Source organism: Schistocerca gregaria, unplaced genomic scaffold (genome assembly GCF_023897955.1).
Source record: "Schistocerca gregaria isolate iqSchGreg1 unplaced genomic scaffold, iqSchGreg1.2 ptg000467l, whole genome shotgun sequence".
Taxonomy (NCBI): Eukaryota; Metazoa; Arthropoda; class Insecta; order Orthoptera; family Acrididae; genus Schistocerca; species Schistocerca gregaria.
In genome coordinates, this window is record NW_026061881.1 from 671,838 (window position 1) to 743,926 (window position 72,089).

Sequence of the window (72,089 nt, forward strand, 5' to 3'; positions counted from 1 at the left end):
GTACAATTCAAGTTTTGGGTTTCGATTATTGACTTTTTGCCCTTCTTTGGGGCCTTGTAAATGAGCTTGGAAGTTAAGATTTTGCATGAAAGGAGGCCTAGCAGCCGCGTTGCACGGGAGAATGTGAAAAGTGTTCATATGTAGTAAAAACCTGAGAAATCCGTCCGTTTTCGTCATTTGTTATCGAATCGACTTAAAGCCATATCGTCACATTGGCCGCTCTTCTGTCTGAAACGGTTAAATTTTTCGTCTGCAAAGATATTTTGTGCTGCGGTATGCGGAGACACTAAAAGCACCATAGTAGAACACAGATGAAGCTCCTAAGTCGATGTAATAGCCAGTAAGAAGTAGTACAATTCAAGTTTTAGGTATCGATTATTGACTTTTTACCTTTCTTTGGTGACTTGGACATGAGCTAGGAACTTAAGATTTTGCATTAAAGGAGGACTAGCAGCCGCGTTGCATGGGAGAATGTTTAAAGTGTTCATATGTTGGAAAAACCTGAGAAATCCGTCCGTTTTCGTCATTTGTTATCGAATCGACTTAAAGCCAGATCGTAACGTTGGCCGCTCTTCTGTATGAAACGGTTACATTTATCGTCTGTAAAGCTATGTCGCGTGCTGCGGTATGCGGAGACACAAAAAGCACCATAGTAGAACACAGGTGAAGCTTCTAAGTTGATGTAATAACCTGTAAGAAGTAGTACAATTCAAGTTTTAGGTATCGATTATTGACTTTTTGCCCTTCTTTGGTGCCTTGGACATGAGCTAGGAACTTAAGATTTTGCATTAAAGGAGGACTAGCAGCCGCGTTGCAAGGGAGAATGTGAAAAGTGTTCATATGTTGGAAAAACCTGAGAAATCCGTCCGTTTTCCTCATTTGTTATCGAATCGACTTAAAGCCAGATCGTCACATTGGCCGCTCTTCTGTCTGAAACGGTTACATTTTTCGTCTGCAAAGATATGTCGCGTACTGCGGTATGCCGAGACACTAAAAGCACCATAGTAGAACACAAATGAAGCTTCTAAGTTGATGTAATAGCCAGTAAGAAGTAGTACAATTCAAGTTTCATGTATCGATTATTGACTTTTTACCCTTCTTTGGTGCCTAGGACATGAGCTAGGAACATTAGATTCTGCATGAAAGGAGGACTTGAAGCCGCGTTGCACGGGATAATGTAAAAAGTGTTCATTTGTAGTAAAAACCTGAGAAATCCGTCCGTTTTCGTCATTTGTTATCGAATCGACTTAAAGCCAGATCGTCAAATTGGCCGCTCTTCTCTCTGAAATGGTTGTACTTATCGTCTGCAAAGCTGTGTCGCGTGCTGCGGTGTGCGGAGACACTAAAAGCACCATAGTAGAACACAGATTAAGCTTCTAAGTTGATGTAATAACCAGTAAGAAGTATTAAAGTTCAAGGTTTTTATATCGATTATTGACTTTTTACCCTTCTTTGGTGCCTTGGACATGAGCTAGGAACTTAAGATTTTGCATTAAAGGAGAACTAGCAGCCGCGTTGCAAGGGAGAATGTGAAAAGTGTTCATATGTAGTAAAAACCTGAGAAATCAGTCCGTTTTCGTCATTTGTTATCGAATCGACTTAAAGCCATATCGTCACATTGGCCGCTCTTCTGTCTGAAACGGTTAAATTTTTCGTCTGCTAAGATATTTTGTGCTGCGGTATGCGGAGACACTAAAAGCACCATAGTAGAACACAGATGAAGCTCCTAAGTCGATGTAATAGCCAGTAAGAAGTAGTACAATTCAAGTTTCAGGTATCGATTATTGACTTTTTACCCTTCTTTGGTGCCTTGGACATGAGCTAGGAACTTAAGATTTTTCTTGAAAGGAGGACTAGCAGCCGCGTTGCACGGGAGAATGAGGAAAGTGTTCATATGTAGTAAAAACCTCAGAAATCCGTCCGTTTTCGTCATTTGTTATCGAATCGACTTAAGGCCAGATCGTCACATTGGCCGCTCTTCTGTCTGAAACGGTTACATTTATCGTCTGCAAATCTATGTCGCGTAATTCGGTATGCGGAGACACTAAAAGCACCATAGTAGAACACAGATGAAGCTTCTAAGTTGATGTAATAGCCAGTAAGAAGTAGTACCATTCAAGTTTTAGGTATCGATTGTTGACTTTTTACCCTTCTTTGGTGCCTTCTACATGAGCTGGGAACTTAAGGTTTTGCATGAAAGGAGGACTAGCAGCCGCGTTGCACGGGAGAATGTGAGAAGTGTTCATATCTAGTAAAACCCTGAGAAACCCGTCCGTGTTCGTCATTTGTATTCGAATCGACTTAAAGCCATATCGTCACATTGGCAGCTCTTCTCTCGGAAACGGTTGTACTTATCGCCTGCAAAGCAATGTCGCGTGCTGCGGTATGTGGAGACACTAAATGCACCATAGTAGAACACAGATGAAACTTCTAAGTTGATGTAATAGCCAGTAAGAAGTAGTACAATTCAAGTTTTAGCTATCGATTATTGACTTTTTACCCTTCTTTGGCGCCTAGGACATGAGCTAGGAACATAAGACTTTGCATGAAAGGAGGACTAGCAGCCGAGATGCACGGGAGAATGTGAAAAGTGTTCATATGTAGTAAAAACCTAAGAAATCCGTCCGTTTTCATCATTTGTTGTCGAATCGACTTAAAGCCAGATCGTCACATTGGCCGCACTTCAGTCTGAAACGGTTACATTTATCGTCTGCAAAGCTATGTCGCGTGCTGCGGTGTGCGGAGACACTAAACTCACCATAGTAAACACAGATGAAGCTTCTAAGTTGATGTAATAACCAGTAAGAAGTAGTACAATTCAAGTTTTAGGTATCGATTATTGACTTTTTACCCTTTTTGGGTGCCTTGGACATGAGGTAGGAACTTAAGATTTTGCATGAAAGGTGGACTAGCAGCCGCGTTGCACGGGAGAGTGTGGAAAGTGTTCATAAGTAGTAAAAACCTGAGAAATATGTCTGTTTTCGTCATTTGTTTTCGAATCGACTTAAAGCAAGATCGTCACATTGGCCGCTCTCCTCTCTGAAACGGTTGTACTTATCGTCTGCAAAGCTATGTCGCGTGCTGCGGTATGCGGAGACAGTAAAAGCACCATAGTAGAACACAGATGAAGCTACTAAGTTGATGTAATAAGCAGGAAGAAGTAGTACAATTCTAGTTTTAGTTATGGATTATTGACTTTTTACACTTCTTTGGTGCCTTGGACATGAGCTGGGAACTTAAGGTTTTGCATGAAAGGAGGACTAGCAGCCGCGTTGCACGGGAGAATGTGAGAAGTGTTCATATCTAGTAAAACCCTGAGAAACCCGTCCGTGTTCGTCATTTGTATTCGAATCGACTTAAAGCTAGATCGTCACATTGGCCGCTCTTCTGTCTGAAACGGTTACATTTATCGTCTGCAAAGCTATGTCGTGTGCTGCGGTATGTGGAGACACTAAAAGCACCATAGTAGAACACAGCAGAAGCTTCTAATTTGATGTAATAGCCAGTAAGAAGTAGTACAGTTCAAGTTTTAGGTATCGATTATTGACTTTTTAGCTGGCATTGGTTCCTTGGACATGAGCTAGGACCTTAAGATTCTGCATGAAAAGAGGACTAGTAGCCGCGTTGCACGGGAGAATGTTACAAGTGTTCATATGTAGTAAAAACCTGAGAAATCTGTCCGTTTTCGTCATTTGTTATCGAATCGACTTAAAGCCAGATCGTCACATTGGCCGCAGTTCTGTCTGAAACGGTTACATTTATCGTCTGCAAAGCTTGGCGCGTGCTGCGGTATGCAGAGACACTAAAAGCACCATAGTAGAACACAGATGAAGCTTCTAAGTTGATGTAATAGCCAGTAAGAAGTAGTACAATTCGTGTTTTAGGTATCGATTATTGACTTTTTACCCTTCTTTGGTGCCTTGGAAATGAGCTAGGAAGTTAAGATTTTGCATGAAAGGAGGACTAGCAGCCGCGTTGCATGGGAGAATGTGAAAAGTGTTCATATGTAGTAAAATCCTGAGAAATCCGTCCGTTTTCGTCATTTGTTAACGAATCGACTTAAAGGCCGATCGTCACATTGGCCGCTCTTCTCTCTGAAACGGTTACATTTATCGTCTGCAAAGCTATGTCGCGTGCTGCGGTATGCGGAGACACTAAAAGCACCATAGTAGAACATGGATAAAGCTTCTAAGTTGAAGTAATAGCCAGTAAGAAGTAGTAAAATTCAAGTTTTATTTGTCGATTATTCACTTTTTAGCCGGCTTTGGTGGCTTGGACATGACCTAGGACCTTCGGATTTTGCATGAATGGAAGACTAGCAGCCGAGTTGCACGGGAGAATGTGAAAAGTGTTCATATGTAGTAAAAACCTGAGAAATCCGTCCGTTTTCGTCTTTTGTTATCGAATCAACTTAAAGCCAGACCGTCACATTGGCCGCTCTTCTCGATGAAACGGTTGTACTTATCGTCTGCAAAGCTATGTCGCGTGCTGCGGTATGCGGAGACACGAAAAGCACTATAGTAGAACCCAGATGAAGCTTCTAAGTTGATGTAATAGCCAGTAAGACGTAGTACAATTCAAGTTTTAGGTACCGATCATTGACATTTTAGATGGATTTGGTGCCTTGGACATGAGCAAGGAACATACGATTTTGCATGAATGGAGGACTAGCAGCCGCGTTGCACGGGAGAATATGAAAAGTGTTCATATGTAGTAAAAACCTGAGAAATCCGTCCGTTTTCGTCATTTGTTATCGAATCGACATAAAGCCAGATCGTCACATTGGCTGCAGTTCAGTCTGAAACAGTTACATTTATCGTATGCAAACCTATGTCGCCTGCTGCGGTATGCAGAGACACTAAAAGCACCATAGTAGAACACAGATGAAGCTTGTAAGTTGATGTAATAGCCTGTAAGAAGTAGTACAATTCAAGTTTTCGGTATCGATTATTGACTTTTTACGCTTCTTTGGTGCCTTGGACATGAGCTAGGAACTTATGATCTTGCATGAAAGGAGGAATAACAACCGCGTTGCAAGGGAGAATGTGAAAAGTGTTCATATGTAGTAGAAACCTGAGAAATCTGTCCGTTTTCGTCATTTGTTATCGAATCGACTTAAAGCTAGATCGTCACATTGGCCGCTCTTATGTCTGAAACGGTTACATTTATCGTCTGCAAAGCTATGTCGCGTGATGCGGTATGCAGAAACACTAAAAGTACCACGGTAGAACACAGATGAAGCTTCTAAGTTGATGTAATAGCTAGTAAGAAGTAGTACAATTGAAGTTTTAGGTATCGATTATTGACTTTTTACCCTTCTTTGGTGACTTGGACTTGAGCTAGGAACTTAAGATTTTGCATGAAAGGAGGACTAGCAGCCGCGTTGCACGGGAGAATGTGAAAAATGTTCATATGTAGTAAAAACCTGAGAAATCTGTCCGTTTTCGTCATTTGTTATCGTATCGACTTAAAACTAGATCGTCACATTGGCCGCTCTTCTGTCTGAAACGGTTACATTTATCGTCTGCAAAGCTATGTCGCTTGATGCGGTATTCGAAAACAATAAAAGCACCATAGTAGAACACAGATGAAGCTTCTAAGTTGATGTAATAGCCAGTAGGAAGTAGTACAATTCATGTTTTAGTGATGGATTATTAACTTTTTACCATTCTTTGGTGCCTTGCACATGAGCTAGGAACTTAAGATTTTGAATGAAAGGAGGACTAGCAGCCGCGTTGCACGGGAGAATGTGAAATGTGTTCATATGTAGTAAAAACCTTAGAAATCTGTCCGTTTTCTTCATTTGTTATCAAATCGACTTAAAGCCAGATCGTCACATTGGCCGCAGTTCTGTCTGAAAAGGTTATATTTATCGTCTGCAAAGCTATGTAGCGTGCTGCGGTATGCAGAGACACTAAAAGCACCATAGTAGAACACAGATATAGATTCTAAGTTGATTTAATAGCCAGTAAGAAGTATTAAAATTCAAGTTTTGTGTATCGATTATTGACTTTTTACCCTTCTTTGGTGACTTGGACATGAGCTAGCAACTTAAGATTTTGTATTAAAGGATGACTAGCAGCCGCGTTGCAAGGGAGAATGTGAAAAGTTTTCATATGTAGTAATATCCTCAGAAATCCGTCCGTTTTTGTCATTTGTTATCGAATCGACTTAAAGCCAGATCGTCACACTGGCCGCTCTTCTGTCTGAAACGGTTACATTTATCGTCTGCAAAGCTATGTCGCGTGCTGCAGTACGAGGAGACACTAAAAGCACCATAGTAGAACACAGATGAAGCTCCTAAATCGATGTAATAGCCAGGAAGAACTGGTACAATTCAAGTTTTGGGTTTCGATTATTGACTTTTTGCCCTTCTTTGGGGCCTTGTAAATGAGCTTGGAAGTTAAGATTTTGCATGAAAGGAGGCCTAGCAGCCGCGTTGCACGGGAGAATGTGAAAAGTGTTTGTATGTAGTAAAAACCTTAGGAATCCGTATGTTTTCGTCATTTGTTATCAAATCGACTTAAAGCCAGATCGTCACATTGGCCACTCTTCTCTCTGAAACGGTTGTACTTATCGTCTGCAAAGCTATGTCGCGTGCTGCGTTATGCGGAGACACTAAAAGAACCATAGTAGAACACAGATGAAGCATCGAAGTAGATATAATAGCCAGTAAGAAGTAGTACAATTCAAGTTTTAGGTATCGATTATTGACTTTTTTGCTCGTTTTGGTGCCTTGGAAATGAGCTAGGACCTTAAGATTCTGCATGAAAGGAGGACTAGCAGCCGCGTTTCACGGGAGAATGTAAAAAGTGTTCATATGTAGTAAATACCTAAGAAATACGTCTGTTTTCGTCATTTGTTATCAAATCGACTTAAAGCCAGATCGTCACATTGGCCGCTCTTGTCTCTGAAACGGTTGTACTTATCGTCTGCAAAGCTATGTCGCGTGCTGCGGTATGCGGAGACACTAAAAGCACCATAGTAGAACACAGATGGAGCTTCTAAGTTAATGTAATAGCCAGTAGGGAGTAGTACAATTCAAGTTTTAGGTATCGACTATTGACGTTTTACCCTTCTTTGGTGCCTTGGACATGAGCTAGGAACTTAAGATTTTGCATGAAAGGAGGACTAGTAGCCGCGTTGCACGGGAGAATGTGAAAAGTGTTCATATGTAGTAAAAACCTGAGAAATCCGTCCATTTTCGTCATTTGTTATCGAATCGACTTAAAGCCAGGTCGTCACATTGGCCGCAGTTCTTTCTGAAAAGGTTACATTTATCGTCTGCAAAGCTATGTAGCGTGCTGCGGTATGTAGAGACCCTAAAAGCACCATAGTAGAACACAGATGAAGCATCTAAGTTGAAGTAATAGCCAGTAAGAAGTAGTACAATTCGTGTTTTAGGTATAGATTATTGACTTTTTACCCTTCTTTGGTGCCTTGGAAATGAGCTAGGACCTTAAGATTCTGCATGAAAAGAGGACTAGCAGCCGAGTTGCACGGGAGAATGTGAAAAGTGTTCATATGTAGTAAAAACCTGAGAAATCCGTCCGTTTTCGTCATTTGTTATCAAATCGACTTAAAGCCATATCGTCACATTGTCACATTGGCCTCAGTTCTGTCTGAAACGGTCGTACTTATCGTCTGCAAAGCATGTCGCGTGCTGCGGTATGCGGAGACACTAAAGCACCATAGTAGAACACAGATGAAGCTTCTAAGTTGATGTAATAGCCAGTAAGAAGTAGTACAATTCAAGTTTTAGGTACCGATTATTGACTTTTTAGCTGGCTTTGGTGCTTTGTACATGAGCTAGGACCTTATCAATCTGCATGAAAGGAGGACTAGCAGCCGAGTTGCACGAGAGAATGTGAAAAGTGTTCATATGTAGTAAAAACCTGAGAAATCCGTCCGTTCTCGTCATTTGTTATCGAATCGACTTAAAGCCATATCGTCACATTGTCACATTGGCCTCAGTTCTGCCTGAAACGGTCGTACTTATCGTCTGCAAAGCATGTCGCGTGCTGCGGTATGCGGAGACACTAAAAGCACCATAGTAGAACACAGATGAAGCTTCGAAGTTGATGTAACAGCCAGTAAGAAGTAGTACAATGCAAGTTTTAGGTATCGATTATTGACTTTTTACCCCTCTTTGGTGCCTTGGACATTAGCTAAGACCTTACGATTCTGCATGAAAGGACGACTAGCAGCCGCGTTGCACGGGAGAATGTGAAAAGTGTTCATATGTAGTAAAAACCTGAGAAATCCATATGTTTTCGTCATTTGTTATCAAATCGACTTAAAGCCAGATCGTCACATTGGCCGCTCTTCTCTCTGAAAAGGTAGTACTTATCGTCTGCATAGCTCTGTCGCGTGGTCACGTGCTGCGGTATGCGGAGACATTAAAAGCATATAGTAGAACACAGATGAAGCCTCGAAGTTGATGTAATAGCCAGTAACAAGTAGTACAATTCAAGTTTTAGGTATTGATTATGGACTTTTTTGCTCGCTTTGGTGTCTTGGACATGAGCTAGGACCTTAAGAGTCTGCATGAAAGGAGGACTAGCAGCCGCGTCGCACGGGAGAATGTGAAAAGTTTTCATATGTAGTAAAAACCTGAGAAATCCGTCCGTTTTAGTCATTAGTTATCGAATCGACTTAAAGCCAGATCGTCACATTGGATGCTCTTCTCTCTAAAACGGTAGTACTTATCGTCTGCAAAGCTTTGTCGCGTGCTGCGGTATGCGGAGACACTAAAAGCACCATAGTAGAACACAGATGAAGCTTCGAAGTTGATGTAATAGTCAGTAAGAAGTAGTACAATTTAAGTTTTAGGTAACGATTATTTACTTTCTACCCTTCTTTGGTGCCTTCGACGTGAGCTAGGACCTTAAGATTCTGCATGAAAGGAGGACTAGCAGCCGGGTTTCACGGGACAATGTGAAAAGTGTTCATATTTAGTAAAAACCTGAGAAATCCGTCTGTTTTCGTCATTTGTTATCGAATCGACTTAAAGCCAGATCACCTCATTGGCCGCTCTTCTCTCTGAAACGGTTGTACCTATCGTCTGCAAAGCTTTGTCGCGTGCTGCGGTATGCGGAGACACTAAAAGCACCATAGTAGAACACAGATATAGCTTCTACGTTGATGTAATAGCCAGTAAGTAGTAGTACAATTCAAGTTTTAGGTATCGATTATTGACTTTTTACCCCTCTTTGGTGCCTTGGACATGAGCGAAGACCTTAAGATTCTGCATGAAAGGAAGACTAACAGCCGAGTTGCACGGGAGAATGTGAAAAGTGTTCATATGTGGTAAAAACCTGAGAAATCAGTCCTTTTTCGTCATTTGTTATCGAATCGACTTAAAACCAGATCGTCACATTGGACGCTCTTCTCTCTAAAATGGTTGTACTTATCGTCTGCAAAGCTTTGTCGCGTGCTGCGGTATGATGAGACACTAAAAGCACCATAGTAGAACACAGATGACGCTTCGAAGTTGGTGTAATAGCCAGTAAGAAGTAGTACAATTCAAGTTTTACGTATCGATTATTGACTTTTTTGCTCGCTTTGGTGCCTTGGACATGAGCTAGGACCTTAAGATTCTGCATGAAAATAGGACTAGCAGCCGAGTTGCACGGGAGAATGTGAAAAGTGTTCATATGTAGTAAAAACCTGAGAAATCCGTAAGTTTTCGTCATTTGTTATCGAATCGACTTAAAACCAGATCGTCACATTGGTCGCTCTTCTCTCTGAAACGGTTGTACTTATCGTCTGCAAAGCTATGTCGCGTGCTGCGGTATGCGGAGACACTAAAAGCACCATAGTAGAACACAGATGAAGCTTCTAAGTTGATGTAATAGCCAGTAAGAAGTAGTACAATTCACGTTTTGGGTTTCGATTAATGACTTTTTAGCTGGCTTTGGTGCCTTGGACATGGGCAAGGAACTTAAGTTTTTGCATGAAAGGAGGACTAGCAGCCGCGTTGCACGGGAGAATGTGAAAAGTGTTCATATGTAGTAAAAACCCGAGAAATCTGTCCGTTTTCGTCATTTGTTATCGAATCGACCTAATGCCAGATCGTCACATTGGCAGCAGTTCTGTCTGAAAAGGGTACATTTATCGTCTGCAAAGCTTGGCGCGTGCTGCGGTATGCAGAGACACTAAATGCACCATAGTAGAACACAGATGAAGCTTCTAAGTTGATGTAATAGCCAGTAAGAAGTAGTACAATTCACGTTTTAGGTTTCGATTAATGACTTTTTAGTTGGCTTTGGTGCCTTGGACATGAGCTATGACCTTAAGATTCTGCATGAAAGGAGGACTTGCAGCCGCGTTGCAAGGGAGAATGTGAAAAAAGTTCATATGTAGTAAAAACCTAGGAAATCCGTCCGTTCTCGTCATTTGTTATCGAGTCGACTTAAAGCCAGATCGTCACATTGGCCGCAGTTCTGTCTGAAACGGTTACATTTATCGTCTGCAAAGGTATGTCGCGTGCTGCGGTATACGGAGACACTAAAAGCACCATAGTAGAACACAGAAGAAGCTTCTAAGTTGAAGCAATAGCCAGTAAGTAGTAGTACAATTCAAGTTTTAGTTGTCGATTATTCACTTTTTAGCCGGCTTTGGTGGCTTGGACAAGACCTAGGACCTTACGATTTTGCATGAAAGGAGGACTAGCAGCCGCGTTGCACGAGAGAATGTAAAAAGTGTTCATATGTAGTAAGAACCTGAGATATCCGTCCGTTTTCGTCATTTGTTATCGAATCGACTTAAAGCCAGATCGTCACATTGGCCGCAGTTCTGTCTGAAACGGTTACATTTATCGTCTGCAAAGCTTGGCGCGTGCTGCGGGTCGCAGAGACACTAAATGCACCATAGTAGAACACAGATGAAGCTTCTAAGTTGATGTAATAGCCAGTAAGAAGTAGTACAATTCACGTTTTAGGTTTCGATTAATGACTTTTTAGCAGGCTTTGGTGCCTAGGACATGAGCTATGACCTTAAGATTCTGCATGAAAGGAGGACTTGCAGCCGCGTTGCAAGGGAGAATGTGAAAAAAGTTCATATGTAGTAAAAACCTAGGAAATCCGTCGGTTCTCGTCATTTGTTATCGAGTCGACTTAAAGCCAGATCGTCACATTGGCCGCTCTTCTCTCTGAAACGGTTGTACTTATCGTCTGCAAAGCTATGTCGCGTGCTGCGGTATGCGGAGACACTAAAAGCACCATAGTAGAACACAGATGAAGCTTCTAAGTTGATGTAATAGCCAGTAAGAAGTAGTACAATTCAAGTTTTAGTTATCGATTATTGACTTTTTAGCTCGCTTTTGTGCCTTGGAGAAGAGCTAGGACCTTAAGATTCTGCATGAAAGGAGGACTAGCAGCCGAGTTGTACGGGAGAATGTGAAAAGTGTTCATATGTAGTAAAAATCTGACAAATCCGTCGTTTTCGTCATTTGTTATCGAATCGACTTAAAGCCAGATGGTCACATTCGCCGCTCTTCTCTCTATAACGGTTGTACTTATCGTCTGCAAAGTTTTGTCGCGTGCTGCGGTATGCCGAGACACTAAAAGCACCATAGTAGAACACAGATGAAGCTTCTAAGTTGATGTAATAGCCAGTAAGAAGTAGTACAAATCGTATTTTAGGTATCGATAATTGAATTTTTACCCTTCTTTTGTGCCTTGGACATGAGCTAGGAACTTAAGATTTTGCAGGAAAGGAGGACTAGCAGCCGCGTTGCAAGTTCCTATGTAGTTCATATGTAGTAAAAACCCGAGAAATCTGTCCGTTTTCGTCATTTGTTATCGAATCGACCTCAAGCCAGATCGTCACATTGGCCGCAGTTCTGTCTGAAAAGGTTACATTTATCGTATGCAAAGCTATATCGCGTGATTCGGTGTGCGGAGACACTAAAAGCACCATAGTAGAACACAGATAAAGCTTCTAAGTTGCTGTAAAAGCCAGTAAGAAGTATTAAAATTCATGTTTAATGTATCGATTATCGACTTTTTACCCTTCTTTGGTGCCTTGGACATGAGCTAGGAACTTAAGATTTTGCATGAAAGGTATACCAGCAGCCACGTTGCACGGGAGAATGTGAAAAGTGTCCATATGTACTAAAAACTTTAGAAATCTGTCCGTTTTCGTCATTTGTTATCGAATCGACTTAAAGCCAGATCGTCACATTGGCCGCTCTTCTCTCTGAAACGGTTACATTTATCGTCTGCAAAGCTATGTCGCGTGCTGCGGTATGCGGAGACACTAAAAGCACCATAGTAGAACACAGAAGAAGCTTCTAATTTGAAGCAATAGCCAGTAAGAAGTAGTACAATTCAAGTTTTAGTTGTCGATTATTCACTTTTTAGCCGGCTTTGGTGGCTTGGACAAGACCTAGGACCTTAAGATTTTGCATGAAAGGAGGTCTAGCAGCCGCGTCGCACGGGAGAATGTGAAAAGTGTTCATATGTAGTAAAAACCTGAGAAATCCGTAAGTTTTCGTCATTTGTTATCGAATCGACTTAAAACCAGATCGTCACATTGGTCGCTCTTCTCTCTGAAACGGTTGTACTTATCGTCTGCAAAGCTATGTCGCGTGCTGCGGTATGCGGAGACACTAAAAGCACCATAGTAGAACACAGATGAAGCTTCTAAGTTGATGTAATAGCCAGTAAGAAGTAGTACAATTCACGTTTTGGGTTTCGATTAATGACTTTTTAGCTGGCTTTGGTGCCTTGGACATGGGCAAGGAACTTAAGTTTTTGCATGAAAGGAGGACTAGCAGCCGCGTTGCACGGGAGAATGTGAAAAGTGTTCATATGTAGTAAAAACCCGAGAAATCTGTCCGTTTTCGTCATTTGTTATCGAATCGACCTATGCCAGATCGTCACATTGGCAGCAGTTCTGTCTGAAAAGGTTACATTTATCGTCTGCAAAGCTTGGCGCGTGCTGCGGTATGCAGAGACACTAAATGCACCATAGTAGAACACAGATGAAGCTTCTAAGTTGATGTAATAGCCAGTAAGAAGTAGTACAATTCACGTTTTAGGTTTCGATTAATGACTTTTTAGTTGGCTTTGGTGCCTTGGACATGAGCTATGACCTTAAGATTCTGCATGAAAGGAGGACTTGCAGCCGCGTTGCAAGGGAGAATGTGAAAAAAGTTCATATGTAGTAAAAACCTAGGAAATCCGTCCGTTCTCGTCATTTGTTATCGAGTCGACTTAAAGCCAGATCGTCACATTGGCCTCAGTTCTGTCTGAAACGGTTACATTTATCGTCTGCAAAGGTATGTCGCGTGCTGCGGTATACGGAGACACTAAAAGCACCATAGTAGAACACAGAAGAAGCTTCTAAGTTGAAGCAATAGCCAGTAAGTAGTAGTACAATTCATGTTTTAGTTGTCGACTATTCACTTTTTAGCCGGCTTTGGTGGCTTGGACAAGACCTAGGACCTTACGATTTTGCATGAAAGGAGGACTAGCAGCCGCGTTGCACGAGAGAATGTAAAAAGTGTTCATATGTAGTAAAAACCTGAGATATCCGTCCATTTTCGTCATTTGTTATCGAATCGACTTAAAGCCAGATCGTCACATTGGCCGCAGTTCTGTCTGAAACGGTTACATTTATCGTCTGCAAAGCTTGGCGCGTGCTGCGGTATGCAGAGACACTGAATGCACCATAGTAGAACACAGATGAAGCTTCTAAGTTGATGTAATAGCCAGTAAGAAGTAGTACAATTCACGTTTTAGGTTTCGATTAATGACTTTTTAGCTGGCTTTGGTGCCTTGGACATGAGCTATGACCTTAAGATTCTGCATGAAAGGAGGACTTGCAGCCGCGTTGCAAGGGAGAATGTGAAAAAAGTTCATATGTAGTAAAAACCTAGGAAATCCGTCCGTTCTCGTCATTTGTTATCGAGTCGACTTAAAGCCAGATCGTCACATTGGCCGCTCTTCTCTCTGAAACGGTTGTACTTATCGTCTGCAAAGCTATGTCGCGTGCTGCGGTATGCGGAGACACTAAAAGCACCATAGTAGAACACAGATGAAGCTTCTAAGTTGATGTAATAGCCAGTAAGAAGTAGTACAATTCAAGTTTTAGTTATCGATTATTGACTTTTTAGCTCGCTTTTGTGCCTTGGAGAAGAGCTAGGACCTTAAGATTCTGCATGAAAGGAGGACTAGCAGCCGAGTTGTACGGGGGAATGTGAAAAGTGTTCATATGTAGTAAAAACCTGAGAAATCCGTCCGTTTTCGTCATTTGTTATCAAATCGACTTAAAGCCAGATCGTCACATTGGCCGCTCTTCTCTCTGAAACGGTTGTACCTATCGTCTGCAAAGTTATGTCGCGTGCTGCGGTGTGCGGAGACACTAAAAGCACCATAGTAGAACACAGATATAGCTTCTAAGTAGATGTAATAGCCAGTAAGAAGTAGTACAATTCAAGTTTTAGCTATCGATTATTGAATTTTTACCCTTCTTTGGTGCCTATGACATAAGCTAAGAACTTACGATTTTGCATGAAAATAGGACTAGCAACCGCGTTGCACGGGAGAATGTGAGAAGTGTTCATATGTAGTAAAAACCTGAGAAATCTGTCCGTTTTCGTCATTTGTTATCGAATCGACTTAAAGCCAGATCGTCACTTTGGCCGCAGTTCTGTCTGAAACGGTTACATTTATCGTCTGCAAAGGTATGTCGCGTGCTGCGGTATACGGAGACACTAAAAGCACCATAGTAGAACACAGAAGAAGCTTCTAAGTTGAAGCAATAGCCAGTAAGTAGTAGTACAATTCAAGTTTTAGTTGTCGATTATTCACTTTTTAGCCGGCTTTGGTGGCTTGGACAAGACCTAGGACCTTAAGATTTTGCATGAAAGGAGGACTAGCAGCCGCGTTGCACGGGAGAATGTAAAAAGTGTTCATATGTAGTAAAAACCTGAGAAATCCGTCCGTTTTCGTCATTTGTTATCGAATCGACTTAAAACCAGTTCGTCGCATTGGTCGCTCTTCTCTCTGAAACGGTTGTACTTATCGTCTGCAAAGCTATGTCGCGTGCTGCGGTATGCGGAGACACTAAAACACCATAGTAGAACACAGATGAAGCTTCTAAGTTGATGTAATAACCAGTAAGAAGTAGTACAATTTAAGTTTTAGGTATCGATTATGACTTTTTAGCTAGCTTTGGGGCCTTGGACATGACCTAGGACCTTAAGATTCTGCATGAAAGGAGGATTAGCAGCCGAGTTGCACGGGAGAATGTGAAAAGTGTTCATATGTAGAAAAATCTGAGAAATCCGTCGTATTCGTCATTTGTTATCGAATCGACTTAAAGCCAGATGGTCACATTCGCCGCTCTTCTCTCTATAACGGTTGTACTTATCGTCTGCAAAGCTTTGTCGCGTGCTGCGGTATGCCGAGACACTAAAAGCACCATAGTAGAACACAGATGAAGCTTCTAAGTTGATGTAATAGCCAGTAAGAAGTAGTACAAATCGTATTTTAGGTATCGATTATTGAATTTTTACCCTTCTTTTGTGCCTTGGACATGTGCTAGGAACTTAAGATTTTGCAGGAAAGGAGGACTAGCAGCCGCATTGCAAGGGACAATGTGAATAGTGTTCATATGTAGTAAAAACCCGAGAAATCTGTCCGTTTTCGTCATTTGTTATCGAATCGACCTAAAGCCAGATCGTCACATTGGCCGCAGTTCTGTTTGAAAAGGTTACATTTATCGTATGCAAAGCTATATCGCGTGATTCGGTATGCGGAGACACTAAAAGCACCATAGTAGAACACAGATAAAGCTTCTAAGTTGCTGTAAAAGCCAGTAAGAAGTATTAAAATTCATGTTTAATGTATCGATTATCGACTTTTTACCCTTCTTTGGTGCATTGGACATGAGCTAGGAACTTAAGATTTTGCATGAAAGGTGTACCAGCAGCCACGTTGCACGGGAGAATGTGAAAAGTGTCCATATGTACTAAAAACTTGAGAAATCAGTCCGTTTTCGTCATTTGTTATCGAATCGACTTAAAGCCAGATCGTCACATTGGCCGCTCTTCTCTCTGAAACGGTTACATTTATCGTCTGCAAAGCTATGTCGCGTGCTGCGGTAGGCGGAGACACTAAAAGCACCATAGTAGAACACAGAAGAAGCTTCTAATTTGAAGCAATAGCCAGTAAGAAGTAGTACAATTCAAGTTTTAGTTGTCGATTATTCACTTTTTAGCCGGCTTTGGTGGCTTGGACAAGACCTAGGACCTTAAGATTTTGCATGAAAGGAGGACTAGCAGCCGCGTTGCAAAAGAGAATGTGAAAAGTGTTCATATGTAGTAAAAACCCGAGAAATCTGTCCGTTTTCGTCATTTGTTATCGAATCGACCTAATGCCAGATCGTCACATTGGCAGCAGTTCTGTCTGAAAAGGTTACATTTATCGTCTGCAAAGCTTGGCGCGTGCTGCGGTATGCAGAGACACTAAATGCACCATAGTAGAACACAGATGAAGCTTCTAAGTTGATGTAATAGCCAGTAAGAAGTAGTACAATTCACGTTTTAGGTTTCGATTAATGACTTTTTAGCTGGCTTTGGTGCCTTGGACATGAGCTATGACCTTAAGATTCTGCATGAAAGGAGGACTAGCAGCCGAGTTGTACGGGAGAATGTGAAAAGTGTTCATATGTAGTAAAAATCTGACAAATCCGTCGTTTTCGTCATTTGTTATCGAATCGACTTAAAGCCAGATGGTCACATTCGCCGCTCTTCTCTCTATAACGGTTGTACTTATCGTCTGCAAAGTTTTGTCGCGTGCTGCGGTATGCCGAGACACTAAAAGCACCATAGTAGAACACAGATGAAGCTTCTAAGTTGATGTAATAGCCAGTAAGAAGTAGTACAAATCGTATTTTAGGTATCGATAATTGAATTTTTACCCTTCTTTTGTGCCTTGGACATGAGCTAGGAACTTAAGATTTTGCAGGAAAGGAGGACTAGCAGCCGCGTTGCAAGTTCCTATGTAGTTCATATGTAGTAAAAACCCGAGAAATCTGTCCGTTTTCGTCATTTGTTATCGAATCGACCTCAAGCCAGATCGTCACATTGGCCGCAGTTCTGTCTGAAAAGGTTACATTTATCGTATGCAAAGCTATATCGCGTGATTCGGTGTGCGGAGACACTAAAAGCACCATAGTAGAACACAGATAAAGCTTCTAAGTTGCTGTAAAAGCCAGTAAGAAGTATTAAAATTCATGTTTAATGTATCGATTATCGACTTTTTACCCTTCTTTGGTGCCTTGGACATGAGCTAGGAACTTAAGATTTTGCATGAAAGGTATACCAGCAGCCACGTTGCACGGGAGAATGTGAAAAGTGTCCATATGTACTAAAAACTTTAGAAATCTGTCCGTTTTCGTCATTTGTTATCGAATCGACTTAAAGCCAGATCGTCACATTGGCCGCTCTTCTCTCTGAAACGGTTACATTTATCGTCTGCAAAGCTATGTCGCGTGCTGCGGTATGCGGAGACACTAAAAGCACCATAGTAGAACACAGAAGAAGCTTCTAATTTGAAGCAATAGCCAGTAAGAAGTAGTACAATTCAAGTTTTAGTTGTCGATTATTCACTTTTTAGCCGGCTTTGGTGGCTTGGACAAGACCTAGGACCTTAAGATTTTGCATGAAAGGAGGTCTAGCAGCCGCGTCGCACGGGAGAATGTGAAAAGTGTTCATATGTAGTAAAAACCTGAGAAATCCGTAAGTTTTCGTCATTTGTTATCGAATCGACTTAAAACCAGATCGTCACATTGGTCGCTCTTCTCTCTGAAACGGTTGTACTTATCGTCTGCAAAGCTATGTCGCGTGCTGCGGTATGCGGAGACACTAAAAGCACCATAGTAGAACACAGATGAAGCTTCTAAGTTGATGTAATAGCCAGTAAGAAGTAGTACAATTCACGTTTTGGGTTTCGATTAATGACTTTTTAGCTGGCTTTGGTGCCTTGGACATGGGCAAGGAACTTAAGTTTTTGCATGAAAGGAGGACTAGCAGCCGCGTTGCACGGGAGAATGTGAAAAGTGTTCATATGTAGTAAAAACCCGAGAAATCTGTCCGTTTTCGTCATTTGTTATCGAATCGACCTATGCCAGATCGTCACATTGGCAGCAGTTCTGTCTGAAAAGGTTACATTTATCGTCTGCAAAGCTTGGCGCGTGCTGCGGTATGCAGAGACACTAAATGCACCATAGTAGAACACAGATGAAGCTTCTAAGTTGATGTAATAGCCAGTAAGAAGTAGTACAATTCACGTTTTAGGTTTCGATTAATGACTTTTTAGTTGGCTTTGGTGCCTTGGACATGAGCTATGACCTTAAGATTCTGCATGAAAGGAGGACTTGCAGCCGCGTTGCAAGGGAGAATGTGAAAAAAGTTCATATGTAGTAAAAACCTAGGAAATCCGTCCGTTCTCGTCATTTGTTATCGAGTCGACTTAAAGCCAGATCGTCACATTGGCCTCAGTTCTGTCTGAAACGGTTACATTTATCGTCTGCAAAGGTATGTCGCGTGCTGCGGTATACGGAGACACTAAAAGCACCATAGTAGAACACAGAAGAAGCTTCTAAGTTGAAGCAATAGCCAGTAAGTAGTAGTACAATTCATGTTTTAGTTGTCGACTATTCACTTTTTAGCCGGCTTTGGTGGCTTGGACAAGACCTAGGACCTTACGATTTTGCATGAAAGGAGGACTAGCAGCCGCGTTGCACGAGAGAATGTAAAAAGTGTTCATATGTAGTAAAAACCTGAGATATCCGTCCATTTTCGTCATTTGTTATCGAATCGACTTAAAGCCAGATCGTCACATTGGCCGCAGTTCTGTCTGAAACGGTTACATTTATCGTCTGCAAAGCTTGGCGCGTGCTGCGGTATGCAGAGACACTGAATGCACCATAGTAGAACACAGATGAAGCTTCTAAGTTGATGTAATAGCCAGTAAGAAGTAGTACAATTCACGTTTTAGGTTTCGATTAATGACTTTTTAGCTGGCTTTGGTGCCTTGGACATGAGCTATGACCTTAAGATTCTGCATGAAAGGAGGACTTGCAGCCGCGTTGCAAGGGAGAATGTGAAAAAAGTTCATATGTAGTAAAAACCTAGGAAATCCGTCCGTTCTCGTCATTTGTTATCGAGTCGACTTAAAGCCAGATCGTCACATTGGCCGCTCTTCTCTCTGAAACGGTTGTACTTATCGTCTGCAAAGCTATGTCGCGTGCTGCGGTATGCGGAGACACTAAAAGCACCATAGTAGAACACAGATGAAGCTTCTAAGTTGATGTAATAGCCAGTAAGAAGTAGTACAATTCAAGTTTTAGTTATCGATTATTGACTTTTTAGCTCGCTTTTGTGCCTTGGAGAAGAGCTAGGACCTTAAGATTCTGCATGAAAGGAGGACTAGCAGCCGAGTTGTACGGGGGAATGTGAAAAGTGTTCATATGTAGTAAAAACCTGAGAAATCCGTCCGTTTTCGTCATTTGTTATCAAATCGACTTAAAGCCAGATCGTCACATTGGCCGCTCTTCTCTCTGAAACGGTTGTACCTATCGTCTGCAAAGTTATGTCGCGTGCTGCGGTGTGCGGAGACACTAAAAGCACCATAGTAGAACACAGATATAGCTTCTAAGTAGATGTAATAGCCAGTAAGAAGTAGTACAATTCAAGTTTTAGCTATCGATTATTGAATTTTTACCCTTCTTTGGTGCCTATGACATAAGCTAAGAACTTACGATTTTGCATGAAAATAGGACTAGCAACCGCGTTGCACGGGAGAATGTGAGAAGTGTTCATATGTAGTAAAAACCTGAGAAATCTGTCCGTTTTCGTCATTTGTTATCGAATCGACTTAAAGCCAGATCGTCACTTTGGCCGCAGTTCTGTCTGAAACGGTTACATTTATCGTCTGCAAAGGTATGTCGCGTGCTGCGGTATACGGAGACACTAAAAGCACCATAGTAGAACACAGAAGAAGCTTCTAAGTTGAAGCAATAGCCAGTAAGTAGTAGTACAATTCAAGTTTTAGTTGTCGATTATTCACTTTTTAGCCGGCTTTGGTGGCTTGGACAAGACCTAGGACCTTAAGATTTTGCATGAAAGGAGGACTAGCAGCCGCGTTGCACGGGAGAATGTAAAAAGTGTTCATATGTAGTAAAAACCTGAGAAATCCGTCCGTTTTCGTCATTTGTTATCGAATCGACTTAAAACCAGTTCGTCGCATTGGTCGCTCTTCTCTCTGAAACGGTTGTACTTATCGTCTGCAAAGCTATGTCGCGTGCTGCGGTATGCGGAGACACTAAAACACCATAGTAGAACACAGATGAAGCTTCTAAGTTGATGTAATAACCAGTAAGAAGTAGTACAATTTAAGTTTTAGGTATCGATTATGACTTTTTAGCTAGCTTTGGGGCCTTGGACATGACCTAGGACCTTAAGATTCTGCATGAAAGGAGGATTAGCAGCCGAGTTGCACGGGAGAATGTGAAAAGTGTTCATATGTAGAAAAATCTGAGAAATCCGTCGTATTCGTCATTTGTTATCGAATCGACTTAAAGCCAGATGGTCACATTCGCCGCTCTTCTCTCTATAACGGTTGTACTTATCGTCTGCAAAGCTTTGTCGCGTGCTGCGGTATGCCGAGACACTAAAAGCACCATAGTAGAACACAGATGAAGCTTCTAAGTTGATGTAATAGCCAGTAAGAAGTAGTACAAATCGTATTTTAGGTATCGATTATTGAATTTTTACCCTTCTTTTGTGCCTTGGACATGTGCTAGGAACTTAAGATTTTGCAGGAAAGGAGGACTAGCAGCCGCATTGCAAGGGACAATGTGAATAGTGTTCATATGTAGTAAAAACCCGAGAAATCTGTCCGTTTTCGTCATTTGTTATCGAATCGACCTAAAGCCAGATCGTCACATTGGCCGCAGTTCTGTTTGAAAAGGTTACATTTATCGTATGCAAAGCTATATCGCGTGATTCGGTATGCGGAGACACTAAAAGCACCATAGTAGAACACAGATAAAGCTTCTAAGTTGCTGTAAAAGCCAGTAAGAAGTATTAAAATTCATGTTTAATGTATCGATTATCGACTTTTTACCCTTCTTTGGTGCATTGGACATGAGCTAGGAACTTAAGATTTTGCATGAAAGGTGTACCAGCAGCCACGTTGCACGGGAGAATGTGAAAAGTGTCCATATGTACTAAAAACTTGAGAAATCAGTCCGTTTTCGTCATTTGTTATCGAATCGACTTAAAGCCAGATCGTCACATTGGCCGCTCTTCTCTCTGAAACGGTTACATTTATCGTCTGCAAAGCTATGTCGCGTGCTGCGGTAGGCGGAGACACTAAAAGCACCATAGTAGAACACAGAAGAAGCTTCTAATTTGAAGCAATAGCCAGTAAGAAGTAGTACAATTCAAGTTTTAGTTGTCGATTATTCACTTTTTAGCCGGCTTTGGTGGCTTGGACAAGACCTAGGACCTTAAGATTTTGCATGAAAGGAGGACTAGCAGCCGCGTTGCAAAAGAGAATGTGAAAAGTGTTCATATGTAGTAAAAACCCGAGAAATCTGTCCGTTTTCGTCATTTGTTATCGAATCGACCTAATGCCAGATCGTCACATTGGCAGCAGTTCTGTCTGAAAAGGTTACATTTATCGTCTGCAAAGCTTGGCGCGTGCTGCGGTATGCAGAGACACTAAATGCACCATAGTAGAACACAGATGAAGCTTCTAAGTTGATGTAATAGCCAGTAAGAAGTAGTACAATTCACGTTTTAGGTTTCGATTAATGACTTTTTAGCTGGCTTTGGTGCCTTGGACATGAGCTATGACCTTAAGATTCTGCATGAAAGGAGGACTTGCAGCCGCGTTGCAAGGGAGAATGTGAAAAAAGTTCATATGTAGTAAAAACCTAGGAAATCCGTCCGTTCTCGTCATTTGTTATCGAGTCGACTTAAAGCCAGATCGTCACATTGGCCGCAGTTCTGACTGAAACGGTTACATTTATCGACTGCAAAGGTATGTCGAGTGCTGCGGTATACGGAGACACTAAAAGCACCATAGTAGAACACAGAAGAAGCTTCTAAGTTGAAGCAATAGCCAGTAAGTAGTAGTACAATTCAAGTTTTAGTTGTCGATTATTCACTTTTTAGCCGGCTTTGGTGGCTTGGACAAGACCTAGGACCTTACGATTTTGCATGAAAGGAGGACTAGCAGCCGCGTTGCACGAGAGAATGTAAAAAGTGTTCATATGTAGTAAAAACCTGAGATATCCGTCCGTTTTCGTCATTTGTTATCGAATCGACTTAAAGCCAGATCGTCACATTGGCCGCAGTTCTCTCTGAAACGGTTACATTTATCGTCTGCAAAGCTTGGCGCGTGCTGCGGTATGCAGAGACACTAAATGCACCATAGTAGAACACAGATGAAGCTTCTAAGTTGATGTAATAGCCAGTAAGAAGTAGTACAATTCACGTTTTAGGTTTCGATTAATGACTTTTTAGCTGGCTTTGGTGCCTTGGACATGAGCTATGACCTTAAGATTCTGCATGAAAGGAGGACTTGCAGCCGCGTTGCAAGGGAGAATGTGAAAAAAGTTCATATGTAGTAAAAACCTGAGAAATCCGTCCGTTTTCGTCATTTGTTATCGAGTCGACTTAAAGCCAGATCGTCACATTGGCCGCAGTTCTGTCTGAAACGGTTACATTTATCGTCTGCAAAGGTATGTCGCGTGCTGCGGTATACGGAGACACTAAAAGCACCATAGTAGAACACAGAAGAAGCTTCTAAGTTGAAGCAATAGCCAGTAAGAAGTAGTACAATTCAAGTTTTAGTTATCGATTATTCACTTTTTTGCTCGCTTTTGTGCCTTGGAGAAGAGCTAGGACCTTAAGATTCTGCATGAAAGGAGGACTAGCAGCCGAGTTGTACGGGGGAATGTGAAAAGTGTTCATATGTAGTAAAAACCTGAGAAATCCGTCCGTTTTCGTCATTTGTTATCAAATCGACTTAAAGCCAGATCGTCACATTGGCCGCTCTTCTCTCTGAAACGGTTGTACCTATCGTCTGCAAAGTTATGTCGCGTGCTGCGGTGTGCGGAGACACTAAAAGCACCATAGTAGAACACAGATATAGCTTCTAATTAGATGTAATAGCCAGTAAGAAGTAGTACAATTGAAGTTTTAGCTATCGATTATTGAATTTTTACCCTTCTTTGGTGCCTATGACATAAGCTAAGAACTTACGATTTTGCATGAAAATAGGACTAGCTGCCGCGTTGCACGGGAGAATGTGAGAAGTGTTCATATGTAGTAAAAACCTGAGAAATCTGTCCGTTTTCGTCATTTGTTATCGAATCGACTTAAAGCCAGATCGTCACATTGGCCGCAGTTCTGTCTGAAACGGTTACATTTATCGTCTGCAAAGGTATGTCGCGTGCTGCGGTATACGGAGACACTAAAAGCACCATAGTAGAACACAGAAGAAGCTTCTAAGTTGAAGCAATAGCCAGTAAGTAGTAGTACAATTCAAGTTTTAGTTGTCGATTATTCACTTTTTAGCCGGCCTTGGTGGCTTGGACAAGACCTAGGACCTTAAGATTTTGCATGAAAGGAGGACTAGCAGCCGCGTTGCACGGGAGAATGTAAAAAGTGTTCATATGTAGTAAAAACCTGAGAAATCCGTCCGTTTTCGTCATTTTTTATCGAATCGACTTAAAACCAGTTCGTCGCATTGGTCGCTCTTCTCTCTGAAACGGTTGTACTTATCGTCTGCAAAGCTGTGTCGCGTGCTGCGGTATGCGGAGACACTAAAAGCACTATAGTAGAACCCAGATGACGCTTTTAAGTTCATGTAATAGCAAGTAAGAAGAAGTACAATTAAAGCTTTAGCTACCGATTATTGACTTTTTAGCTGGCTTTGGTGCCTTGGACATGAGCTAGGAACATAAGATTTTGCATGAAAGGAGAACTAGCAGCCGCGTTGCACGAAGATTGTGAAAAGTGTTCATATGTAGTAAAAACCTGAGAAATCCGTCCATTTTCGTCATTTGTTAAGGAATCGACTTAAAGCCAGATCGTCACATTGGCCGCAGTACTGTCTGAAAAGGTTACATTTATCGTCTGCAAAGTTATGTCGCGTGCTGCGGTATACGGAGACACTAAAAGCACCATAGTAGAACACAGAAGAAGCTTCTAAGTTGAAGCAATATCCAGTAAGTAGTAGTACAATTCAAGTTTTAGTTGTCGATTATTCACTTTTTAGCCGGCTTTGGTGGCTTGGACAAGACCTAGGACCTTAAGATTTTGCATGAAAGGAGGACTAGCAGCCGCGTTGCACGGGAGAATGTAAAAAGTGTTCATATGTAGTAAAAACCTGAGAAATCCGTCCGTTTTCGTCATTTGTTATCGAATCGACTTAAAACCAGTTCGTCGCATTGGTCGCTCTTCTCTCTGAAATGGTTGTTCTTATCGTCTGCAAAGCTATGTCGCGTGCTGCGGTATGCGGAGACACTAAAAGCACCATAGTAGAACACAGATGAAGCTTCTAAGTTGATGTAATAGCCAGTAAGAAGTAGTACAATTCAAGTTTTAGGTATCGATTATTGACTTTTTTGCTCGCTTTTGTGCCTTGGAGAAGAGCTAGGACCTTAAGATTCTGCATGAAAGGAGGACTAGCAGCCGAGTTGTACGGGAGAATGTGAGAAGTGTTCATATGTAGTAAAAACCTGAGAAATCTGTCCGTTTTCGTCATTTGTTATCGAATCGACTTAAAGCCAGATCGTCACATTGGCCGCAGTTCTGTCTGAAACGGTTACATTTATCGTCTGCAAAGGTATGTCGCGTGCTGCGGTATACGGAGACACTAAAAGCACCATAGTAGAACACAGAAGAAGCTTCTAAGTTGAAGCAATAGCCAGTAAGTAGTAGTACAATTCAAGTTTTAGTTGTCGATTATTCACTTTTTAGCCGGCTTTGGTGGCTTGGACAAGACCTAGGACCTTAAGATTTTGCATGAAAGGAGGACTAGCAGCCGCGTTGCACGGGAGAATGTAAAAAGTGTTCATATGTAGTAAAAACCTGAGAAATCCGTAAGTTTTCGTCATTTGTTATCGAATCGACTTAAAACCAGTTCGTCGCATTGGTCGCTCTTCTCTCTGAAACGGTTGTACTTATCGTCTGCAAAGCTATGTCGCGTGCTGCGGTATGCGGAGACACTAAAAGCACTATAGTAGAACCCAGATGAAGCTTTTAAGTTCATGTAATAGCAAGTAAGAAGAAGTACAATTAAAGCTTTAGCTACCGATTATTGACTTTTTAGCTGGCTTTGGTGCCTTGGACATGAGCTAGGGACATAAGATTTTGCATGAAAGGAGGACTAGCAGCCGCGTTGCACGGGAGAATGTAAAAAGTGTTCATATGTAGTAAAAACCTGAGAAATCCGTCCATTTTCGTCATTTGTTAAGGAATCGACTTAAAGCCAGATCGTCACATTGGCCGCAGTACTGTCTGAAAAGGTTACATTTATCGTCTGCAAAGTTATGTCGCGTGCTGCGGTACGCAGAGACACTAAAAGCACCATAGTAGAACACAGATGAAGCTTCTAAATTGATGTAATAGCCAGTAAGAAGTAGTACAATTCGTGTGTTAGGTATGGATTATTGACTTTTTACCCTTCTTTGGTTCCTTGGACATGAGCTAGGAACTTAAGATTTTGCATTAAAGGAGGACTAGCAGCCGCGTTGCACGGGAGAATGTAAAAAGTGTTCATATGTAGTAAAAACCTGAGAAATCCGTCCGTTTTCGTCATTTGTTATCAAATCGACTTAAAGCCAGATCGTCACATTGGCCGCGCTTCTCTCTGAAACGGTTGTACTTATCGTCTGCAAAGCTATGTCGCGTGCTGCGGTATGCGGAGACACTAAAAGCACCATAGTAGAACACAGATGAAGCTTCTAACTTGATGTAATAGCCAGTAAGAAGTAGTACAATTCAAGTTTTAGGTATCGATTATTGACTTTTTTGCTCGCTTTGGTGCCTTGGAGAAGAGCTAGGACCTTAAGATTCTGCATGAAAGGAGGACTAGCAGCCGAGTTGCACGGGGGAATGTGAAAAGTGTTCATATGTAGTAAAAACCTGAGAAATCCGTCCGTTTTCGTCATTTGTTATCAAATCGACTTAAAGCCAGATCGTCACATTGGCCGCTCTTCTCTCTGAAACGGTTGTACCTATCGTCTGCAAAGTTATGTCGCGTGCTGCGGTGTGCGGAGACACCAAAAGCACCATAGTAGAACACAGATATAGCTTCTAAGTAGATGTAATAGCCAGTAAGAAGTAGTACAATTCAAGTTTTAGCTATCGATTATTGACTTTTTACCCTTCTTTGGTGCCTATGACATAAGCTAAGAACTTACGATTTTGCATGAAAGGAGGACTAGCAGCCGCGTTGCACGGGAGAATGTGAGAAGTGTTCATATGTAGTAAAAACCTGGGAAATCTGTCCGTTTTCGTCATTTGTTATCGAATCGACTTAAAGCCAGATCGTCACATTGGCCGCAGTTCTGTCTGAAACGGTTACATTTATCGTCTGCAAAGGTATGTCGCGTGCTGCGGTATACGGAGACACTAAAAGCACCATAGTAGAACACAGAAGAAGCTTCTAAGTTGAAGCAATAGCCAGTAAGTAGTAGTACAATTCAAGTTTTAGTTGTCGATTATTCACTTTTTAGCCGGCTTTGGTGGCTTGGACAAGACCTAGGACCTTAAGATTTTGCATGAAAGGAGGACTAGCAGCCGCGTTGCACGGGAGAATGTAAAAAGTGTTCATATGTAGTAAAACCTGAGAAATCCGTCCGTTTTCGTCATTTGTTATCGAATCGACTTAAAACCAGTTCATCACATTGGTCGCTCTTCTCTCTGAAACGGTTGTACTTATCGTCTGCAAAGCTATGTCGCGTGCTGCGGTATGCGGAGACACTAAAAGCACTATAGTAGAACCCAGATGAAGCTTTTAAGTTCATGTAATAGCAAGTAAGAAGAAGTACAATTAAAGCTTTAGCTATCGATTATTGACTTTTTAGCTGGCTTTGGTGCCTTGGACATGAGCTAGGAACATAAGATTTTGCATGAAAGGAGAACTAGCAGCCGCGTTTCACGGGAGAATGTGAAAAGAGTTCATATGTAGTAAAAGCGTGAGAAATCCGTCCGTTTTCGTCATTTGTTATCAAATCGACTTAAAGCCAGATCGTCACATTGGCCGCTCTTCACTCTGAAACGGTTGTACTTATCGTCTGCAAAGCTATGTCGCGTGCTGCGGTATGCGGAGACACTAAAATCACCATAGTAGAACACAGACGAAGCTTCTAAGTTTTTGTGATAGCCAGTAAGAAGTAGAACAATTCAAGTTTTAGGTAACGATTATTGACTTTTTACCCCTCTTTGGTGCCTTGGACATGAGTATGGGAACTTAAGATTTTCCAATAAATGAGGTCTATCTGCCGCGTTACACGGGAGAATGTGAAAAGTGTTCATATGTAGTAAAAACCTGAGAAATCCGTCCGTTTTCGTCATTTGTTATCGAATCGACTTAAAGCCAGATCGTCACATTGGACGCAGTACTGTCTGAAAAGGTTACATTTATCGTCTGCAAAGTTATGTCGCGTGCTGCGGTACGCAGAGACACTAAAAGCACCATAGTAGAACACAGATGAAGCTTCTAAGTTGATGTAATAGCCAGTAAGAAGTAGTACAATTCGTGTGTTAGGTATGGATTATTGACTTTTTACCCTTCTATGGTTCATTGGACATGAGCTAGGAACTTAAGATTTTGCATGAAATGAGGACTAGCAGCCGCGTTGCACGGGAGAATGTAAAAAGTGTTCATATGTAGTAAAAACCTGAGAAATCCGTCCGTTTTCGTCATTTGTTATCAAATCGACTTAAAGCCAGTACGTCACATTGGCCGCTCTTCTCTCTGAAACGGTTGTACTGATCGTCTGCAAAGCATGTCGCGTGCTGCGGTATGCGGAGACACTAAAAGCACCATAATAGAACACAGATGAAGCTTTTAAGTTGATGAAATAGCTAGTAAGTAGTAGTACAATTCAAGTTTTAGGTACCGATTATTGACATTTTAGGTGGCTTTGGTGCCTTATACATGAGCTAGGGCCTTAGCAATCTGCATGAAAGGAGGAATAGCAGACGAGTTGCGCGGGAGAATGTGAAAAGTGTTCATATGTAGTAAAAACCTAAGACATCCGTCAGTTTTCGTCATTTGTTATCAAATCGACTTAAAGCCAGATCGACACATTGGCCGCTCTTCTCTCTGAAACGGTTGTACTTATCGTCTGCAAAGCTATGTCGCGTGCTGCGGTATGCGGAGACACTAAAAGCACCATAGCAGAACACAGATGTAGCTTCTAAGTTGATGTAATATCCAGTAAAATGTAGTACAATTCATGTTTTAGGTATCGATTATTGACTTTTTACCCTTCTTTGGTGCCTTGGACAGGAGCTAGGAACTTAAGATTTTTCATTAAAGGAGGACTAGCAGCCGCGTTGCGCGGGAGAATGTGAAAAGTCTTCATATGTAGTAAAAGCCTGAGAAATCCGTCCGTTTTCGTCATTTGATATCAAATCGACTTAAAGCCAGATCGTCACATTGGACGCTCTTCTCTCTGAAACGGTTGTACTTATCGTCTGCAAAGCTATGTCGCGTGCTGCGGTATGCGGAGACACTAAAAGCAAAATAGTAGAACACAGATGAAGCCTCTATGATGATGTAATATCTAGTAAGAAGTAGTACAATTCAAGTTTTAGGAATCGATTATTGACTTTTTACCCCTCTTTGGTGCCTTGGACATGAGCTAGGAACTTAAGATTTTGCATGAAAGGAAGACTAGCAGCCGCGTTGCACGAGAAAATGTGAAAAGTGTTCATATGTAGTAAAAACCTGAGAAATCTGTCCGTTTTCGTCATTTGTTATCGAATCGACTTAAAGCCAGATCGTCACATTGGCCGCAGTTCTGTCTGAAACGGTTACATTTATCGTCAGCAAAGCTTGGCGAGTGCTGCGGTATGCAGAGACACTAAAAGCACCTTAGTAGAACACAGATGAAGCTTCTAAGTTGATGTAATAGGCAGTAAGAAGTAGTACAAATCGTGTTTTACGTATCGATTATTGACTTTTTACCCTTGTTTGATGCCTTGGACATGAGCTAGGAAGTTAAGATTTTGAATGAAAGGAGGACCAGCTGCCGCGTTGCATGGGAGAATGTGAAAAGTGTTCATATGTAGTAAAAACCTGAGAAATCCGTCGGTTTTCGTCATATGTTATCGAATCGACTTAAAGCCAGATCGTCACATTGGTCGCTCTTCTCTCTGAAACGGTTGTACTTATTGTCTGCAAAGCTATGTCGCGTGCTGCGGTATGCGGACACACTAAAAGCACCATAGTAGAACACAGATGAAGCTTCTAAGTTGACGTAATAGCCAGTAATAAGTAGTAGAATTCGTGTTTTAGGTATCGATTATTGACTTGTTACCCTTCTTTGGTGCCTTGGACAGGAGCTAGGAACTTAAGATTTTTCATGAAAGGAGGACTAGCAGGCGCGTTGCGCGGGAGAATGTGAAAAGTCTTCATATGTAGTATAAACCTGAGAAATCAGTCCGTTTTCGTCATTTGATATCGAATCGACATAAAGCCAGATAGTCACATTGGCCGCTCTTCTCTCTATCACTGTTGTACTTATCGTATGCAAAGCAATGTCGCGTGCTGCGGTATGCGGAGACACTAAAAGCACCATAGTAGAATAGTGATGAAGCTTCTAAGTTGATGTAATAGCCAGTAAGATGTAGTACAATTCTAGTTTTAGATATCGATTATTGACTTTTTACCCATCTTTGGTGCCTTGGACATGAGCTAGGAACTTAAGATTTTGCATGAAAGGAGGACTAGCAGCCGAGTTGTATGGGAGAATGTGAAAAGTGTTCATATTTAGTAAAAACCTGCGAAGTCCGTCCGTTTTCGTCATTTGTTATCGAATCGACTTAAAGCCACATCGTCACATTGGCTTCTCTTCTCTCTGAAACTGTTGTACTTATCGAGTGCAAAGCTATGTCGCGTGCTGCGGTATGCGGAGACACTAAAAGCACCATAGTAGAACACAGATGAAGCTTCTAAGTTGATGTAATAGCCAGTAAGAAGTAGTACAATTCAAGTTTTAGGTATCGATTATTGATTTTTACCCTTCTTTGGTGCCTTAGACATGAGATAGGAACTTAAGATTTTGCATGAAAGGAGGACTGGCAGCCGCGTAGCGCGGGAGAATGTGAAAAGTGTTCATATGTAGTAAAAATCTGAGAAATCCGACGTTTTCGTCATTTGTTATCGAATCGACTTAAAGCCAGATGGTCACATTCGCCGCTCTTCTCTCTATAACGGTTGTACTTATCGTCTGCAAAGCTTTGTCCCGTGCTGCGGTATGCGGAGACACTAAAAGCACCATAGTAGAACACAGATGAAGCCTCTATGTTGATGTAATATCCAGTAAGAAGTATTACAATTCATGTTTTAGGAATCGATTACTGACTTTTTAGCTGGCTTTGGTGCCTTGTACATGAGCTAGGACCTTACGATTCTGCATGAAAGGAGGACTAGCAGCCGAGTTGCAAGGGAGAATGTGAGAAGTGTTCATATGTAGTAAAAACCTGAGAAATCCGTCCGTTTTCGTCATTTGTTATCGAATCGACTTAAAGCCAGATCGTCACATTGGCCGCAGTTCTGTCTGAAAAGGTTACGTTTATCGTCTGCTTAGCTATGTCGCGTGCTGCGGTATGCGGAGACACTAAAAGCACCATAGTAGAACACAGATGAAGCTTTTAAGTCGATATAATAGCTAGTAAGAAGTAGTACAATTCAAGTTTTAGGTATCGATTATTGACTTTTTGCCCCTCTTTGGTGCCTTGGACATGAGCTAGGAACTTAAGATTTTGCATGAAAGGAAGACTAGCAGCCGCGTTGCACGGGAGAATGTGAAAAGTGTTCATATGTAGTAAAAACCTGAGAAATCCGTCCGTTTTCGTCATTTGTTATCGAATCGACTTAAAGCCAGATCGTCACATTGGCCGCAGTTCTGTCTGAAACGGTTACATTTATCGTCATCAAAGCTTGGCGAGTGCTGCGGTATGCAGAGACACTAAAAGCGCCATAGTAGAACACAGATGAAGCTTCTAAGTTGATGTAATAGCCAGTAAGAAGTAGTACAATTCGTGTTTTAGGAATCGATTATTGACTTTTTACCCTTGTTTGGTGCCTTGGACATGAGCTAGGAACTTAAGATTTTGAATGAAAGGAGGACCAGCAGCCGCGTTGCATGGGAGAATGTGAAAAGTGTTCTTATGTAGTAAAAACCTGAGAAATCCGTCCGTTTTCGTCATTTGTTATCGAATCGACTTAAAGCCAGATCGTCACATTGGTCGCTCTTCTCTCTGAAACGGTTGTACTTATTGTCTGCAAAGCTATGTCGCGTGCTGCGGTATGCGGAGACACTAAAAGCACTATAGTAGAACCCAGATGAAGCTTCTAAGTTCATGTAATAGCCAGTAAGAAGTAGTACAATTGAAGTTTTTGGTATCGATTATTGACTTTTTACCCTTCTTTGGTGCCTTGGACATGAGATAGGAACATACGACTTTGCATGAAAGGAGGACTAGCAGCCGCGTTGCACGGGAGAATGTGAAAAGTGTTCATATGTAGCAAAAACCTGAGAAATCTGTCCGTTTTCTTCATTTGTTATCGAATCGACTTAAAGCCAGATCGTCACATTGGACGCTCTTCTCTCTAAAACGGTGGTACTTATCGTCTGCAAAGCTTTGTCGCGTGCTGCGGTATGCAGACACACTAAAAGCTCCATAGTAGAACACAGATGAAGCTTCTAAGTTGACGTAATAGCCAGTAATAAGTAGTAGAATTCGTGTTTTAGGTATAGATTACTGACTTTTTACCCTCTTTGGTGCATTGGACATGAGCTAGGAACTTAAGATTTTGCATGAAACGAGGACTAGCAGCCGCGTTGCACGGGAGAATGTGAAAAGTGTTCATTTGTAGTAAAAACCTGAGAAATCCGTCCGTTTTCGTCTTTTGTTATCGAATCTACTTAAAGGAAGATCGTCACATTGGCCGCTCTTCTCTCTGAAACGGCTGTACTTATCGTCTGCAAAGCTATGTCGCGTGCTGCGGTATGCGGAGACACTAAAAGCACTATAGTAGAACCCAGATGAAGCTTCTAAGTTCATGTAATAGCCAGTAAGAAGTAGTACAATTCAAGTTTTAGGTATCGATTATTGACTTTTTACCCTTATTTGGTGCCTTGGACAGGAGCTAGGAACTTAAGATTTTTCATTAAAGGAGGACTAGCAGCCGCGTTGCGTGGGAGAATGTGAAAAGTCTTCATATGTAGTAAAAACCTGAGAAATCCGTCCGTTTTCGTCATTTGATATCAAATCGACTTAAAGCCAGATCGTCACATTGGACGCTCTTCTCTCTGAAACGGTTGTACTTATCGTCTGCAAAGCTATGTCGCGTGCTGTGGTATGCGGAGACACAAAAAGCAAAATAGTAGAACACAGATGAAGCCTCTATGTTGATGTAATATCTAGTAAGAAGTAGTACAATTCAAGTTTTAGGAATCGATTATTGACTTTTTACCCCTCTTTGGTGCCTTGGGCATGAGCTAGGAACTTAAGATTTTGCATGAAAGGAAGACTAGCAGCCGCGTTGCACGGGAAAATGTGAAAAGTGTTCATATGTAGTAAAAACCTGAGAAATCTGTCCGTTTTCGTCATTTGTTATCGAATCGACTTAAAGCCAGGTCGTCACATTGGCCGCAGTTCTGTCTGAAACGGTTACATTTATCGTCAGCAAAGCTTGGCGAGTGCTGCGGTATGCAGAGACACTAAAAGCACCATAGTAGAACACAGATGAAGCTTCTAAGTTGATGTAATAGGCAGTAAGAAGTAGTACAAATCGTGTTTTAGGTATCGATTATTGACTTTTTACCCTTGTTTGGTGCCTTGGACATGAGCTAGGAACTTAAGATTTTGCATGAAAGGAGGACTAGCAGCCGAGTTGTATGGGAGAATGTGAAAAGTGTTCATATTTAGTAAAAACCTGCGAAGTCCGTCCGTTTTCGTCATTTGTTATCGAATCGACTTAAAGCCACATCGTCACATTGGCTTCTCTTCTCTCTGAAACTGTTGTACTTATCGAGTGCAAAGCTATATCGCGTGCTGCGGTATGCGGAGACACTAAAAGCACCATAGTAGAACACAGATGAAGCTTCTAACTTGATGTAATAGCCAGTAAGAAGTAGTACAATTCGTGTTTTAGGTATCGATTATTGACTTTTTACCCTTGTTTGGTGTCTTGGACATGAGCTAGGAACTTAAGATTTTGAATGAAAGGAGGACCAGCAGCCGCGTTGCATGGGAGAAAATGAAAAGTGTTCATATGTAGTAAAAACCTGAGAAATCCGTCCGTTTTCGTCATTTGTTATCGAATCGACTTAAAGCCAGATCGTCACATTGGTTGCTCTTCTCTCTGAAACGGTTGTACTTATTGTCTGCAAAGCTATGTCGCGTGCTGCGGTATGCGGAGACACTAAAAGCACTATAGTAGAACCCAGATGAAGCTTCTAAGTTCATGTAATAGCCAGTAAGAAGTAGTACAATTGAAGTTTTAGGTATCGATTATTGACTTTTTACCCTTCTTTGGTGCCTTGGACATGAGCTAGGAACATAAGACTTTGCATGAAAGGAGGACTAGCAGCCGCGTTGCACGGGAGAATGTGAAAAGTGTTCATATGTAGCAAAAACCTGAGAAATCTGTCCGTTTTCTTCATTTGTTATCGAATCGACTTAAAGCCAGATCGTCACATTGGACGCTCTTCTCTCTAAAACGGTGGTACTTATCGTCTGCAAAGCTTTGTCGCGTGCTGCGGTATGCAGACACACTAAAAGCTCCATAGTAGAACACAGATGAAGATTCTAAGTTGACGTAATAGCCAGTAATAAGTAGTAGAATTCGTGTTTTAGGTATAGATTACTGACTTTTTACCCTCTTTGGTGCATTGGACATGAGCTAGGAACTTAAGATTTTGCATGAAACGAGGACTAGCAGCCGCGTTGCACGGGAGAATGTGAAAAGTGTTCATTTGTAGTAAAAACCTGAGAAATCCGTCCGTTTTCGTCTTTTGTTATCGAATCTACTTAAAGGAAGATCGTCACATTGGCCGCTCTTCTCTCTGAAACGGCTGTACTTATCGTCTGCAAAGCTATGTCGCGTGCTGCGGTATGCGGAGACACTAAAAGCACTATAGTAGAACCCAGATGAAGCTTCTAAGTTCATGTAATAGCCAGTAAGAAGTAGTGCAATTCAAGTTTTAGGTATCGATTATTGACTTTTTACCCTTATTTGGTGCCTTGGACATGAGCTAGGAACATAAGATTTTGCATGAAAGGAGGACTAGCAGCCGCGTTGCACGGGAGAATGTGAACAGTGTTCATATGTAGCAAAAACCTGAGAAATCTGCCCGTTTTCTTCATTTGTTATCGAATCGACTTAAAGCCAGATCGTCACATTGGACGCTCTTCTCTCTAAAACGGTAGTACTTATCGTCTGCAAAGCTTTGTCGCGTGCTGCGGTATGCGGACACACTAAAAGCACCATAGTAGAACACAGATGAAGCTTCTAAGTAGACGTAATAGCCAGTAATAAGTAGTAGAATTTGTGTTTTAGGTATCGATTATTGACTTGTTACCCTTCTTTGGTGCCTTGGACAGGAGCTAGGAACTTAAGATTTTTCATGAGAGGAGGACTAGCAGGCGCGTTGCGCGGGAGAATGTGAAAAGTCTTCATATGTAGTATAAACCTGAGAAATCAGTCCGTTTTCGTCATTTGATATCGAATCGACATAAAGCCAGATAGTCACATTGGCCGCTCTTCTCTCTATCACTGTTGTATTTATCGTCTGCAAAGCAATGTCGCGTGCTGCGGTATGCGGAGACACTAAAAGCACCATAGTAGAACGCAGATGAAGCTTCTATGTTGATGTAATATCCAGTAAGATGTAGTACAATTCAAGTTTTAGGAATCGATTATTGACCTTTAGCTGGCTTTGGTGAATTGGACATGAGCTAGGACCTTAAGATTCTGCATGAAAGGAGGTCTAGCTGCCGAGTTGCACGATTGAACGTGAAAAGTGTTCATATGTAGTAAAAACCTGAGAAATCCGTCCGTTTTCGTCATTTGTTATCGAATCGACTTAAAGCCAGATGGTCACATTCGCCGCTCTTCTCTCTATAACGGTTGTACTTACCGTCTGAAAAGCTATGTCGCGTGCTGCGGTATCCGGAGACACTAAAAGCACCATAGTAGAACAGTGATGAAGCTTCTAAGTATATGTAATAGCCAGTAAGATGTAGTACAATTCTAGTTTTAGATATCGATTATTGACTTTTTACTCTTCTTTGGTGCCTTGGACAGGAGCTAGGAACTTAAGATTTTGCATGAAAGGAGGACTAGCAGCCGCGTTGCACGGGAGAATGTGAAAAGTGTTCATATGTAGTAAAAACCTGAGAAATCCGTCAGTTTTCATCATTTGTTATCGAATCGACTTAAAGCCAGAACGTCACATTGGCTGCTCTTCTGTCTGAAACGGTTACATTTATCGTCTGCAAAGCTATGAAGCGTGCTGCGGTATGCGGAGACACTAAAAGCACCATAGTACAACACAGATGAAGCTTCTAAGTTTATGTAATACCCAGTAAGAAGTAGTACAATTCAAGTATTAAGTATCGATTATTGACTTTTTAGCCGGCTTTGGTGCATTGGACATGATCTAGGACCTTAAGATTCTGCATGAAAGGAGGACTAGCAGCCGCGTTGCACGGAAGAATGTGAAAAGTGTTCATATGTAGGAAAAACCTGAGAAATCCGTCAGTTTTCATCATTTGTTATCGAATCGACTTAAAGCCAGATCGTCACATTGGCCGCTCTTCTCTCTAAAACGGTTGTACTTATCGTCTGCAAAGCTGTGTCGCTTCCTGCGGTATGGGGAGACACTAAAGCTTCATAGTAGAACACAGATGAAGCTTCTAAGTTGATGTAATAGCCAGTAAAAAGTAGTACAATTCAAGTTTTAGGTATCGTTTATTGACTTTTTACCCTTCTTTGGTGCTTTGGACATGAGCTAGGAACTTAAGATTTTGCATGAAAGGAGGACTAGCAGCAGCGTTGCACGGAAGAATGTGAGAAGTGTTCATATGTAGTAAAAACCTGAGAAATCCGTCCGTTTTCGTCACTTGTTATCAAATCTACTTAAAGCCAGATCGTCACATTGGCCGCTCTTCTCTCTAAACTATTGTACTTATCGTCTGCAAAGCTATGTCCCGTGCTGCGGTATGCAGAGACACTAAAAGCACCATAGTAGAACACAGATGAAGCTCCTAAGTTAATGTAATAGACAGTAAGAAGTAGTACAATTCAAGTTATGTTATGGATTATTGACTTTTTACCCTTCTTTGGTGCTTGGACATGAGCTAGGAACTTAAGATTTTGAATGAAAGGAGGACTAGCAGCCGTTTTGCACGGGGCGATGTGATAAGTATTCATATGTAGCAAAAACGAGAGAAATCCGTCCGTTTTCGTCATTTGTTATCGAATCGACTTAAAGCAAGATCGTCACACTGGCTTCTCTTCTCTCTGAAACTGTTGTACTTATCGACTGCAAAGCTATGTCGTGTGCTGCGGTATGCGGAGACACTAAAAGCACCATAGTAGAACACAGATGAAGCTTCTAAGTTGATGTAACAGCCAGTAGGAAGTAGTACAATTCAATATTAAGGTATCGATTATTGACTTTTTACCCTTCTTTGGTGCCTTGGACAGGAGCTAGGAACTTAAGATTTTGCATGAAAGGAGGACTAGCAGCCGCGTTGCACTGGAGAATGTGAAAAGTGTTCATATGTAGGAAAAACCTGAGAAATCCGTCAGTTTTCATCATTTGTTATCGAATCGAATTAAAGCCAGATCGTCACATTGGCCGCTCTTCTGTCTGAAACGGTTACATTTATCGTCTGCAAAGCTATGAAGCGTGCTGCGGTATGCGGAGACACTAAAAGCACCATAGTACAACACAGATGAAGCTTCCAAGTTTATGTAATACCCAGTAAGAAGTAGTACAATTCAAGTTTTAGGTATCGATTATTGACTTTTTACCCTTCTTTAGTGGCTTAGACATGAGCTAGGAACTTAAGATTTTGCATGAAAGGAGGAATAGCAGCCGCGTTGCGCGGGAGAATGTGAAAAGTGTTCATATGTAGTAAATATCTGAAAAAATCCGTCGTTTTCGTCATTTGTTATCGAATCGACTTATAGCCAGATGGTCACATTCGCCGCTCTTCTCTCTATAACGGTTGTACTTATCGTCTGCAAAGCTTTGTCCCGTGCTGCGGTATGCGGAGACACTAAAAGCACCATAGTAGAACACAGATGAAGCTTCTAAGTTGATGTAATAGCCAGTAAGAAGTAGTATTATTCAAGTTTTAGGTATCGATTATTGAATTTTACCCTTCTTTGGTGCCTTGGACATGGGCTAGGAACTTAAGTTTTTGCATGAAAGGAGGACTAGCAGCCGCGTTGCACGAGAGAATGTGAAAAGTGTTCATGTGTATTAAAAACCTGAGAAATCTGTCCGTTTTCGTCATTTGTTATCGAATCGACTTAAAGCCAGATCGTCATATTGGCCGCAGTTCTGTCTGAAACGGTTACATTTATCGTCTGCCAAGCTTGGCGCGTGCTGCGGTATGCAGAGACACTAGAAGCACCATAGTAGAACGCAGATGAAGCTTCTAAGTTGATGTAATAGCCAGTAAGAAGTAGTACAATTCACGTTTTAGGTTTCGATTAATGTCTTTTTAGCTGGCTTTGGTGCCTTGGACATGAGCTATGACCTTAAGATTCTGCATGAAAGGAGGAGTTGCAGCCGCGTTGCATGAGAGAATGTGAAAAGTGTTCATGTGTAGTAAAAACCTGAGAAATCTGTCCGTTTTCGACATTTGTTATCGAATCGACTTAAAGCCAGATCGTCACATTGGCCGCAGTTCTGTCTTAAAAGGTTACATTTATCGTCTGCAAAGCTATATCGCGTGATTCGGTATGCGGAGACACTAAAAGCACCATAGTAGAACACAGATGAAGCCTCTATGTTGATGTAATATCCAGTAAGAAGTAGTACAATTCGTGTTTTAGGTATCGATTATTGACTTTTTACCCTTCTTTGGTGCCTTGGACATGAGCTAGGAACATAAGATTTTGCATGAAAGGAGGACTAGCAGCCGCGTTGCACGGGAGAATGTAAAAGTGTTCACATGTAGCAAAAACCTGAGAAATCTGTCCGTATTCTTTATTTGTTATCGAATCGACTTAAAGCCAGATCGTCACATTGGACGCTCTTCTCTCTAAAACGGTAGTACTTATCGTCTGCAAAGCTTTGTCGCGTGCTGCGGTATGCGGACACACTAAAAGCACCATAGTAGAACACGGATGAAGCTTCTAAGTTGACGTAATAGCTAGTAAGAAGTAGTAGAATTCGTGGTTTTAGGTATAGATTATTGACTTTTTACCCTTCTTTGGTGCCTTGGACATGAGCTAGGAACTTAAGATTTTGCATAAAACGAGGACTAGCGCGTTGCACGGGGGAATGTGAGAAGTGTTCATAAGTAGTAAAAACCTGAGAAATCCGTCCGTTTTCGTCATTTGTTATCAAATCGACTTAAAGCCAGATCGACACATTGGCCGCTCTTCTCTCTGAAACGGTTGTACTTATCGTCTGCAAAGCTATGTCGCGTGCTGCGGTATGCGGAGACACTAAAAGCACCATAGTAGAACACAGATGAAGCCTCTATGTTGATGTAATATCCAGTAAGAAGTAGTACAATTCAAGTTTTAGGAATCGATTATTGACTTTTTAGCTGGCTTTGGTGCCTTGTACATGAGCTAGGACCTTACGATTCTGCATGAAAGGAGGACTAGCAATCGAGTTGCACGGGAGAATGTGAAAAGTGTTCACATGTAGTAACAACTGGAGAAATCTGTCCGTTTTCGTCATTTGTTATCGAATCGACTTAAAGCCAGATCGTCACATTGGCCGCAGTTCTGTCTGAAACGGTTACATTTATCGTCTGCAAAGCTATGTCGCGTGCTGCGGTATGCGGAGACACTAAAAGCACCATAGTAGAACACAGATGATGCTCCTAAGTCGATATAATAGCTAGTAAGATGTAGTACAATTCAAGTTTTAGGTATCGATTATTGACTTTTTACCCCTCTTTGGTGCCTTGGACATGAGCTAGGAACTTAAGATTTTGCATGAAAAGAAGACTAGCAGCCGCGTTGCACGGGAGAATGTGAAAAGTGTTCATATGTAGTAAAAACCTGAGAAATCTGTCCGTTTTCGTCATTTGTTATCGAATCGACTTAAAGCCAGATCGTCACATTGGCCGCAGTTCTGTCTGAAACGGTTACATTTATCGTCTGCAAAGCTTGGCGCGTGCTGCGGTATGCAGAAACACTAAAAGCACCATAGTAGAACCCAGATGAAGCTTCTAAGTTGATGTAATAGCCAGTAAGAAGTAGTACAATTCACGTTTTAGGTTTCGATTAATGTCTTTTTAGCTGGCTTTGGTGCCTTGGACATGGGCTATGACCTTAAGATTCTGCATGAAAGGAGGAGTTGCAGCCGCGTTGGAAGGGAGAATGTGAAAAGTGTTCATATGTAGTAAAAACCTAGGCAATCCGTCCGTTTTCGTCATTTGTTATCGAGTCGACTTAAAGCCAGATCGTCACATTGGCCACTCTTTTGTCTTAAACGGTTACATTTATCGTCTGCAAAGGTATGTCGCGTGCTGCGGTATACGGAGACACTAAAAGCACCATAGTTGAACACAGAAGAAGCTTCTAAGTTGAAGCAATAGCCAGTAAGTAGTAGTACAATTCAAGTTTTAGTTGACGATTATTCACTTTTTAGCCGGCTTTGGTGGCTTGGACAAGACCTAGGACCTTAATATTTTGCATGAAAGGAGGACTAGCAGGCGCGTTGCACGGGAGAATGCAAAAAGTGTTCATATGTAGTAAAAACCTGAGAAATCCGTCCGTTTTCGTCATTTGTTATCGAATCGACTTAAAACCAGTTCGTCACATTGGTCGCTCTTCTCTCTGAAACGGTTGTACTTATCGTCTGCAAAGCTATGTCGCGTGCTGCGGTATGCGGAGACACTAAAAGCACTATAGTAGAACCCAGATGAAGCTTCTAAGTTCATGTAATAGCAAGTAAGAAGTAGTACAATTCAAGTTTTAGGTATCGATTATTGACTTTTTTGCTCGCTTTGGTGCCTTGGAGAAGAGCTAGGACCTTAACATTCTGCATGAAAGGAAGACTAGCAGCCGAGTTGCACGGGGGAATGTGAAAAGTGTTCATATGTAGTAAAAACCTGAGAAATCCGTCCGTTTTCGTCATTTGTTATCAAATCGACTTAATGCCAGATCGTCACATTGGACGCTCTTCTCTCTGAAACGGTTACATTAATCGTCTGCAAAAGTATGTCGCGTGCTGCGGTATGCGGAGACACTAAAAGCACCATAGTAGCACAGAAGAAGCTACTAAGTTGAAGCAATAGCCAGTAAGAAGTAGTAAAATTCAAGTTTTAGTTGTCGATTAAACACTTTTTAGCCGGCTTTGGTGGCTTGGACATGAGCTAGGAACATAAGATTTTGCATGAAAGGAGGACTAGCAGCCGCGTTGCACGGGAGAATGTGAAAAGTGTTCATATGTAGCAAAAACCTGAGAAATCTGTCCGTTTTCTTCATTTGTTATCGAATCGACTTAAAGCCAGATCGTCACATTGGACGCTCTTCTCTCTAAAACGGTAGTACTTATCGTCTGCAAAGCTTTGTCGCCTGCTGCGGTATGCGGACACACTAAAAGCACCATAGTAGAACACAGATGAAGCTTCTAAGTTGACGTAATAGCCAGTAAGAAGTAGTAGAATTCGTGTTTTAAGTATAGATTATTGACTTTTTACCCTTCTTTGGTGCCTTGTACATGAGCTAGGAACTTAAGATTTTGCATGAAACGAGGACTAGCAGCCGCGTTGCACGGGAGAATGTGAAAAGTGTTCATATGTAGTAAAAACCTGAGAAATCCGTCCGTTTTCGTCATTTGTTATCGAATCGACTTAAAGCCACATCGTCACATTGGCCGCTCTTCTCTCTGAAACGGTTACATTAATCGTCTGCAAAAGTATGTCGCGTGCTGCGGTATGCGGAGACACTAAAAGCACCATAGTAGCACAGAAGAAGCTACTAAGTTGAAGCAATAGCCAGTAAGAAGTAGTAAAATTCAAGTTTTAGTTGTCGATTAAACACTTTTTAGCCGGCTTTGGTGGCTTGGACATGACCTAGGACCTTAAGATTTTGCATGAAAGGAGGACTAACAGCCGCGTTGCACAGGAGAATGTGAAAAGTGTTCATATGTAGTAAAAACCTGAGAAATCCGTCGGTTTTCGTCATTTGTTATCGAATCGACTTAAAGCCAGATCGTCACACTGGACGCTCTTCTCTCTGAAACGGTTGTACTTATCGTCTGCAAAGGCTATGTCGCGTGCTGCGGTATGCGGAGACACTAAAAGCACTATAGCAGAACACAGATGAAGCTTCTAAGTTCATGTAATAGCCAGTAAGAAGTAGTACAATTCAAGTTTTAGGTATCGATTATTGACTTTTTACCCTTCCTTGGTGCCTTGTACATGAGCTAGGAACATAGGATTTTGCATGAAAGGAGGACTAGCAGCCGCGTTGCACGGGAGAATGTGAAAAGTGTTCATATGTAGCAAAAACCTGAGATATCTGTCCGTTTTCTTCATTTGTTATCGAATCGACTTAAAGCAAGATCGTCACATTGGCTTCTCTTCTCTTTGAAACTGTTGTACTTATCGACTGCAAAGCTATGTCGCGTGCTGCGGTATGCGGAGACACTAAAAGCACCATAGTAGAACACAGATGAAGCTTCTAAGTTGATGTAACAGCCAGTAAGAAGTAGTACAATTCAATTTTTAGGTATCGATTATTGACTTTTTACCCTTCTTTGGTGCCTTGGACAGGAGCGAGGAACTTAAGATTTTGCATGAAAGGAGGACTAGCAGCCGGGTTGCACGGGAGAATGTGAAAAGTGTTCTTATGTGGGAAAAACCTGAGAAATCCGTCAGTTTTCATCATTTGTTATCGAATCGACTTAAAGCCAGATCGTCACATTGGCCGCTCTTCTCTCTAAAACGGTTGTATTTATCGTCTGCAAAGCTGTGTCGCTTCCTGCGGTATGTGGGGACACTAAAGCTTCATAGTAGAACACAGATGAAGCTTCTAAGTTGATGTAATAGCCAGTAAGAAGTAGTACAATTCAAGTTTTAGGTATCGATTATTGACTTTTTACCCTTCTTTGGTGCCTTGGACATGAGCTAGGAACTTAAGATTTTGCATGAAAGGAGGACTAGCAGCAGCGTTGCACGGAAGAATGTGAGAAGTGTTCATATGTAGTAAAAACCTGAGAAATCCGTCCGTTTTCGTCATTTTTTATCAAATCTACTTAAAGCCAGATCGTCACATTGGCCGCTCTTCTCTCTGAAACGGTTGTACTTATCGTCTGCAAAGCTATTTCGCGTGCTGTGGTATGCGGAGACACTAAAAGCACCATAGTAGAACACAGATGAAGCTTCTAAGTTGATGTAATATCCAGTAAAAAGTAGTACAATTCATGTTTTAGGTATCGATTATTGACGTTTTACCCTTCTTTGTTGCCTTGGACAGGAGCTAGGAACTTAAGATTTTTAATGAAAGGAGGACTAGCAGTCGCGTTGCGCGGGAGAATGTGAAAAGTCTTCATATGTAGTAAAAACCTGAGAAATTCGTCCGTTTTCGTCATTTGTTATCGAATCGACTTAATGCCAGATGGTCACATTCGCCGCTCTTCTCTCTATAACGGTTGTACTTATCGTCTGAAAAGCTATGTCGCGTGCTGCGGTATCCGGAGACACTAAAAGCACCATAGTAGAACACAGATGAAGCTTCTAAGTTGATGTAATAGCCAGTAAGAAGTAGTACAATTCGTGTTTTAGGTATCGATTATTGACTTTTTACCCTTGTTTGGTGCCTTGGACATGAGCTAGGAACTTAAGATTTTGAATGAAAGGAGGACTAGCATCCGCGTTTCATGGGAGAATGGGAAAAGTGTTCATATGTAGTAAAAACATGAGTAATCCGTCCGTTTTCGTCATTTGTTATCGAATCGATTTAAAGCCACATCGTCACATTGGCCGCTCTTCTCTCTGAAACGGTTACATTTATCGTCTGCAAAGGTATGTCGCGTGCTGCGGTATCCGGAGACACTAAAAGCACCATAGTAGAACACAGACGAAGCTTCTAAGTTGATGTAATAGCCAGTAAGAAGTAGTTCAATTCGTGTTTTAAGTATAGATTATTGACTTTTTACCCTTCTTTGGTGCCTTGGACATGAGCTAGGAACTTAAGATTTAGCATGAAAGGAGGACTAGCAGCCGCGTTGCACGGGAGAATGTGAAAAGTGTTCATATGTAGCAAAAACCCGACAAATCTGTCCGTATTGGTCATTTGTTATCGAATCGACTTAAAGTCACATCGTCACATTGGCCGCAGTTCTGTCTGAATCGGTTACATTTATCGTCTGCAAAGCTTGGCGCGTGCTGCGGTATGCAGAGACACTAAAAGCACCATAGTAGAACACAGATGAAGCTTCTAAGTTGATGTAATAGCCAGTAAGATGTAGTACAATTCGTGTTTTAGGTATCGTCACCTTGGCCGCTCTTCTGACTTAAACGGTTACATTTATCGTCTGCAAAGCTATGTCGCGTATTGCGGTATTCGCGGACACTAAAAGCACCACAGTAGATCACAGATGAAGCTCCTAAGTTCATGTAATAGCCAGTAAGAAGTAGTACAATTCAAGTTATGTTATGGATTATTGACTTTTTACCCTTCTTTGGTGCCTTGGACATGAGCTAGGAACTTAAGATTTTACATGAAAGGAGGACTAGCAGCCGAGTTGCACGGGAGAATGTGAAAGGTGTTCATATGAAGTAAAAACCTGAGAAATCTGTCCGTTTTCGTCATTTGTTATCGAATCGACTTAAAGCAAGATCGTCACATTGGCCGGTCTTCTGTCTGAAACGGTTACATTTATCGTCTGCAAAGCAATGTCGCGTGCTGCGGTGTGCGGAGACACAAAAAGCACCATAGTAGAACAAAGATGAAGCTTCAAAGTTGATGTAATATCCAGTAAGAAGTAGTACAATTCAAGTTTTAGGTATCGATTAATGACTTTTTACCCTTCTTTTGTGCCTTGGACATGAGCTAGGAACTTAAGATTCTGCAAGAAAGGAGGACTAGCAGCCGAGTTGCACGATTGAACGTGAAAAGTGTTCATATGTAGTAAAAACCTGAGAAATACGTCAGTTTTCGTCATTTGTTATCGAATCGACTTAAAGCCAGATGGTCACATTCGCCGCTCTTCTCATTGAAACGGTTGTACTTATCGTCTGCAAAGCTATGTCGCGTGCTGCGGTATGCGGAGACACTGAAAACACCATAGTAGAACACAGATGAAGCTTCTAAGTTGATGTAATAGCCAGTAAGAAGTAGTACAATTCACGTTTTAGTTTTCGATTAATGTATTTTTAGCTGGCTTTGGTGCCTTGGACATGAGCTATGACCTTAAGATTCTGCATGAAAGGAGGAGTTGCAGCCGCGTTGGAAGGGAGAATGTGAAAAGTGTTCATATGTAGTAAAAACCTAGGCAATCCGTCCGTTTTCGTCATTTGTTATCGAGTCGACTTAAAGCCAGATCGTCACATTGGCCACTCTTCAGTCTTAAACGGTTACATTTATCGTCTGCAAAGGTATGTCGCGTGCTGCGGTATACGGAGACACTAAAAGCACCATAGTTGAACACAGAAGAAGCTTCTAAGTTGAAGCAATAGCCAGTAAGAAGTAGTAAAATTCAAGTTTTAGTTGTCGATTAAACACTTTTTAGCCGGCTTTGGTGGCTTGGACATGACCTAGGACCTTAAGATTTTGCATGAAAGGAGGACTAACAGCCGCGTTGCACAGGAGAATGTGAAAAGTGTTCATATGTAGTAAAAACCTGAGAAATCCGTCGGTTTTCGTCATTTGTTATCGAATCGACTTAAAGCCAGATCGTCACACTGGACGCTCTTCTCTCTGAAACGGTTGTACTTATCGTCTGCAAAGGCTATGTCGCGTGCTGCGGTATGCGGAGACACTAAAAGCACTATAGTAGAACACAGATGAAGCTTCTAAGTTCATGTAATAGCCAGTAAGAAGTAGTACAATTCAAGTTTTAGGTATCGATTATTGACTTTTTACCCTTCTTTGGTGCCTTGGACAGGAGCGAGGAACTTAAGATTTTGCATGAAAGGAGGACTAGCAGCCGGGTTGCACGGGAGAATGTGAAAAGTGTTCATATGTGGGAAAAACCTGAGAAATCCGTCAGTTTTCATCATTTGTTATCGAATCGACTTAAAGCCAGATCGTCACATTGGCCGCTCTTCTCTCTAAAACGGTTGTATTTATCGTCTGCAAAGCTGTGTCGCTTCCTGCGGTATGTGGGGACACTAAAGCTTCATAGTAGAACACAGATGAAGCTTCTAAGTTGATGTAATAGCCAGTAAGAAGTAGTACAATTCAAGTTTTAGGTATCGATTATTGACTTTTTACCCTTCTTTGGTGCCTTGGACATGAGCTAGGAACTTAAGATTTTGCATGAAAGGAGGACTAGCAGCAGCGTTGCACGGAAGAATGTGAGAAGTGTTCATATGTAGTAAAAACCTGAGAAATCCGTCCGTTTTCGTCATTTTTTATCAAATCTACTTAAAGCCAGATCGTCACATTGGCCGCTCTTCTCTCTGAAACGGTTGTACTTATCGTCTGCAAAGCTATTTCGCGTGCTGTGGTATGCGGAGACACTAAAAGCACCATAGTAGAACACAGATGAAGCTTCTAAGTTGATGTAATATCCAGTAAAAAGTAGTACAATTCATGTTTTAGGTATCGATTATTGACGTTTTACCCTTCTTTGTTGCCTTGGACAGGAGCTAGGAACTTAAGATTTTTAATGAAAGGAGGACTAGCAGTCGCGTTGCGCGGGAGAATGTGAAAAGTCTTCATATGTAGTAAAAACCTCAGAAATTCGTCCGTTTTCGTCATTTGTTATCGAATCGACTTAATGCCAGATGGTCACATTCGCCGCTCTTCTCTCTATAACGGTTGTACTTATCGTCTGAAAAGCTATGTCGCGTGCTGCGGTATCCGGAGACACTAAAAGCACCATAGTAGAACACAGATGAAGCTTCTAAGTTGATGTAATAGCTAGTAAGATGTAGTACAATTCGTGTTTTAGGTATCGTCACCTTGGCCGCTCTTCTGTCTTAAACGGTTACATTTATCGCCTGCAAAGCTATGTCGCGTATTGCGGTATTCGCGGACACTAAAAGCACCACAGTAGATCACTGATGAAGCTCCTAAGTTCATGTAATAACCAGTAAGAAGTAGTACAATTCAAGTTATGTTATGGATTATTGACTTTTTACCCTTCTTTGGTGCCTTGGACATGAGCTAGGAACTTAAGATTTTACATGAAAGGAGGACTAGCAGCCGAGTTGCACGGGAGAATGTGAAAGGTGTTCATATGAAGTAAAAACCTGAGAAATCTGTCCGTTTTCGTCATTTGTTATCGAATCGACTTAAAGCAAGATCGTCATATTGGCCGGTCTTCTGTCTGAAACGGTTACATTTATCGTCTGCAAAGCTATGTCGCGTGCTGCGGTGTGCGGAGACACAAAAAGCACCATAGTAGAACACAGATGAAGCTTCAAAGTTGATGTAATATCCAGTAAGAAGTAGTACAATTCAAGTTTTAGGTATCGATTAATGACTTTTTACGCTTCTTTTGTGCCTTGGACATGAGCTAGGAACTTAAGATTCTGCAAGAAAGGAGGACTAGCAGCCGCGTTGCACGGGAGAATGTGAAAAGTGTTCATATGTAGCAAAAACCTGAGAAATCTGTCCGTTTTCTTCATTTGTTATCGAATCGACTTAAAGCCAGATCGTCACATTGGACGCTCTTCTCTCTAAAACGGTAGTACTTATCGTCTGCAAAGCTTTGTCGCCTGCTGCGGTATGCGGACACACTAAAAGCACCATAGTAGAACACAGATGAAGCTTCTAAGTTGACGTAATAGCCAGTAAGAAGTAGTAGAATTCGTGTTTTAAGTATAGATTATTGACTTTTTACCCTTCTTTGGTGCCTTGGACATGAGCTAGGAACTTAAGATTCTGCATGAAAGGAGGAGTTGCAGCCGCGTTGGAAGGGAGAATATGAAAAGTGTTCATATGTAGTAAAAACCTAGGCAATCCTTCCGTTTTCGTCATTTGTTATCGAGTCGACTTAAAGCCACATCGTCACATTGGCCGCCCTTCTCTCTGAAACGGTTACATTAATCGTCTGCAAAGGTATGTCGCGTGCTGCGGTATGCGGAGACACTAAAAGCACTATAGTAGAACTCAGAAGAAGCTACTAAGTTGAAGCAATAGCCAGTAAGAAGTAGTAAAATTCAAGTTTTAGTTGTCGATTAAACACTTTTTAGCCGGCTTTGGTGGCTTGGACATGACCTAGGACCTTAAGATTTTGCATGAAAGGAGGACTAACAGCCGCGTTGCACAGGAGAATGTGAAAAGTGTTCATATGTATTAAAAACCTGAGAAATCCGTCGGTTTTCGTTATTTGTTATCGAATCGACTTAAAGCCAGATCGTCACATTGGACGCTCTTCTCTCTGAAACGGTTGTACTTATCGTCTGCAAAGGCTATGTCGCGTGCTGCGGTATATGGAGACACTAAAAGCACTATAGTAGAACACATATGAAGCTTCTAAGTTCATGTAATAGCCAGTAAGAAGTAGTACAATTCAAGTTTTAGGTATCGATTATTGACTTTTTACCCTTGCTTGGTGCCTTGTACATGAGCTAGGAACATAAGATTTTGCATGAAAGGAGGACTAGCAGCCGCGTTGCACGGGAGAATGTGAAAAGTGTTCATATGTAGCAAAAACCTGAGAAATCTGTCCGTTTTCTTCATTTGTTATCGAATCGACTTAAAGCAAGATCGTCACATTGGCTTCTCTTCTCTTTGAAACTGTTGTACTTATCGACTGCAAAGCTATGTCGCGTGCTGCGGTATGCGGAGACACTAAAAACACCATAGTAGAACACAGATGAAGCTTCTAAGTTGATGTAACAGCCAGTAAGAAGTAGTACAATTCAATTTTTAGGTATCGATTATTGACTTTTTACCCTTCTTTGGTGCCTTGGACAGGAGCGAGGAACTTAAGATTTTGCATGAAAGGAGGACTAGCAGCCGGGTTGCACGGGAGAATGTGAAAAGTGTTCATATGTAGGAAAAACCTGAGAAATCCGTCAGTTTTCATCATTTGTTATCGAATCGACTTAAAGCCAGATCGACACATTGGCCGCTCTTCTCTCTAAAACGGTTGCATTTATCGTCTGCAAAGCTGTGTCGCTTCCTGCGGTATGTAGGGACACTAAAGCTTCATAGTAGAACACAGATGAAGCTTCTAAGTTGATGTAATAGCCAGTAAGAAGTAGTACAATTCGTGTTTTAGGTATCGATTATTGACTTCTTACCCTTGTTTGGTGCCTTGGACATGAGCTAGGAACTTAAGATTTTGAATGAAAGGAGGACTAGCATCCGCGTTTCATGGGAGAATGGGAAAAGTGTTCATATGTAGTAAAAACATGAGTAATCCGTCCGTTTTCGTCATTTGTTATCGAATCGACTTAAAGCCACATCGTCACATTGGCCGCTCTTCTCTCTAAAACGGTTACATTTATCGTCTGCAAAGGTATGTCGCGTGCTGCGTTATACGGAGACACTAAAAGCACCATAGTTGAACACAGAAGAAGCTTCTAAGTTGAAGCAATAGCCAGTAAGTAGTAGTACAATTCAAGTTTTAGTTGACGATTATTCACTTTTTAGCCGGCTTTGGTGGCTTGGACAAGACCTAGGACCTTAAGATTTTGCATGAAAGGAGGACTAGCAGGCGCGTTGCACGGGAGAATGCAAAAAGTGTTCATATGTAGTAAAAACCTGAGAAATCCGTCCGTTTTCGTCATTTGTTATCGAATCGACTTAAAACCAGTTCGTCACATTCGCCGCTCTTCTCTCTATAACGGTTGTACTTATCGTCTGAAAAGCTATGTCGCGTGCTGCGGTATCCGGAGACACTAAAAGCACCATAGTAGAACACAGACGAAGCTTCTAAGTTGATGTAATAGCCAGTAAGAAGTAGTACAATTCGTGTTTTAAGTATAGATTATTGACTTTTTAGCCTTCTTTGGTGCCTTGGACATGAGCTAGGAACTTAAGATTTAGCATGAAAGGAGGACTAGCAGCCGCGTTGCACGGGAGAATGTGAAAAGTGTTCATATGTAGCAAAAACCCGACAAATCTGTCCGTATTCGTCATTTGTTATCGAATCGACTTAAAGTCACATCGTCACATTGGCCGCAGTTCTGTGTGAATCGGTTACATTTATCGTCTGCAAAGCTTGGCGCGTGCTGCGGTATGCAGAGACACTAAAAGCACCATAGTAGAACACAGATGAAGCTTCTAAGTTGATGTAATAGCCAGTAAGAAGTAGTACAATTCGTGTTTTAGGTATCGTCACATTGGCCGCTCTTCTGTCTGAAACGGTTACATTTATCGTCTGCAAAGCTATGTCGCGTATTGCGGTATTCGCGGACACTAAAAGCACCACAGTAGATCACAGATGAAGCTCCTAAGTTCAAGTAATAGCCAGTAAGAAGTAGTACAATTCAAGTTATGTTATGGATTATTGACTTTTTACCCTTCTTTGGTGCCTTGGACAGGAGCTAGAAACTTAAGATTTTGCATGAAAGGAGGACTAGCAGCCGCGTTGCACGGAAGAATGAGAAAAGTGTTCATATCTAGTATAAACCTGAGAAATCCGTCCGTTTTCGTCATTTGTTATCGAACCGACTTAAAGCCAGATCGTCACATTGGCCGCTTTTCTGTCTGAAACGGTTGCATTTATCGTCTGCAAACCTATGTCACGTGCTGCGGTTTGCAGAGACACTAAAAGCACCCTAGTAGAACACAGATGAAGCTTCTAAGTTGATGTAATATGCAGTAAGATGTAGTACAATTCATGTTTTAGGTATCGATTATTGACTTTTTGCCCTTCTTTGGTGCCTTGGACAGGAGCTAGAAATTTAAGATTTTGCATGAAAGGAGGACTAGCAGCCGAGTTGCACGGAAGAATGAGAAAAGTGTTCATATGAAGTATAAACCTGAGAAATCCGTCCGTTTTCGTCATTTGTTATCGAACCGACTTAAAGCCAGATCGTCACATTGGCCGCTCTTCTGTCTGAAACGGTTGCATTTATCGTCTGCAACCCTATGTCACGTGCTGCGGTTTGCGGAGACACTAAAAGCACCCTAGTAGAACACAGATGAAGCTTCTAAGTTGTTGTAATAGCCAGTAAGAAGTAGTAATATTCAAGTATTAGGTATCGATTATTGACTTTTTACCATTCTTTGGTGCCTAGGACATGAGCTAGGAACTTAAGATTTTGCATGAAAGGAGGACTAGCACCCGCGTTGCACGGGCGAATGTGAGAAGTGTTCATATGTAGTAAAAACCTGAGAAATCCGTCCGTTTTCGTCATTTGTTATCGAATCGACTTAAAGCCAGATCGCCAAATTGGTCACACTTCTGTCTGAAACGGTTACATTTATCGTCTGCAAAGCTATGTCGCGTGCTGCGGTATGCGGAGACACTAAAGTCACCATAGTAGAACACAGATGAAGCTTCTAAGTTGATGTAATAGCCAGTAAGAAGTAGTACAATTCAAGTTTTAGGTATCGATTATTGACTTTTTAGCTGGCTTTGGTGCTTGGACATGAGCTAGGACATTAAGATTCTGCATGAAAGGAGGACAAGCAGCCGCGTTGCAAGGGAGAATGTGAAAAGTGTACATATGTAGTAAAAACCTGAGAAATCCGTCCGTTTTCGTCATTTGTTTTCGAATCGACTTAAAGCCAGATAGTCACATTGGCCGCTCTTCTGTCTGAAACGGTTACATTTATCGTCTGCAAAGCTATGTCGCGTGCTGCGGTATGCGCGGACACTAAAAGCACCACAGTAGATCACAGATGAAGCTCCAAAGTTCATGTAATAGCCAGTAAGAAGTAGTACAATTCAAGTTATGTTATGGATTATTGACTTTTGACGCTTCTTTGGTGCCTTAGACATGAGCTAGGAACTTAAGATTTTGCATGAAACGAGGACTAGCAGCCGCGTTGCACGGGAGAATGTGGAAAGTGTTCATATGTAGTAAAATGGTGAGAAATCTGTCCGTTTTCGTCATTTGTTATCGAATCGACTTAAAGCAAGATCGTCACATTGGCTTCTCTTCTCTCTGAAACGGTTGTACTTACCGTCTGCAAAGCTATGTCGCGTGCTGCGGTATGCGGAGACACTAAAAGCACCATACTAGAACACAGATGAAGCTTCGAAGTTGATGTAACAGCCAGTAAGAAGTAGTACAATTCAAGTTTTAGGTATCGATTATTGACTTTTTAGCTGGCTATGGTGCCTTGGACATGAACTAGGACCTTAAGATTCTACATGAAAGGAGGAATAGCAGCCGAGTTGCACGGAAGAATGTGAAAAGTATTCATATGTAGTAAAAACCTGAGAAATCCGTCCGTATTCGTCATTTGTTATCGAATCGACTTAAGGCCAGATCATCACATTGGCCGCTCTTCTGTCTGAAACGGTTACATTTATCGTCTGCAAAGCTTTGTCGCGTGCTGCGGCATGCGGAGACACTAAAAGCACCATAGTAGAACACAGATGAAGCTTCTAAGTTGATGTAATATCCAGTAAGATGTAGTACAATTCATGTTTTAGGTATCGATTATTGACTTTTTGCCCTTCCTTGGTGCCTTGGACAGGAGCTAGAAACTTAAGATTTTGCATGAAAGGAGGACTAGCAGCCGCGTTGCACGGAAGAATGAGAAAAGTGTTCATATGTAGTATAAACCTGAGAAATCCGTCCGTTTTCGTCATTTGTTATCGAACCGACTTAAAGCCAGATCGTCACATTGGCCGCTCTTCTGTCTGAAACGGTTGCATTTATCGTCTGCAAACCTATGTCACGTGCTGCGGTTTGCGGAGACACTAAAAGCACCCTAGTAGAACACAGATGAAGCTTCTAAGTTGATGTAATATCCAGTAAGATGTAGTACAATTCATGTTTTAGGTATCGATTATTGACTTTTTGCCCTTCTTTGGTGCCTTGGACAGGAGCTAGAAACTTACGATTTTGCATGAAAGGAGGACTAGCAGCCGCGTTGCACGGAAGAATGAGAAAAGTGTTCATATGTAGTATAAACCTGAGAAATCCGTCCGTTTTCGTCATTTGTTATCGAACCGACTTAAAGCCAGATCGTCACATTGGCCGCTCTTCTGTCTGAAACGGTTGCATTTATCGTCTGCAAACCTATGTCACGTGCTGCGGTTTGCGGAGACACTAAAAGCACCCAAGTAGAACACAGATGAAGCTTCTAAGTTGTTGAAATAGCCAGTAAGAAGTTGTACTATTCAAGTATTAGGTATCGATTATTGACTTTTTACCATTCTTTGGTGCCTAGGACATGAGCTAGGAACTTAAGATTTTGCATGAAAGGAGGACTAGCTCCTGCGTTGCACGGGCGAATGTGAGAAGTGTTCATATGTAGTAAAAACCTGAGAAATCCGTCCGTTTTCGTCATTTGTTATCGAATCGACTTAAAGCCAGATCCCCAAATTGGTCACACTTCTGTCTGAAACGGATACATTTATCGTCTGCAAAGCTATGTCGCGTGCTGCGGTATGCGGAGACACTAAAGGCACCATAGTAGAACACAGATGAAGCTTCTAAGTTGATGTAATAGCCAGTAAGAAGTAGTTCAATTCAAGTTTTAGGTATCGATAATTGACTTTTTAGCTGGCTATGGTGCCTTGGACATGAGCTAGGACCTTAAGATTCTGCATGAAAGGCTGACTAGCAGCCGGGTTGCAAGGGAGAATGTGAAAAGTGTTCATAGGTAGTAAAAAGGAGAGAAATCCGTCCGTTTTCGTCATTTGTTATCGAATCGACTTAAAGCAAGATCGTCACATTGGCTTCTCTTCTGTCTGAAACGGTTGTACTTACCGTCTGCAAAGCTATGTCGCGTGCTGCGGTATGCGGAGACACTAAAAGTACCATAGTAGAACACAGATGAAGCTTCGAAGTTGATGTAACAGCCAGTAAGAAGTAGTACAATTCAAATTTTAGGTATCGATTATTGACTTTTTGCCCTTCTTTGGTGCCTTGGACAGGAGCTAGAAACTTAAGATTTTGCATGAAAGGAGGAATAGCAGCCGAGTTGCACGGGAGAATAAGAAAAGTGTTCATATGTAGGAAAAACCTGAGAAATCCGTCAGCTTGCATCATTTGTTATTGAATCGACTTAAAGCCAGATCGTCACATTGGCCGCTCTTCTGTCTGAAACGGTTACATTTATCGTCTGCAAAGCTATGTCGCGTGCTGTGGTATGCGGAGACACTAAAAGCACCATAGTACAACACAGATGAAGCTTCTAAGTTTATGTAATACCCAGTAAGAAGTAGTACAATTCAAGTATTAGGTATCGATTATTGACATTTTAGCTGTCTTTGGTGCATTGGACATGAGCTAGGACCTTAAGATTCTGCATGAAAGGAGGACTAGCAGCCGAGTTGGACGGGAGAATGTGAAAAGTGTTCATATGTAGTAAAAACCTGAAAAAACTGTCCGTTTTCGTCATTTGATATGAAATCGACTTAAAGCCAGATCGTCACATAGGCCGCTCTTCCCTCTAAAACGGATGTACTTATCGTCTGCAAAGCTGTGTCGGTTCCTGCGGTATGCGGAGACACTAAAGGCACCATAGTAGAACACAGATGAAGATTCTAAGTTGATGTAACAGCCAGTAAGAAGTAGTACAATTCAAGTTTTAGGTATCGATTATTGACTTTTTACCCTTCTTTGGTGCCTTGGACAGGAGCTAGGAACTTAAGATTTTTCATGAAAGGAGGACTAGCAACCGCGTTGCGTGGGAGAATGTGAAAAGTGTTCATATGTAGGAAAACCTGAGAAATCCGTCAGTTATCATCATTTGCTATCGAATCGACTTAAAGTCAGATCGTCACATTGGCCGCTCTTCTGTCTGAAACGGTTACATTTATCGTCTGCAAAGCTATGTCGCGTGCTGCGGTATGCGGGGACACTAAAAGCACCACAGTACATCACAGATGAAACTTCTAAGTTGATGTAATAGCCGGTAAGAAGTAGTTCAATTTAAGTTTTAGGTATCGATAATTGACTTTTGAGCTGGCTATGGTGCCTTGGACATGAGCTAGGACCTTAAGATTCTGCATGAAAGGCTGACTAGTAGCCGAGTTTCAAGGGAGAATGTGAAAAGTGTTCATAGGTAGTGAAAAGGTGAGAAATCCGTCCGTTTTCGTCATTTGTTATCGAATCGACTTAAAGCAAGATCGTCACATTGGCTTCTCTTCTCTCTGGAACGGTTGTACTTATCGTCTGCAAAGCTATGTCGCGTGCTGCGGTATGCGGAGACACTAAAAGCACCATAGTAGAACACAGATGAAGCTTCTAAGTTAATGTAATATCCAGTAAGATGTAGTACAATTCATGTTTTAGGTATCGATTATTGACTTTTTGCCCTTCTTTGGTGCCTTGGACAGGAGCTAGGCACTTAAGATTTTTCATGAAAGGAGGACTAGCAACCGCGTTGCGTGGGAGAATGTGAAAAGTGTTCATATGTAGTAAAATCCTGAGAAATCCGTCCGTTTTCGTCATTTGTTATCGAATCCACTTAAAGCAAGATCGTCACATTGGCTTCTCTTCTCTCTGAAACGGTTGTACTTACCGTCTGCAAAGCTATGTCGCGTGCTGCGGTATGCGGAGACACTAACAGCACCATAGTAGAACACAGATGAAGCTTCGAAGTTGATGTAACAGCCAGTAAGAAGTAGTACAATTCAAGTTTTAGGTATCGATTAATGACTTTTTACCCTTCTTTGGTGCCTTGGACATGAGCTAGGACCTTAAGATTCTGCATGACTGGAGGACTAGCAGCCGAGTTGCACGGGAGAATGTGAAAAGTGTTCATATGTAGTAAAAACCTGAGAAATCTGTCCGTTATCGTCATTTGATATGAAATCGACTTAAAGCCAGATTGTCACATTGGCCGCTCTTCTCTCTAAAACGGTTGTACTTATCGTCTGCAAAGATGTGTCGGTTCCTGCGGTATGCGGAGACACTAAAGGCACCATAGTAGAACACAGATGAACATTCTAAGTTGATGTAATAGCCAGTAAGAAGTAGTACAATTCAAGTTTTAGGTATCGATTATTGACTTTTTTGCTGGCTTTGGTGCCTTGGACATGAGCTAGGACCTTAAGATTCTGCATGAAAGGAGTACTAGCAGCCGAGTTGAACGGGAGAATGTGAAAAGTGTTCATATGAAGTAAAAACCTGAGAAATCTGTCCGTTTTCGTCATTTGTTATCAAATCGACTTTAAGCCAGATCGTCACAATGGGCGCTCTTCTCTCTGAAACGGTTGTACTTATCGTCTGCAAAGCTATGTCTCGTGCTGCGGTATGCGGAGACACTAAAAGCACTATAGCAGAACACAGATGAAGCTTCTAAGTTGATGTAATAGCCAGTAAGAAGTAGTACAATTCAAGTTTTAGGTATCGATTATTGACTTTTTAGCTGGCTTTGGTGCTTGGACATGAGCTAGGACATTAAGATTCTGCATGAAAGGAGGACAAGCAGCCGCGTTGCAAGGGAGAATGTGAAAAGTGTACATATGTAGTAAAAACCTGAGAAATCCGTCCGTTTTCGTCATTTGTTTTCGAATCGACTTAAAGCCAGATAGTCACATTGGCCGCTCTTCTGTGTGAAACGGTTACATTTATCGTCTGCAAAGCTATGTCGCGTGCTGCGGTATGCGCGGACACTAAAAGCACCACAGTAGATCACAGATGAAGCTCCAAAGTTCATGTAATAGCCAGTAAGAAGTAGTACAATTCAAGTTATGTTATGGATTATTGACTTTTGACGCTTCTTTGGTGCCTTAGACATGAGCTAGGAACTTAAGATTTTGCATGAAACGAGGACTAGCAGCCGCGTTGCACGGGAGAATGTGGAAAGTGTTCATATGTAGTAAAATGGTGAGAAATCTGTCCGTTTTCGTCATTTGTTATCGAATCGACTTAAAGCAAGATCGTCACATTGGCTTCTCTTCTCTCTGAGACGGTTGTACTTACCGTCTGCAAAGCTATGTCGCGTGCTGCGGTATGCGGAGACACTAAAAGCACCATACTAGAACACAGATGAAGCTTCGAAGTTGATGTAACAGCCAGTAAGAAGTAGTACAATTCAAGTTTTAGGTATCGATTATTGACTTTTTAGCTGGCTATGGTGCCTTGGACATGAACTAGGACCTTAAGATTCTACATGAAAGGAGGAATAGCAGCCGAGTTGCACGGAAGAATGTGAAAAGTATTCATATGTAGTAAAAACCTGAGAAATCCGTCCGTATTCGTCATTTGTTATCGAATCGACTTAAGGCCAGATCATCACATTGGCCGCTCTTCTGTCTGAAACGGTTACATTTATCGTCTGCAAAGCTTTGTCGCGTGCTGCGGCATGCGGAGACACTAAAAGCACCATAGTAGAACACAGATGAAGCTTCTAAGTTGATGTAATATCCAGTAAGATGTAGTACAATTCATGTTTTAGGTATCGATTATTGACTTTTTGCCCTTCCTTGGTGCCTTGGACAGGAGCTAGAAACATAAGATTTTGCATGAAAGGAGGACTAGCAGCCGCGTTGCACGGAAGAATGAGAAAAGTGTTCATATGTAGTATAAACCTGAGAAATCCGTCCGTTTTCGTCATTTGTTATCGAACCGACTTAAAGCCAGATCGTCACATTGGCCGCTCTTCTGTCTGAAACGGTTGCATTTATCGTCTGCAAACCTATGTCACGTGCTGCGGTTTGCGGAGACACTAAAAGCACCCTAGTAGAACACAGATGAAGCTTCTAAGTTGATGTAATATCCAGTAAGATGTAGTACAATTCATGTTTTAGGTATCGATTATTGACTTTTTGCCCTTCTTTGGTGCCTTGGACAGGAGCTAGAAACTTACGATTTTGCATGAAAGGAGGACTAGCAGCCGCGTTGCACGGAAGAATGAGAAAAGTGTTCATATGTAGTATAAACCTGAGAAATCCGTCCGTTTTCGTCATTTGTTATCGAACCGACTTAAAGCCAGATCGTCACATTGGCCGCTCTTCTGTCTGAAACGGTTGCATTTATCGTCTGCAAACCTATGTCACGTGCTGCGGTTTGCGGAGACACTAAAAGCACCCTAGTAGAACACAGATGAAGCTTCTAAGTTGTTGAAATAGCCAGTAAGAAGTAGTACAATTCAAATTTTAGGTATCGATTATTGACTTTTTGCCCTTCTTTGGTGCCTTGGACAGGAGCTAGAAACTTAAGATTTTGCATGAAAGGAGGAATAGCAGCCGAGTTGCACGGGAGAATAAGAAAAGTGTTCATATGTAGGAAAAACCTGAGAAATCCGTCAGCTTGCATCATTTGTTATTGAATCGACTTAAAGCCAGATCGTCACATTGGCCGCTCTTCTGTCTGAAACGGTTACATTTATCGTCTGCAAAGCTATGTCGCGTGCTGTGGTATGCGGAGACACTAAAAGCACCATAGTACAACACAGATGAAGCTTCTAAGTTTATGTAATACCCAGTAAGAAGTAGTACAATTCAAGTATTAGGTATCGATTATTGACATTTTAGCTGTCTTTGGTGCATTGGACATGAGCTAGGACCTTAAGATTCTGCATGAAAGGAGGACTAGCAGCCGAGTTGGACGGGAGAATGTGAAAAGTGTTCATATGTAGTAAAAACCTGAAAAAACTGTCCGTTTTCGTCATTTGATATGAAATCGACTTAAAGCCAGATCGTCACATAGGCCGCTCTTCCCTCTAAAACGGATGTACTTATCGTCTGCAAAGCTGTGTCGGTTCCTGCGGTATGCGGAGACACTAAAGGCACCATAGTAGAACACAGATGAAGATTCTAAGTTGATGTAACAGCCAGTAAGAAGTAGTACAATTCAAGTTTTAGGTATCGATTATTGACTTTTTACCCTTCTTTGGTGCCTTGGACAGGAGCTAGGAACTTAAGATTTTTCATGAAAGGAGGACTAGCAACCGCGTTGCGTGGGAGAATGTGAAAAGTGTTCATATGTAGGAAAACCTGAGAAATCCGTCAGTTATCATCATTTGCTATCGAATCGACTTAAAGTCAGATCGTCACATTGGCCGCTCTTCTGTCTGAAACGGTTACATTTATCGTCTGCAAAGCTATGTCGCGTGCTGCGGTATGCGGGGACACTAAAAGCACCACAGTACATCACAGATGAAACTTCTAAGTTGATGTAATAGCCGGTAAGAAGTAGTTCAATTTAAGTTTTAGGTATCGATAATTGACTTTTGAGCTGGCTATGGTGCCTTGGACATGAGCTAGGACCTTAAGATTCTGCATGAAAGGCTGACTAGTAGCCGAGTTTCAAGGGAGAATGTGAAAAGTGTTCATAGGTAGTGAAAAGGTGAGAAATCCGTCCGTTTTCGTCATTTGTTATCGAATCGACTTAAAGCAAGATCGTCACATTGGCTTCTCTTCTCTCTGGAACGGTTGTACTTATCGTCTGCAAAGCTATGTCGCGTGCTGCGGTATGCGGAGACACTAAAAGCACCATAGTAGAACACAGATGAAGCTTCTAAGTTAATGTAATATCCAGTAAGATGTAGTACAATTCATGTTTTAGGTATCGATTATTGACTTTTTGCCCTTCTTTGGTGCCTTGGACAGGAGCTAGGCACTTAAGATTTTTCATGAAAGGAGGACTAGCAACCGCGTTGCGTGGGAGAATGTGAAAAGTGTTCATATGTAGTAAAATCCTGAGAAATCCGTCCGTTTTCGTCATTTGTTATCGAATCCACTTAAAGCAAGATCGTCACATTGGCTTCTCTTCTCTCTGAATCGGTTGTACTTACCGTCTGCAAAGCTATGTCGCGTGCTGCGGTATGCGGAGACACTAACAGCACCATAGTAGAACACAGATGAAGCTTCGAAGTTGATGTAACAGCCAGTAAGAAGTAGTACAATTCAAGTTTTAGGTATCGATTAATGACTTTTTACCCTTCTTTGGTGCCTTGGTCATGAGCTAGGATCTTAAGATTCTGCATGACTGGAGGACTAGCAGCCGAGTTGCACGGGAGAATGTGAAAAGTGTTCATATGTAGTAAAAACCTGAGAAATCTGTCCGTTATCGTCATTTGATATGAAATCGACTTAAAGCCAGATTGTCACATTGGCCGCTCTTCTCTCTAAAACGGTTGTACTTATCGTCTGCAAAGATGTGTCGGTTCCTGCGGTATGCGGAGACACTAAAGGCACCATAGTAGAACACAGATGAACATTCTAAGTTGATGTAATAGCCAGTAAGAAGTAGTACAATTCAAGTTTTAGGTATCGATTATTGACTTTTTAGCTGGCTTTGGTGCCTTGGACATGAGCTAGGACCTTAAGATTCTGCATGAAAGGAGTACTAGCAGCCGAGTTGAACGGGAGAATGTGAAAAGTGTTCATATGAAGTAAAAACCTGAGAAATCTGTCCGTTTTCGTCATTTGTTATCAAATCGACTTTAAGCCAGATCGTCACAATGGGCGCTCTTCTCTCTGAAACGGTTGTACTTATCGTCTGCAAAGCTATGTCTCGTGCTGCGGTATGCGGAGACACTAAAAGCACTATAGCAGAACACAGATGAAGAATCTAAGTTGATGTAATAGCCAGTAAGAAGTAGTACAATTCAAGTTTTAGGTATCTATTATTGACTTTTTACCGTTCTTTGGTACCTTTGACATGAGCTAGGAACTTGAGATTTTGCATGAAAGTGGGACTAGCATCCGCGTTGCACGGGAGAATGTGAAAAGTGTTCATATGTAGTAAAAACCTGAGAAATCCGTCCGTTTTCGTTATTTGTTATCTAATCGACTTAAAGCCAGAAAGTCACATTGGCCGCTCTTCTGTCTGAAACGATTACATTTATCGTCTGCAAAGCATTGTCGCGTGCTGCGGTATGCGGAGACACTAAAAGCACCATAGTAGAACACAGATGAAGCTACTAAGTTGATGTAATAGCCAGTAAGAAGTAGTACAATTCAAGTTTTAGGTATCGATTATTGACTTTCTACCCTTCTTTGGTGACTTGGACAGGAGCTAGCAACTTATGATTTTGCACTAAATTAAGACTAGCAGCCGCGATGAACGGTAGAATGTGAAAAGTGTTCATATGTTGTAAAAACATGAGAAATCCGTCCGTGTTCGTCATTTGTTATCGAATCGGCTTAAAGCCAGATGGTCACATTGGCCGCACTTCTGTCTGAAACGTTTACATTTATCGTCTGCAAAGCTATGTCACGTGCTGCGGTTTTCGGAGACACTAAAAGCACCATAGTACAACACAGATGAAGCTTCTAAGTTGATGTAATAGCCAGTAAGATGTAGTACAATTCAAGTTTTATGTATCGATTATTGACTTTTTTGCTGCCTTTGGTGCCTTGGACATGAGCTAGGAACTTAAGATTTTGCATGAAAGGAGGATTAGAAGCCGAGTTGCATGGGAGAATGTGAAAAGTGTTCATATGTATTAAAAACCTGAGAAATCCGTCCGTTTTCTTCATTTGTTATCGAATCGACTTTAAGCCAGATCGTCACATTGGCCGCACTTCTGTCTAAAGCGGTTACATTTATCGTCTGCAAAGCTATGTCGCGTGCTGCGGTATGCGGAGACACTATAAGCACCATGGTAGAACACAGATGAAGCTTCTAAGTTGATGTAATAGCCAGTAAGAAGTAGTACAATTCAAGTTATAGGTATCGATTATTGACTTTTTACCTTTCTTTGGTGACTTGGACATGAGCTAGGAACTTAAGATTTTGCATGAAAGGAGGACTAGCAGCCGCGTTGCACGGGCGAATGTGAGAAGTGTTCATATGAAGTAAAAACCTGAGAAATCCGTCCGTTGTCGTCATTTGACATCGAGTCGACTTAAAGCCAGATCGTCACATTGGGCGCACTTCTCTCTGAAACTGTTGTTCTTAACGACTGCAAAGCTATGTAGCGTGCTGCCGTATGTTCAAATGGCTCAAATGGTTCTGTGCACTATGGGACTCAACTGCTGTGGTCATCAGTCCCCTAGAACTTAGAACTACTTAAACCTAACTAACCTAAGGACATCACACACATCCATGCCCGAGGCAGGATTCGAACCTGCGACCGTAGCAGTCGCACGGTTCCGGACTGCGCGCCTAGAACCGCGAGACCGCTGCCGTATGTGGAGACACTAAAAGCACCATAGTAGAACACAGATGACACTTCTAAGTTGATGTAAAAGCCAGTAAGAAGCAGTACTATTCAAGTTTTATGTATCGATTATTGACTTTTTTGCTGGCTTTGGTGCCTTGGACATGAGCTAGGAACTTAAGATTTTGCATGAAAGGAGGATTAGAAGCCGAGTTGCATGGGAGAATGTGAAAAGTGTTCATATGTAGTAAAAACCTGAGAAATCCATCCGTTTTCGTCATTTGTTATCGAATCGACTTTAAGCCAGATCGTCACATTGGCCGCACTTCTGTCTAAAACGGTTACATTTATCGCCTGCAAAGCTATGTCGTGTGCTGCGGTATGCGGAGACACTAAAAGCACCATGGTATAACACAGATGAAGCTTCTAAGTTGATGTAATAGCCAGTAAGAAGTAGTACAATTCAAGGTATAGGTATCGATTATTGACTTTTTACCTTTCTTTGGTGACTTGGACATGAGCTAGGAACTTAAGATTTTGCATGAAAGGAGGACTAGCACCCGCGTTGCACGGGCGAATGTGAGAGTGTTCATATGAAGTAAAAACCTGAGATATCCGTCCGTTTTCGTCATTTGACATCGAGTCGACTTAAAGCCAGATCGTCACATTGGGCGCACTTCTCTCTGAAACTGTTGTACTTATCGACTGCAAAGCTATGTCGCGTGCTACGGTATGTGGAGACACTAAAAGCACCATAGTAGAACACAGATGACACTTCTAAGTTGATGTAAAAGCCAGTAAGAAGTAGTACAATTCAAGTTTTAGGTATCGATTAATGACTTTTTAACTGGCTTTGTTGCCTTGGACATGAGCTAGGAACTTAAGATTTTGCATGAAAGGAGGATTAGAAGCAGAGTTGCACGGGAGAATGTGAAAAGTGTTCATATGTAGAAATATCCTGAGAAATCCGTCCGTTTTCGTCATTTGTTATCGAATCAACTTAAAGCCAGATCACCTCATTGGCCACACTTCAGTCTGAAACGATTACATTTATCGTCTGCAAAGCTATGTCGGGTGCTGCGGTATGCCTGGACACTAAAAGCACCATAGTAGAACATAGATGAAGCTTCTAGGTTGATGTAATAGCCAGTAAGAAGTAGTACAATTCAAGTATTAGCTATCGATTATTGACTTTATAGCCTTCTTTGGTGCCTTGGACTTGGGCTAGGAACTTAAGATTTTGCATAAAAGGAGGACTAGCAGCTGCGATGAACGGGAGAATGTGAAAAGTGTTCATATGTAGTAAAAACCTGAGAAATCCGTCCGTTTTCGTCATTTGTTATCGAATCGACTTAAAGCCAGATCGCCTTATTGGCCACACGTCTGTCTGAAACAGTTACATTTATCGTCTGCAAAGTTATGTCGGGTGCTGCGGTATGCGGAGACACTAAAAGCACCCTAGTAGAACACAGATGAAGCTTCTAAGTTGTTGTAATAGCCAGTAAGAAGTAGTACTATTCAAGTATTAGGTATCGATTATTGACTTTTTGCCCTTCTTTGGTGCCTTGGACAGGAGCTAGAAACTTACGATTTTGCATGAAAGGAGGACTAGCAGCCGCGTTGCACGGAAGAATGAGAAAAGTGTTCATATGTAGTATAAACCTGAGAAATCCGTCCGTTTTCGTCATTTGTTATCGAACCGACTTAAAGCCAGATCGTCACATTGGCCGCTCTTCTGTCTGAAACGGTTGCATTTATCGTCTGCAAACCTATGTCACGTGCTGCGGTTTGCGGAGACACTAAAAGCACCCTAGTAGAACACAGATGAAGCTTCTAAGTTGTTGAAATAGCCAGTAAGAAGTAGTACAATTCAAATTTTAGGTATCGATTATTGACTTTTTGCCCTTCTTTGGTGCCTTGGACAGGAGCTAGAAACTTAAGATTTTGCATGAAAGGAGGAATAGCAGCCGAGTTGCACGGGAGAATAAGAAAAGTGTTCATATGTAGGAAAAACCTGAGAAATCCGTCAGCTTGCATCATTTGTTATTGAATCGACTTAAAGCCAGATCGTCACATTGGCCGCTCTTCTGTCTGAAACGGTTACATTTATCGTCTGCAAAGCTATGTCGCGTGCTGTGGTATGCGGAGACACTAAAAGCACCATAGTACAACACAGATGAAGCTTCTAAGTTTATGTAATACCCAGTAAGAAGTAGTACAATTCAAGTATTAGGTATCGATTATTGACATTTTAGCTGTCTTTGGTGCATTGGACATGAGCTAGGACCTTAAGATTCTGCATGAAAGGAGGACTAGCAGCCGAGTTGGACGGGAGAATGTGAAAAGTGTTCATATGTAGTAAAAACCTGAAAAAACTGTCCGTTTTCGTCATTTGATATGAAATCGACTTAAAGCCAGATCGTCACATAGGCCGCTCTTCCCTCTAAAACGGATGTACTTATCGTCTGCAAAGCTGTGTCGGTTCCTGCGGTATGCGGAGACACTAAAGGCACCATAGTAGAACACAGATGAAGATTCTAAGTTGATGTAACAGCCAGTAAGAAGTAGTACAATTCAAGTTTTAGGTATCGATTATTGACTTTTTACCCTTCTTTGGTGCCTTGGACAGGAGCTAGGAACTTAAGATTTTTCATGAAAGGAGGACTAGCAACCGCGTTGCGTGGGAGAATGTGAAAAGTGTTCATATGTAGGAAAACCTGAGAAATCCGTCAGTTATCATCATTTGCTATCGAATCGACTTAAAGTCAGATCGTCACATTGGCCGCTCTTCTGTCTGAAACGGTTACATTTATCGTCTGCAAAGCTATGTCGCGTGCTGCGGTATGCGGGGACACTAAAAGCACCACAGTACATCACAGATGAAACTTCTAAGTTGATGTAATAGCCGGTAAGAAGTAGTTCAATTTAAGTTTTAGGTATCGATAATTGACTTTTGAGCTGGCTATGGTGCCTTGGACATGAGCTAGGACCTTAAGATTCTGCATGAAAGGCTGACTAGTAGCCGAGTTTCAAGGGAGAATGTGAAAAGTGTTCATAGGTAGTGAAAAGGTGAGATATCCGTCCGTTTTCGTCATTTGTTATCGAATCGACTTAAAGCAAGATCGTCACATTGGCTTCTCTTCTCTCTGGAACGGTTGTACTTATCGTCTGCAAAGCTATGTCGCGTGCTGCGGTATGCGGAGACACTAAAAGCACCATAGTAGAACACAGATGAAGCTTCTAAGTTAATGTAATATCCAGTAAGATGTAGTACAATTCATGTTTTAGGTATCGATTATTGACTTTTTGCCCTTCTTTGGTGCCTTGGACAGGAGCTAGGCACTTAAGATTTTTCATGAAAGGAGGACTAGCAACCGCGTTGCGTGGGAGAATGTGAAAAGTGTTCATATGTAGTAAAATCCTGAGAAATCCGTCCGTTTTCGTCATTTGTTATCGAATCCACTTAAAGCAAGATCGTCACATTGGCTTCTCTTCTCTCTGAATCGGTTGTACTTACCGTCTGCAAAGCTATGTCGCGTGCTGCGGTATGCGGAGACACTAACAGCACCATAGTAGAACACAGATGAAGCTTCGAAGTTGATGTAACAGCCAGTAAGAAGTAGTACAATTCAAGTTTTAGGTATCGATTAATGACTTTTTACCCTTCTTTGGTGCCTTGGTCATGAGCTAGGATCTTAAGATTCTGCATGACTGGAGGACTAGCAGCCGAGTTGCACGGGAGAATGTGAAAAGTGTTCATATGTAGTAAAAACCTGAGAAATCTGTCCGTTATCGTCATTTGATATGAAATCGACTTAAAGCCAGATTGTCACATTGGCCGCTCTTCTCTCTAAAACGGTTGTACTTATCGTCTGCAAAGATGTGTCGGTTCCTGCGGTATGCGGAGACACTAAAGGCACCATAGTAGAACACAGATGAACATTCTAAGTTGATGTAATAGCCAGTAAGAAGTAGTACAATTCAAGTTTTAGGTATCGATTATTGACTTTTTAGCTGGCTTTGGTGCCTTGGACATGAGCTAGGACCTTAAGATTCTGCATGAAAGGAGTACTAGCAGCCGAGTTGAACGGGAGAATGTGAAAAGTGTTCATATGAAGTAAAAACCTGAGAAATCTGTCCGTTTTCGTCATTTGTTATCAAATCGACTTTAAGCCAGATCGTCACAATGGGCGCTCTTCTCTCTGAAACGGTTGTACTTATCGTCTGCAAAGCTATGTCTCGTGCTGCGGTATGCGGAGACACTAAAAGCACTATAGCAGAACACAGATGAAGAATCTAAGTTGATGTAATAGCCAGTAAGAAGTAGTACAATTCAAGTTTTAGGTATCTATTATTGACTTTTTACCGTTCTTTGGTACCTTTGACATGAGCTAGGAACTTGAGATTTTGCATGAAAGTGGGACTAGCATCCGCGTTGCACGGGAGAATGTGAAAAGTGTTCATATGTAGTAAAAACCTGAGAAATCCGTCCGTTTTCGTTATTTGTTATCTAATCGACTTAAAGCCAGAAAGTCACATTGGCCGCTCTTCTGTCTGAAACGATTACATTTATCGTCTGCAAAGCATTGTCGCGTGCTGCGGTATGCGGAGACACTAAAAGCACCATAGTAGAACACAGATGAAGCTACTAAGTTGATGTAATAGCCAGTAAGAAGTAGTACAATTCAAGTTTTAGGTATCGATTATTGACTTTCTACCCTTCTTTGGTGACTTGGACAGGAGCTAGCAACTTATGATTTTGCACTAAATTAAGACTAGCAGCCGCGATGAACGGTAGAATGTGAAAAGTGTTCATATGTTGTAAAAACATGAGAAATCCGTCCGTGTTCGTCATTTGTTATCGAATCGGCTTAAAGCCAGATGGTCACATTGGCCGCACTTCTGTCTGAAACGTTTACATTTATCGTCTGCAAAGCTATGTCACGTGCTGCGGTTTTCGGAGACACTAAAAGCACCATAGTACAACACAGATGAAGCTTCTAAGTTGATGTAATAGCCAGTAAGATGTAGTACAATTCAAGTTTTATGTATCGATTATTGACTTTTTTGCTGCCTTTGGTGCCTTGGACATGAGCTAGGAACTTAAGATTTTGCATGAAAGGAGGATTAGAAGCCGAGTTGCATGGGAGAATGTGAAAAGTGTTCATATGTATTAAAAACCTGAGAAATCCGTCCGTTTTCTTCATTTGTTATCGAATCGACTTTAAGCCAGATCGTCACATTGGCCGCACTTCTGTCTAAAGCGGTTACATTTATCGTCTGCAAAGCTATGTCGCGTGCTGCGGTATGCGGAGACACTATAAGCACCATGGTAGAACACAGATGAAGCTTCTAAGTTGATGTAATAGCCAGTAAGAAGTAGTACAATTCAAGTTATAGGTATCGATTATTGACTTTTTACCTTTCTTTGGTGACTTGGACATGAGCTAGGAACTTAAGATTTTGCATGAAAGGAGGACTAGCAGCCGCGTTGCACGGGCGAATGTGAGAAGTGTTCATATGAAGTAAAAACCTGAGAAATCCGTCCGTTGTCGTCATTTGACATCGAGTCGACTTAAAGCCAGATCGTCACATTGGGCGCACTTCTCTCTGAAACTGTTGTTCTTAACGACTGCAAAGCTATGTAGCGTGCTGCCGTATGTTCAAATGGCTCAAATGGTTCTGTGCACTATGGGACTCAACTGCTGTGGTCATCAGTCCCCTAGAACTTAGAACTACTTAAACCTAACTAACCTAAGGACATCACACACATCCATGCCCGAGGCAGGATTCGAACCTGCGACCGTAGCAGTCGCACGGTTCCGGACTGCGCGCCTAGAACCGCGAGACCGCTGCCGTATGTGGAGACACTAAAAGCACCATAGTAGAACACAGATGACACTTCTAAGTTGATGTAAAAGCCAGTAAGAAGCAGTACTATTCAAGTTTTATGTATCGATTATTGACTTTTTTGCTGGCTTTGGTGCCTTGGACATGAGCTAGGAACTTAAGATTTTGCATGAAAGGAGGATTAGAAGCCGAGTTGCATGGGAGAATGTGAAAAGTGTTCATATGTAGTAAAAACCTGAGAAATCCATCCGTTTTCGTCATTTGTTATCGAATCGACTTTAAGCCAGATCGTCACATTGGCCGCACTTCTGTCTAAAACGGTTACATTTATCGCCTGCAAAGCTATGTCGTGTGCTGCGGTATGCGGAGACACTAAAAGCACCATGGTATAACACAGATGAAGCTTCTAAGTTGATGTAATAGCCAGTAAGAAGTAGTACAATTCAAGGTATAGGTATCGATTATTGACTTTTTACCTTTCTTTGGTGACTTGGACATGAGCTAGGAACTTAAGATTTTGCATGAAAGGAGGACTAGCACCCGCGTTGCACGGGCGAATGTGAGAGTGTTCATATGAAGTAAAAACGTGAGATATCCGTCCGTTTTCGTCATTTGACATCGAGTCGACTTAAAGCCAGATCGTCACATTGGGCGCACTTCTCTCTGAAACTGTTGTACTTATCGACTGCAAAGCTATGTCGCGTGCTACGGTATGTGGAGACACTAAAAGCACCATAGTAGAACACAGATGACACTTCTAAGTTGATGTAAAAGCCAGTAAGAAGTAGTACAATTCAAGTTTTAGGTATCGATTAATGACTTTTTAACTGGCTTTGTTGCCTTGGACATGAGCTAGGAACTTAAGATTTTGCATGAAAGGAGGATTAGAAGCAGAGTTGCACGGGAGAATGTGAAAAGTGTTCATATGTAGAAATATCCTGAGAAATCCGTCCGTTTTCGTCATTTGTTATCGAATCAACTTAAAGCCAGATCACCTCATTGGCCGCACTTCAGTCTGAAACGATTACATTTATCGTCTGCAAAGCTATGTCGGGTGCTGCGGTATGCCTGGACACTAAAAGCACCATAGTAGAACATAGATGAAGCTTCTAGGTTGATGTAATAGCCAGTAAGAAGTAGTACAATTCAAGTATTAGCTATCGATTATTGACTTTATAGCCTTCTTTGGTGCCTTGGACTTGGGCTAGGAACTTAAGATTTTGCATAAAAGGAGGACTAGCAGCTGCGATGAACGGGAGAATGTGAAAAGTGTTCATATGTAGTAAAAACCTGAGAAATCCGTCCGTTTTCGTCATTTGTTATCGAATCGACTTAAAGCCAGATCGCCTTATTGGCCACACGTCTGTCTGAAACAGTTACATTTATCGTCTGCAAAGTTATGTCGGGTGCTGCGGTATGCGGAGACACTAAAAGCACCCTAGTAGAACACAGATGAAGCTTCTAAGTTGTTGTAATAGCCAGTAAGAAGTAGTACTATTCAAGTATTAGGTATCGATTATTGACTTTTTACCCTTCTTTGGTGCCTAGGACATGAGCTAGGAACTTATGATTTTGCATGAAAGGAGGACTAGCACCCGCGTTGCACGGGAGAATGTGAGAAGTGTTCATATGTAGTAAAAACCTGAGAAATCCGTCCTTTTTCATCATTTGTTATCGAATAGACTTAAAGCCAAATCGCCAAATTGGTCACACTTCTGTCTGAAACGGTTACATTTATCGACTGCAAAGCTATGTCGCTTGCTGCGGTATGTGGAGATATTAAAAGCACCATAGTAGAACACAGATGACACTTCTAAAATGATGTAAAAAGCAGTAAGAAGTAAGACAATTCAAGTTTTATGTATCGATTATTGACTTTTTAGCTGGCTTTGGTGCCTTGGACATGAGCTAGGAACTTAAGATTTAGCATGAAAGGAGGATTAGAAGCCGAGTAGCATGGGAGAATGTGAAAAGTGTTCATATGTAGTAAAAACGTGAGAAATCCGTCCGTTTCCGTCAATTGTTATCGAATCGACTTTAAGCCAGATCGTCACCTTGGCCGCACTTCTGTCTAAAACTTTTACATTTATCGTCTACAAAGCTATGTCGCGTGCTGCGGTATGCGGAGACACTAAAAGCACCATAGTAGAACACAGATGAAGCTTCTAAGTTGATGTAATAGCCAGTAAGAAGTAGTACAATTCAAGTTATAGGTATCGATTATTGACTTTTTACCCTTCTTTGATGACTTGGACATGAGCTACTTACTTAAGATTTTGCATAAAAGGAGGACTAGCAGCCGCGATGAACGGGAGAATGTGAAAAGTGTTCATATGTAGCAATAACATGAGAAATCCGTCCGTTTTCGTCAATTGTTATCGAATCGACTTTAAGCCAGATCGCCACATTGGCCGCACTTCTGACTACAACGGTTACATTTATCGTCTGCAAAGCTATGTCGCGTGCTGCGGTATGCGGAGACAGTAAAAGCACCATAGTAGAACACAGATGAAGCTTCTAAGTTGATGTAATAGCCAGTAAAAAGTAGTACAATTCAAATATTAGGTATCGATTATTGACCTTTTAGCTGGCTTTGGCGGCTTATACATGATCTAGGACCTTTAGATTATGCATGAAAGGAGGACTAGCAGCCGAGTTGCACGAGAGAATGTGAAAAGTGTTCATATGTAGTAAAAACCTGAGAAATCCGTCCGTTTTCGTCATTTGTTATCGAATCGACTTAAAGCCAGATCACCTCACTTGCCGCACTTCAGTCTGAAACAGTTACATTTATCGTCTGCAAAGCTATGTCGCGTGCTGCGGAATGCGGAGACACTAAAAGCACCATAGTAGAACATAGATGAAGCTTCTAAGTTGATGTAATAGCCAGTAAGAAGTAGTACAATTCAAGTATTAGCTATCGATTATTGACTTTTTACCCTTCTTTGGTGCCTTGGACATAAGCTAGGAACTTAAGATTTTGCATGAAAGGAGGACTAGCAGCCGCGTTGCATGGGAGAATGTGAAAAGTGTTCATATGTAGTAAAAACCTGAGAAATCTTTCCGTTTTCGTCATTTGTTATCGAATCGACTTAAAGCCAGATCGTCACATTGGCCGCTCTTCTGTCTGAAACGCTTGCATTTATCGTCTGCAAAGCTATGTCGAGTGCTGCGGTATGCGGAGACACTAAAAGCACCATCGTAGACACAGATTACGCTTCTAAGTTGATGTAATAGCCAGTAAGAAGTAGTACAATTCAATTTTAATTATCGATTATTGGCTTTTTAGCCTTCTTTGGTGCCTTGGACTTGAGCTAGGAACGTAAGATTTTGCGTGAAAGGAGGACTAGCAGCCGCGTTGCACGGGCGAATGTGAGAAGTGTTCATATGTAGTAAAAACCTAAGAAATCCGTCCGTTTTCGTCATTTGTTATCGAATCGACTTAAAGCCAGATCGCCAAATTGGTCACTCTTCTTTCTGAAACGGTTACATTTATCGTCTGCAAAGCTATGTCGCGTGCTGCGGTATGCGGAGACACTAAAGGCACCATAGTAGAACACAGATGAAGCTTCTAAGTTGATGTAATAGCCAGTAAGAAGTAGTACAATTCAAGTTTTAGGTATCGATTATTGACTTTTTAGCTCTCTTTGGTGCCTTGGACATGATCTAGGACCTTAAGATTCTGCGTGAAAGGAGGACTAGCAGCTGCGTTGCACGGGCGAATGTAAGAAGTGTTCATATGTAGTAAAAACCTGAGAAATCCGTCCGTTTTCGTCGTTTGTTATCGAGTCGACTTAAAGCCAGATCTTCACATTGGGCGCAATTCTCTCTGAAACTGTTGTACTTATCGACTGCAAAGCTATGTCGCTTGCTGCGATATGTGGAGACACTAAAAGCACCATAGTAGAACACAGATGACACTTCTAAGTTGATGTAAAAGGCAGTAAGAAGTAAGACAATTCAAGTTTTATGTATCGATTATTGACTTTTTAGCTGGCTTTGGTGCCTTGGACATGAGCTAGGAACTTAAGATTTAGCATGAAAGGAGGACTAGCAGCCGAGTTGCACGAGAGAATGTGAAAAGTGTTCATATGTAGTAAAAACCTGAGAAATCCGTCCGTTTTCGTCATTTGTTATCGAATCGACTTAAAGCCAGATCACCTCATTGGCCGCACTTCAGTCTGAAACGGTTACAATTATCGTCTGCAAAGCTATGTCGCGTGCTGCGGAATGCGGAGACACTAAAAGCACTATAGTAGAACATAGATGAAGCTTCTAAGTTGATGTAATAGCCAGTAAGAAGTAGTACAATTCAAGTATTAGCTATCGATTATTGACTTTTTACCCTTTTTTGGTGCCTTGGACATGAGCTAGGAACTTAAGATTTTGCATGAAAGGAGGACTAGCAGCCGCGTTGCATGGGAGAATGTGAAAAGTGTTCAT